The sequence below is a fragment of the Sceloporus occidentalis genome, unplaced genomic scaffold (assembly GCF_023333645.1).
Source record: "Sceloporus occidentalis isolate IW3139 unplaced genomic scaffold, rSceOcc1.0.p SCAF_98, whole genome shotgun sequence".
NCBI lineage: Eukaryota > Metazoa > Chordata > Lepidosauria > Squamata > Phrynosomatidae > Sceloporus > Sceloporus occidentalis.
In genome coordinates, this window is record NW_028317078.1 from 3,855,945 (window position 1) to 3,925,951 (window position 70,007).

Genomic DNA, 70,007 nt, shown 5'->3' on the forward strand with positions numbered 1-70,007 from the left:
AGTAGCAGAGTGTAAGAGACAGTAGCAGAGTGTAAGAGACAGTAGCAGAGTGTAAGAGAGTGTAAGAGACAGTAACAGAGTGTAAGAGAGTGTAACAGCGTGTAAGAGAGTGTAACAGAGTGTAAGAGACAGTAAGAGAGTGTAGGAGAGTGTAAGAGACAGTAACGGAGTGTAAGAGACAGTAACAGAGTGTAAGAGACAGCAGCAGAGTGTAAGAGAGTGTAACATAGTGTAAGAGAGTGTAAGAGACAGTAGCAGAGTGTAATAGACAGCAGCAGAGTGTAAGAGAGTGTAAGAGACAGTAGCAGAGTGTAATAGACAGTAACAGAGTGTAAGAGAGTGTTATAGACAGTAGCAGAGTGTAAGAGACAATAGCAGAGTGTAAGAGACAGTAGCAGAGTGTAATAGACTGTAGCAGAGTGTAACAGTGTAAGAGAGTGTAAGAGACAGTAGCAGAGTGTAATAGACATTAACAGAGTGTAAGAGAGTGTTATAGACAGTAGCAGAGTTTAAGAGACAGTAACAGAGTGTAAGAGACAGTAACAGAGTGTAAGAGGGTGTAAGAGACAGTAGCAGAGTGTAGGAGAGTGTAAGAGAGTGTAAGAGACAGTAACAGAGTGTAAGAGACAGTAACAGAGTGTAAGAGACAGCAGCAGAGTGTAAGAGAGTGTAACAGAGTGTAAGAGACAGTAACAGAGCATAAGAGACAGTAGCAGAGTGTAAGAGACAGAAGCAGAGTGAAAGAGAGAGTAGCAGAGTGTAAGAGACAGTAGCAGAGAGTAAGAGACAGTAGCAGAGTGTAAGAGAGTGTAATAGACAGTAACAGAGTGTAAGAGAGTGTAACAGCGTGTAAGAGAGTGTAACAGAGTGTAAGAGAGTGTAAGAGACAGTAACAGAGTGTAAGAGACAGTAACAGAGTGTAAGAGACAGTAGCAGAGTGTAAGAGTGTGTAACATAGTGTAAGAGAGTGAAAGAGATAGTAGCAGAGTGTAATAGACAGTAACAGAGTGTAATAGAGTGTAAGAGACAGTAGCAGAGTGTAAGAGACAATAGCAGAGTGTAAGAGACAGTAGCAGAGTGTAATAGACTGTAGCAGAGTGTAACAGAGTGTAAGAGAGTGTAAGAGACAATAGCAGAGTGTAATAGACAGTAACAGAGTGTAAGAGAGTGTTATAGACAGTAGCAGAGTGCAAGAGACAATAGCAGAGTGTAAGAGACAGTAGCAGAGTGTAATAGACAGTAACAGAGTGTAAGAGACAGTAACAGAGTGTAAGAGACAGCAGCAGAGTGTAAGAGTGTAAGAGACAGTAACAGAGTGTAAGAGAGTGTAACAGAGTGTAAGAGACAGTAACAGAGTGTACGAGACAGTAACAGAGTGTACGAGACAGTAACAGAGTGTAAGAGACAGTAACAGAGTATACGAGAGTGTAGTAGAGTGTAAGAGACAGTAACAGAGCGTAAGAGACAGTAGCAGTGTGTAAGAGACAGAAGCAAAGTGAAAGAGACAGTAGCAGAGTGTAAGAGACAGTAGCAGAGTGTAAGAGTGTAAGAGACAGTAACAGAGTGTAAGAGAGTGTAACAGCGTGTAAGAGAGTGTAACAGAGTGTAAGAGACAGTAAGAGAGTGTAACAGAGTGTAAGAGACAGTAACAGAGTGTAGGAGAGTGTAAGAGACAGTAACGGAGTGTAAGAGACAGTAACAGAGTGTAAGAGACAGCAGCAGAGTGTTAGAGAGTGTAACATAGTGTAAGAGAGTGTAAGAGACAGTTGCAGAGTGTAATAGACAGTAACAGAGTGTAATAGAGTGTAAGAGACAGTAGCAGAGTGTAAGAGACAGTAGCAGAGTGTAATAGACTGTAGCAGAGTGTAACAGAGTGTAAGAGAGTGTAAGAGACAATAGCAGAGTGTAACAGACAGTAACAGAGTGTAAAAGAGTGTTATAGACAGTAGCAGAGTGCAAGAGACAATAGCAGAGTGTAAGAGACAGTAGCAGAGTGTAATAGACTGTAACAGAGTGTAACAGAGTGTAAGAGAGTGTAAGAGACAGTAGCAGAGTGTAATAGACAGTAACAGAGTGTAAGAGAGTGTTATAGACAGTAGCAGAGTGTAAGAGAGTGTTATAGACAGTAGCAGAGTGTTATAGACAATAGCAGAGTGTAAGAGACAGTAGCAGAGTGTAATAGACAGCAGCAGAGTGTAAGAGAGTGTAAGAGACAGTAGCAGAGTGTAATAGACAGTAACATAGTGTAATAGACAGTATCAGAGTGTAAGAGACAATAGCAGAGTGTAAGAGACAGTAGCAGAGTGTAATAGACTGTAGCAGAGTGTAACATAGTGTAAGAGAGTGTAAGAGACAGTAGCAGAGTGTAATAGACAGTAACAGAGTGTAAGAGAGTGTTATAGACAGTAGCAGAGTGTAAGAGAGTGTAAGAGACAGTTACAGAGTGTAAGAGAGTGTAACAGAGTGTAAGAGAGTGTAAGAGACAGTAACATAGTGTAGGAGAGTGTAAGAGACAGTAACAGAGTGTAAGAGACAGTAACAGAGTGTAAGAGGGTGTAAGAGACAGTAGCAGAGTGTAGGAGAGTGTAAGAGAGTGTAAGAGACAGTAAGAGTGTAAGAGACAGTAACAGAGTGTAAGAGACAGCAGCAGAGTGTAAGAGAGTGTACCAGAGTGTAAGAGACAGTAACAGAGCGTAAGAGACAGTAGCAGAGTGTAAGAGACAGAAGCAGAGTGAAAGAGAGAGTAGCAGAGTGTAAGAGACAGTAGCAGAGTGTAAGAGACAGTAGCAGAGTGTAAGAGAGTGTAAGAGACAGTAACAGAGTGTAAGAGAGTGTAACAGCATGTAAGAGAGTGTAACAGAGTGTAAGAGAGTGTAAGAGACAGTAACAGAGTGTAGTAGAGTGTAAGAGACAGTAACAGAGTGTAAGAGACAGTAACAGAGTGTAAGAGACAGCAGCAGAGTGTAAGAGAGTGTAACATAGTGTAAGAGAGTGAAAGAGACAGTAGCAGAGTGTAATAGACAGTAACAGAGTGTAGGAGAGTGTAACAGCATGTAAGAGAGTGTAACAGAGTGTAAGAGAGTGTAAGAGACAGTAACAGAGTGTAGGAGAGTGTAAGAGACAGTAACAGAGTGTAAGAGACAGTAACAGAGTGTAAGAGACAGTAACAGAGTGTAAGAGACAGCAGCAGAGTGTAAGAGAGTGTAACATAGTGTAAGAGAGTGAAAGAGACAGTAGCAGAGTGTAATAGACAGTAACAGAGTGTAGGAGAGTGTCAGAGACAGTAACAGAGTGTAAGAGTCAGCAGCAGAGTGTAAGAGAGTGTAACATAGTGTAAGAGAGTGTAAGAGACAGTAGCAGAGTGTAATAGACAGTAACAGAGTGTAAGAGAGTGTTATAGACAGTAGCAGAGTGTAAGAGACAATAGCAGAGTGTAAGATACAGTAGCAGAGTGTAATAGACAGTAACAGAGTGTAAAAGACAGTAACAGAGTGTAAGAGACAGTAGCAGAGTGAAAGAGACAGTAGTAGAGTGTAGTAGAGTGTAAGAGAGTGTCACATGGCATATACCGTCCTCTAGGATCACATAGTCCTTAATGATCTCAGTATACTGTGAACGTCTTTGGGGATCTCTTCGCGTAGACCTCGTAAACCTGTGTAAGAGACAGTAAAAGAGTATATGAGACAGTAGTGGAGTGTAAGAAAGTGTAACAGAGTATAGGAGACAGTAACAGAGTGTAAGAGAGTGTAAGAGACAGTTACAGAGTGTAAGAGAGTGTAAGAGAGTGTAACAGAGTGTAAGAGACAGTAACAGAGTGTAAGAGACAGCAGCAGAGTGTAAGAGAGTGTAAGAGACAGTAGCAGAGTGTAATAGACAGTAACAGAGTGTAAGAGAGTGTTATAGACAGTAGCAGAGTGTTATAGACAATATCAGAGTGTAAGAGACAGTAGCAGAGTGTAATAGACAGCAGCAGAGTGTAAGAGAGTGTAAGAGACAGTAGCAGAGTGTAATAGACAGTAACAGAGTGTAAGAGAGTGTTATAGACAGTAGCAGAGTGTAAGAGACAATAGCAGAGTGTAAGAGACAGTAGCAGAGTGTAATAGACATTAACAGAGTGTAAGAGAGTGTTATAGACAGTAGCAGAGTTTAAGAGACAGTAACAGAGTGTAAGAGACAGTAACAGAGTGTAAGAGACAGCAGCAGAGTGTAAGAGAGTGTAAGAGACAGTAGCAGAGTGTAATAGACAGTAACAGAGTGTAAGAGAGTGTTATAGACAGTAGCAGAGTGTTATAGACAATAGCAGAGTGTAAGAGACAGTAGCAGAGTGTAATAGACAGCAGCAGATTGTAAGAGAGTGTAAGAGACAGTAGCAGAGTGTAATAGACAGTAACAGAGTGTAAGAGAGTGTTATAGACAGTAGCAGAGTGTAAGAGACAATAGCAGAGTGTAAGAGACAGTAGCAGAGTGTAATAGACTGTAGCAGAGTGTAACATAGTGTAAGAGAGTGTAAGAGACAGTAGCAGAGTGTAATAGACAGTAAGAGTGTAAGAGAGTGTTATAGACAGTAGCAGAGTTTAAGAGACAGTAACAGAGTGTAAGAGACAGTAACAGAGTGTAAGAGACAGCAGCAGAGTGTAAGAGACAGTAGCAGAGTGTAATAGACAGTAACAGAGTGTAAGAGAGTGTTATAGACAGTAGCAGAGTGTTATAGACAATAGCAGAGTGTAAGAGACAGTAGCAGAGTGTAATAGACAGCAGCAGAGTGTAAGAGAGTGTAAGAGACAGTAGCAGAGTGTAATAGACAGTAACAGAGTGTAAGAGAGTGTTAAAGACAGTAGCAGAGTGTAAGAGACAATAGCAGAGTGTAAGAGACAGTAGCAGAGTGTAATAGACTGTAGCAGAGTGTAACATAGTGTAAGAGAGTGTAAGAGACAGTAGCAGAGTGTAATAGACAGTAACAGAGTGTAAGAGAGTGTTATAGACAGTAGCAGAGTTTAAGAGACAGTAACAGAGTGTAAGAGACAGTAACAGAGTGTAAGAGGGTGTAAGAGACAGTAGCAGAGTGTAGGAGAGTGTAAGAGAGTGTAAGAGAGTGTAAGAGACAGTAACAGAGTGTAAGAGACAGTAACAGAGTGTAAGAGACAGCAGCAGAGTGTAAGAGAGTGTAACAGAGTATAGGAGACAGTAACAGAGTATAGGAGACAGTAACAGAGTGTAAGAGAGTGTAAGAGACAGTTACAGAGTGTAAGAGAGTGTAACATAGTGTAAGAGACAGTAACAGAGTGTAAGAGACAGCAGAAGAGTGTAAGAGAGTTGAAGAGACAGTCGCAGAGTGTAAGAGACAATAGCAGAGTGTAAGAGACAGTAGCAGAGTGTAATAGACTGTAGCAGAGTGTAACATAGTGTAAGAGAGTGTAAGAGACAGTAGCAGAGTGTAATAGACAGTAACAGAGTGTAAGAGAGTGTTATAGACAGTAGCAGAGTGTAAGAGACAATAGCAGAGTGTAATAGAGTGTAGCAGAGTGTAACAGAGTGTAGCAGAGTGTAAGAGAGTGTAAGAGACAGTAGCAGAGTGTAATAGACAGTAACAAGGTGTAAGAGAGTGTTATAGACAGTTGCAGAGTGTAAGAGACAATAGCAGAGTGTAAGATACAGTAGAAGAGTGTAAGAGACTGTAACAGAGTGTAAGAGACAGTAACAGAGTGTAAGAGACAGTAACAGAGTGTAAGAGACAGTAGCAGAGTGAAAGAGACGGTAGTAGAGTGTAGTAGAGTGTAAGAGAGCGTCACATGGCATATACCGTCCTCTAGGACCACATGGTCCCGAATGATCTCAGTATACTGTGAACGTCTTTGGGTATCTCTTCGCGTAGACATCGTAAACCTGTGTAAGAGACAGTAACAGAGTATATGAGACAGCAGCAGAGTGTAAGAGAGTGTAACATAGTGTAAGACAGTGTAAGAGACAGTAGCAGAGTGAAAGAGACAGTAGCAGAGTGTAAGAGACAGTAGCAGAGTGTAAGAGACAGTAACAGAGTGTAAGAGATAGTAGCAGAGTGTAAGAGAGTGTAAGAGACAGTAACAGTGTGTAAGAGGGTGTAACAACGTGTAAGAGAGTGTAACAGCATGTAAGAGAGTGTAACAGAGTGTAAGGGAGTGTAAGAGACAGTAACAGAGTGTAAGGGGGTGTAAGAGACAGTAGAAGAGTGTAGGAGAGTGTAAGAGAGTGTAATAGACAGTAACAGAGTGTAAGAGACAGTAAAAGAGTGTAAGAGACAGCAGCAGAGTGTAAGAGAGTGTAAGAGACAGTAACAGAGTGTAAGAGACAGTAACAGAGTGTAAGAGACAGTAACAGAGTATACGAGAGTGTAGTAGAGTGTAAGAGACAGTAACAGAGCGTAAGAGACAGTAGCAGTGTGTAAGAGACAGAAGCAAAGTGAAAGAGAGAGTAGCAGAGTGTAAGAGACAGTAGCAGAGTGTAAGAGACAGTAGCAGAGTGCAAGAGAGTGTAAGAGACAGTAACAGAGTGTAAGAGAGTGTAACAGCGTGTAAGAGAGTGTAACAGAGTGTAAGAGACAGTAAGAGAGTGTAACAGAGTGTAAGAGACAGTAACAGAGTGTAAGAGACAGCAGCAGAGTGTAAGAGAGTGTAACATAGTGTAAGAGAGTGTAAGAGACAGTAGCAGAGTGTAATAGACAGTAACAGAGTGTAATAGAGTGTAAGAGACAGTAGCAGAGTGTAAGAGACAATAGCAGAGTGTAAGAGACAGTAGCAGAGTGTAACATAGTGTAAGAGAGTGTTATAGACAGTAGCAGAGTGTAAGAGACAGTAACAGAGTGTAAGAGACAGTAACAGAGTAAAAGAGACAGTAGCAGAGTGAAAGAGACAGTAGTAGAGTGTAGTAGAGTGTAAGAGATAGGCGTGTAAGAGACAGTAACAGAGTGTAAGAGACAGTAACAGAGTGTAAGAGACAGCAGCAGAGTGTAAGAGAGTGTAATAGACAGTAACAGAGTGTACGAGAGTGTAGTAGAGTGTAAGAGACAGTAGCAGAGTGTAAGAGAGTGTAACAGGGTGTAAGAGACAGTAACAGAGTATAGGAGACAGTAACAGAGTGTAAGAGACAGTAACAGAGTGTACGAGACAGTAACATAGTGTAAGATACAGTAACAGAGTGTATGACAGTGTAGTACAGTGTAAGACACAGTAACAGAGCGTAAGAGATAGTAGCAGAGTGTAAGAGACAGTAGCAGAGTGAAAGAGACAGTAGCAGAGTGTTAGAGACAGTAGCAGAGTGTAAGAAACAGTAACAGAGTGTAAGAGACAGTAGCAGAGTGTAAGAGAGTGTAAGAGACAGTAACAGTGTGTAAGAGGGTGTAACAGCGTGTAAGAGAGTGTAACAGCGTGTAAGAGAGTGTAACAGAGTGTAAGAGAGTGTAAGAGACAGTAACAGAGTGTAAGAGGGTGTAAGAGACAGTAGCAGAGTGTAAGAGAGTGTAAGAGAGTGTTATAGACAGTAGCAGAGTGTAAGAGACAATAGCAGAGTGTAAGAGACAGTAGCAGAGTGTAATAGACTGTAGCAGAGTGTAACAGTGTAAGAGAGTGTAAGAGACAGTAGCAGAGTGTAATAGACAGTAACAGAGTGTAAGAGAGTGTTATAGACAGTAGCAGAGTGTAAGAGACAGTAGCAGAGTGTAAGAGACAATAGCAGAGTGTAAGAGACAGTAGCAGAGTGTAATAGACTGTAGCAGAGTGTAACATAGTGTAAGAGAGTGTAAGAGACAGTAGCAGAGTGTAATAGACAGTAACAGAGTGTACGAGAGTGTTATAGACAGTAGCAGAGTTTAAGAGACAGTAACAGAGTGTAAGAGACAGTAACAGAGTGTAAGAGGGTGTAAGAGACAGTAGGAGAGTGTAAGAGAGTGTAAGAGAGTGTAAGAGAGTGTAAGAGAGTGTAAGAGACAGTAACAGAGTGTAAGAGACAGTAACAGAGTGTAAGAGACAGCAGCAGAGTGTAAGAGAGTGTAACAGAGTATAGGAGACAGTAACAGAGTATAGGAGACAGTAACAGAGTGTAAGAGAGTGTAAGAGACAGTTACAGAGTGTAAGAGAGTGTAACATAGTGTAATAGACAGTAACAGAGTGTAAGAGAGTGTTATAGACAGTAGCAGAGTGTAAGAGACAATAGCAGAGTGTAATAGACTGGAGCAGAGTGTAACATAGTGTAAGACAGTGTAAGAGACTGTAGCAGAGTGTAATAGACAGTAACAGAGTGTAAGAGAGTGTTATAGACAGTAGCAGAGTGTAAGAGACAATAGCAGAGTGTAAGAGACAGTAGCAGATTGTAATAGACAGCAGCAGAGTGTAAGAGAGTGTAAGAGACAGTAGCAGAGTGTAATAGACAGTAACAGAGTGTAAGAGAGTGTTATAGATAGTAGCAGAGTGTAAGAGACAATAGCAGAGTGTAAGAGACAGTAGCAGAGTGTAATAGACTGTAGCAGAGTGTAACATAGTGTAAGAGAGTGTAAGAGACAGTAGCAGAGTGTAATAGACAGTAACAGAGTGTAAGAGAGTGTTATAGACAGTAGCAGAGTGTAAGAGAGTGTAAGAGACAGTAACATAGTGTAGGAGAGTGTAAGAGACAGTAACAGAGTGTAAGAGACAGTAACAGAGTGTAAGAGGGTGTAAGAGACAGTAGCAGAGTGTAGGAGAGTGTAAGAGAGTGTAAGAGACAGTAAGAGTGTAAGAGACAGTAACAGAGTGTAAGAGACAGCAGCAGAGTGTAAGAGAGTGTAACAGAGTGTAAGAGACAGTAACAGAGCGTAAGAGACAGTAGCAGAGTGTAAGAGACAGAAGCAGAGTGAAAGAGAGAGTAGCAGAGTGTAAGAGACAGTAGCAGAGTGTAAGAGACAGTAGCAGAGTGTAAGAGAGTGTAAGAGACAGTAACAGAGTGTAAGAGAGTGTAACAGCATGTAAGAGAGTGTAACAGAGTGTAAGAGAGTGTAAGAGACAGTAACAGAGTGTAGTAGAGTGTAAGAGACAGTAACAGAGTGTAAGAGACAGTAACAGAGTGTAAGAGACAGCAGCAGAGTGTAAGAGAGTGTAACATAGTGTAAGAGAGTGAAAGAGACAGTAGCAGAGTGTAATAGACAGTAACAGAGTGTAGGAGAGTGTAACAGCATGTAAGAGAGTGTAACAGAGTGTAAGAGAGTGTAAGAGACAGTAACAGAGTGTAGGAGAGTGTAAGAGACAGTAACAGAGTGTAAGAGACAGTAACAGAGTGTAAGAGACAGTAACAGAGTGTAAGAGACAGCAGCAGAGTGTAAGAGAGTGTAACATAGTGTAAGAGAGTGAAAGAGACAGTAGCAGAGTGTAATAGACAGTAACAGAGTGTAGGAGAGTGTCAGAGACAGTAACAGAGTGTAAGAGTCAGCAGCAGAGTGTAAGAGAGTGTAACATAGTGTAAGAGAGTGTAAGAGACAGTAGCAGAGTGTAATAGACAGTAACAGAGTGTAAGAGAGTGTTATAGACAGTAGCAGAGTGTAAGAGACAATAGCAGAGTGTAAGATACAGTAGCAGAGTGTAATAGACAGTAACAGAGTGTAAAAGACAGTAACAGAGTGTAAGAGACAGTAGCAGAGTGAAAGAGACAGTAGTAGAGTGTAGTAGAGTGTAAGAGAGTGTCACATGGCATATACCGTCCTCTAGGATCACATAGTCCTTAATGATCTCAGTATACTGTGAACGTCTTTGGGGATCTCTTCGCGTAGACCTCGTAAACCTGTGTAAGAGACAGTAAAAGAGTATATGAGACAGTAGTGGAGTGTAAGAAAGTGTAACAGAGTATAGGAGACAGTAACAGAGTGTAAGAGAGTGTAAGAGACAGTTACAGAGTGTAAGAGAGTGTAAGAGAGTGTAACAGAGTGTAAGAGACAGTAACAGAGTGTAAGAGACAGCAGCAGAGTGTAAGAGAGTGTAAGAGACAGTAGCAGAGTGTAATAGACAGTAACAGAGTGTAAGAGAGTGTTATAGACAGTAGCAGAGTGTTATAGACAATAGCAGAGTGTAAGAGACAGTAGCAGAGTGTAATAGACAGCAGCAGAGTGTAAGAGAGTGTAAGAGACAGTAGCAGAGTGTAATAGACAGTAACAGAGTGTAAGAGAGTGTTATAGACAGTAGCAGAGTGTAAGAGACAATAGCAGAGTGTAAGAGACAGTAGCAGAGTGTAATAGACATTAACAGAGTGTAAGAGAGTGTTATAGACAGTAGCAGAGTTTAAGAGACAGTAACAGAGTGTAAGAGACAGTAACAGAGTGTAAGAGACAGCAGCAGAGTGTAAGAGAGTGTAAGAGACAGTAGCAGAGTGTAATAGAGTGTTATAGACAGTAGCAGAGTGTTATAGACAATAGCAGAGTGTAAGAGACAGTAGCAGAGTGTAATAGACAGCAGCAGATTGTAAGAGAGTGTAAGAGACAGTAGCAGAGTGTAATAGACAGTAACAGAGTGTAAGAGAGTGTTATAGACAGTAGCAGAGTGTAAGAGACAATAGCAGAGTGTAAGAGACAGTAACAGAGAGTAAGAGACAGTAGCAGAGTGTAATAGACTGTAGCAGAGTGTAACATAGTGTAAGAGAGTGTAAGAGACAGTAGCAGAGTGTAATAGACAGTAAGAGTGTAAGAGAGTGTTATAGACAGTAGCAGAGTTTAAGAGACAGTAACAGAGTGTAAGAGACAGTAACAGAGTGTAAGAGACAGCAGCAGAGTGTAAGAGAGTGTAAGAGACAGTAGCAGAGTGTAATAGACAGTAACAGAGTGTAAGAGAGTGTTATAGACAGTAGCAGAGTGTTATAGACAATAGCAGAGTGTAAGAGACAGTAGCAGAGTGTAATAGACAGCAGCAGAGTGTAAGAGAGTGTAAGAGACAGTAGCAGAGTGTAATAGACAGTAACAGAGTGTAAGAGAGTGTTAAAGACAGTAGCAGAGTGTAAGAGACAATAGCAGAGTGTAAGAGACAGTAGCAGAGTGTAATAGACTGTAGCAGAGTGTAACATAGTGTAAGAGAGTGTAAGAGACAGTAGCAGAGTGTAATAGACAGTAACAGAGTGTAAGAGAGTGTTATAGACAGTAGCAGAGTTTAAGAGACAGTAACAGAGTGTAAGAGACAGTAACAGAGTGTAAGAGGGTGTAAGAGACAGTAGCAGAGTGTAGGAGAGTGTAAGAGAGTGTAAGAGAGTGTAAGAGACAGTAACAGAGTGTAAGAGACAGTAACAGAGTGTAAGAGACAGCAGCAGAGTGTAAGAGAGTGTAACAGAGTATAGGAGACAGTAACAGAGTATATGAGACAGTAACAGAGTGTAAGAGAGTGTAAGAGACAGTTACAGAGTGTAAGAGAGTGTAACATAGTGTAAGAGACAGTAACAGAGTGTAAGAGACAGCAGAAGAGTGTAAGAGAGTTGAAGAGACAGTCGCAGAGTGTAAGAGACAATAGCAGAGTGTAAGAGACAGTAGCAGAGTGTAATAGACTGTAGCAGAGTGTAACATAGTGTAAGAGAGTGTAAGAGACAGTAGCAGAGTGTAATAGACAGTAACAGAGTGTAAGAGAGTGTTATAGACAGTAGCAGAGTGTAAGAGACAATAGCAGAGTGTAATAGAGTGTAGCAGAGTGTAATAGAGTGTAGCAGAGTGTAATAGAGTGTAGCAGAGTGTAAGAGAGTGTAAGAGACAGTAGCAGAGTGTAATAGACAGTAACAGAGTGTAAGAGAGTGTTATAGACAGTTGCAGAGTGTAAGAGACAGTAGCAGAGTGTAAGATACAGTAGAAGAGTGTAAGAGACTGTAACAGAGTGTAAGAGACAGTAACAGAGTGTAAGAGACAGTAGCAGAGTGAAAGAGACGGTAGTAGAGTGTAGTAGAGTGTAAGAGAGCGTCACATGGCATATACCGTCCTCTAGGACCACATGGTCCCGAATGATCTCAGTATACTGTGAACGTCTTTGGGTATCTCTTCGCGTAGACATTGTAAACCTGTGTAAGAGACAGTAACAGAGTATATGAGACAGCAGCAGAGTGTAAGAGAGTGTAACATAGTGTAAGACAGTGTAAGAGACAGTAGCAGAGTGAAAGATACAGTAGCAGAGTGTAAGAGACAGTAGCAGAGTGTAAGAGACAGTAACAGAGTGTAAGAGATAGTAGCAGAGTGTAAGAGAGTGTAAGAGACAGTAACAGTGTGTAAGAGGGTGTAACAGCGTGTAAGAGAGTGTAACAGCATGTAAGAGAGTGTAACAGAGTGTAAGGGAGTGTAAGAGACAGTAACAGAGTGTAAGGGGGTGTAAGAGACAGTAGAAGAGTGTAGGAGAGTGTAAGAGAGTGTAATAGACAGTAACAGAGTGTAAGAGACAGTAAAAGAGTGTAAGAGACAGCAGCAGAGTGTAAGAGAGTGTAAGAGACAGTAACAGAGTGTAAGAGACAGTAACAGAGTGTAAGAGACAGTAACAGAGTATACGAGAGTGTAGTAGAGTGTAAGAGACAGTAACAGAGCGTAAGAGACAGTAGCAGTGTGTAAGAGACAGAAGCAAAGTGAAAGAGAGAGTAGCAGAGTGTAAGAGACAGTAGCAGAGTGTAAGAGACAGTAGCAGAGTGCAAGAGAGTGTAAGAGACAGTAACAGAGTGTAAGAGAGTGTAACAGCGTGTAAGAGAGTGTAACAGAGTGTAAGAGACAGTAAGAGAGTGTAACAGAGTGTAAGAGACAGTAACAGAGTGTAAGAGACAGCAGCAGAGTGTAAGAGAGTGTAACATAGTGTAAGAGAGTGTAAGAGACAGTAGCAGAGTGTAAGAGACAATAGCAGAGTGTAAGAGACAGTAGCAGAGTGTAACATAGTGTAAGAGAGTGTTATAGACAGTAGCAGAGTGTAAGAGACAGTAACAGAGTGTAAGAGACAGTAACAGAGTAAAAGAGACAGTAGCAGAGTGAAAGAGACAGTAGTAGAGTGTAGTAGAGTGTAAGAGATAGGCGTGTAAGAGACAGTAACAGAGTGTAAGAGACAGTAACAGAGTGTAAGAGACAGCAGCAGAGTGTAAGAGAGTGTAATAGACAGTAACAGAGTGTACGAGAGTGTAGTAGAGTGTAAGAGACAGTAGCAGAGTGTAAGAGAGTGTAACAGGGTGTAAGAGACAGTAACAGAGTATAGGAGACAGTAACAGAGTGTAAGAGACAGTAACAGAGTGTACGAGACAGTAACATAGTGTAAGATACAGTAACAGAGTGTATGACAGTGTAGTACAGTGTAAGACACAGTAACAGAGCGTAAGAGATAGTAGCAGAGTGTAAGAGACAGTAGCAGAGTGAAAGAGACAGTAGCAGAGTGTTAGAGACAGTAGCAGAGTGTAAGAAACAGTAACAGAGTGTAAGAGACAGTAGCAGAGTGTAAGAGAGTGTAAGAGACAGTAACAGTGTGTAAGAGGGTGTAACAGCGTGTAAGAGAGTGTAACAGCGTGTAAGAGAGTGTAACAGAGTGTAAGAGAGTGTAAGAGACAGTAACAGAGTGTAAGAGGGTGTAAGAGACAGTAGCAGAGTGTAAGAGAGTGTAAGAGAGTGTTATAGACAGTAGCAGAGTGTAAGAGACAATAGCAGAGTGTAAGAGACAGTAGCAGAGTGTAATAGACTGTAGCAGAGTGTAACAGTGTAAGAGAGTGTAAGAGACAGTAGCAGAGTGTAATAGACAGTAACAGAGTGTAAGAGAGTGTTATAGACAGTAGCAGAGTGTAAGAGACAGTAGCAGAGTGTAAGAGACAATAGCAGAGTGTAAGAGACAGTAGCAGAGTGTAATAGACTGTAGCAGAGTGTAACATAGCGTAAGAGAGTGTAAGAGACAGTAGCAGAGTGTAATAGACAGTAACAGAGTGCACGAGAGTGTTATAGACAGTAGCAGAGTTTAAGAGACAGTAACAGAGTGTAAGAGACAGTAACAGAGTGTAAGAGGGTGTAAGAGACAGTAGGAGAGTGTAAGAGAGTGTAAGAGAGTGTAAGAGAGTGTAAGAGAGTGTAAGAGAGTGTAAGAGACAGTAACAGAGTGTAAGAGACAGTAACAGAGTGTAAGAGACAGCAGCAGAGTGTAAGAGAGTGTAACAGAGTATAGGAGACAGTAACAGAGTATAGGAGACAGTAACAGAGTGTAAGAGAGTGTAAGAGACAGTTACAGAGTGTAAGAGAGTGTAACATAGTGTAATAGACAGTAACAGAGTGTAAGAGAGTGTTATAGACAGTAGCAGAGTGTAAGAGACAATAGCAGAGTGTAATAGACTGGAGCAGAGTGTAACATAGTGTAAGACAGTGTAAGAGACTGTAGCAGAGTGTAATAGACAGTAACAGAGTGTAAGAGAGTGTTATAGACAGTAGCAGAGTGTAAGAGACAATAGCAGAGTGTAAGAGACAGTAGCAGAGTGTAATAGACAGCAGCAGAGTGTAAGAGAGTGTAAGAGACAGTAGCAGAGTGTAATAGACAGTAACAGAGTGTAAGAGAGTGTTATAGACAGTAGCAGAGTGTAAGAGACAATAGCAGAGTGTAAGAGACAGTAGCAGAGTGTAATAGACTGGAGCAGAGTGTAACATAGTGTAAGACAGTGTAAGAGACTGTAGCAGAGTGTAATAGACAGTAACAGAGTGTAAGAGAGTGTTATAGACAGTAGCAGAGTGTAAGAGACAATAGCAGAGTGTAAGAGACAGTAGCAGAGTGTAATAGACAGCAGCAGAGTGTAAGAGAGTGTAAGAGACAGTAGCAGAGTGTAATAGACAGTAACAGAGTGTAAGAGAGTGTTATAGACAGTAGCAGAGTGTAAGAGACAATAGCAGAGTGTAAGAGACAGTAGCAGAGTGTAATAGACTGTAGCAGAGTGTAACATAGTGTAAGAGAGTGTAAGAGACAGTAGCAGAGTGTAATAGACAGTAACAGAGTGTAAGAGAGTGTTATAGACAGTAGCAGAGTGTAAGAGAGTGTAAGAGACAGTTACAGAGTGTAAGAGAGTGTAACAGAGTGTAAGAGAGTGTAAGAGACAGTAACATAGTGTAGGAGAGTGTAAGAGACAGTAACAGAGTGTAAGAGACAGTAGCAGAGTGTAAGAGAGTGTAAGAGAGTGTTATAGACAGTAGCAGAGTGTAAGGGACAATAGCAGAGTGTAAGAGACAGTAGCAGAGTGTAATAGACTGTAGCAGAGTGTAAAATAGTGTAAGAGAGTGTAAGAGACAGTAGCAGAGTGTAATAGACAGTAATAGAGTGTAAGAGAGTGTTATAGACAGTAGCAGAGTTTAAGAGACAGTAACAGAGTGTAAGAGACAGTAAGAGTGTAAGAGGGTGTAAGAGACAGTAGCAGAGTGTAGGAGAGTGTAAGAGAGTGTAAGAGACAGTGACAGAGTGTAAGAGACAGCAGCAGAGTGTAAGAGACAGTAACAGAGTGTAAGAGAGTGTAACAGAGTGTAAGAGACAGTAACAGAGTGTACGAGAGTGTAGTAGAGTGTAAGAGACAGTAACAGAGCATAAGAGACAGAAGCAGAGTGTAAGAGACAGAAACCGAGTGAAAGAGAGAGTAGCAGAGTGTAAGAGACAGTAGCAGAGTGTAAGAGAGTGTAAGAGAAATTAACAGAGTGTAATAGAGTGTAACAGCGTGTAAGAGAGTGTAACAGAGTGTAAGAGAGTGTAGGAGACAGTAACAGAGTGTAGGAGAGTGTAAGAGACAGTAACAGAGTGTAAGAGACAGTAACAGAGTGTAAGAGACAGCAGCAGAGTGTAAGAGAGTGTAACATAGTGTAAGAGAGTGAAAGAGACAGTAGCAGAGTGTAATAGACAGTAACAGAGTGTAAGACAGTGTTATAGACAGTAGCAGAGTGTAAGAGACAATAGCAGAGTGTAAGAGACAGTAACAGAGTGTAAGAGACAGTAACAGAGTGTAAGATACAGTAACAGAGTGTATGAGAGTGTAGTAGAGTGTAAGAGACAGTAACAGAGCATAAGAGATAGTAGCAGAGTGTAAGAGACAGTAGCAGAGTGAAAGAGACAGTAGTAGAGTGTAAGAGACAGTAGCAGAGTGTAAGAGACAGTAACAGCGTGTAAGAGAGTGTAACAGAGTGTAAGGGAGTGTAAGAGACAGTAACAGAGTGTAAGGGGGTGTAAGAGACAGTAGAAGAGTGTAGGAGAGTGTAGGAGAGTGTAAGAGAGTGTAATAGACAGTAACAGAGTGTAAGAGACAGTAACAGAGTGTAAGAGACAGCAGCAGAGTGTAAGAGAGTGTAAGAGACAGTAACAGAGTGTAAGAGAGTGTAACAGAGTGTAAGAGACAGTAACAGAGTGTACGAGACAGTAACAGAGTGTAAGAGACAGTAACAGAGTGTAAGAGACAGTAACAGAGTATACGAGAGTGTAGTAGAGTGTAAGAGACAGTAACAGAGCGTAAGAGACAGTAGCAGTGTGTAAGAGACAGAAGCAAAGTGAAAGAGAGAGTAGCAGAGTGTAAGAGACAGTAGCAGAGTGTAAGAGACAGTAGCAGAGTGTAAGAGAGTGTAAGAGACAGTAACAGAGTGTAAGAGAGTGTAACAGCGTGTAAGAGAGTGTAACAGAGTGTAAGAGACAGTAAGAGAGTGTAGGAGAGTGTAAGAGACAGTAACGGAGTGTAAGAGACAGTAACAGAGTGTAAGAGACAGCAGCAGAGTGTAAGAGAGTGTAACATAGTGTAAGAGAGTGTAAGAGACAGTAGCAGAGTGTAATAGACAGCAGCAGAGTGTAAGAGAGTGTAAGAGACAGTAGCAGAGTGTAATAGACAGTAACAGAGTGTAAGAGAGTGTTATAGACAGTAGCAGAGTGTAAGAGACAATAGCAGAGTGTAAGAGACAGTAGCAGAGTGTAATAGACTGTAGCAGAGTGTAACAGTGTAAGAGAGTGTAAGAGACAGTAGCAGAGTGTAATAGACATTAACAGAGTGTAAGAGAGTGTTATAGACAGTAGCAGAGTTTAAGAGACAGTAACAGAGTGTAAGAGACAGTAACAGAGTGTAAGAGGGTGTAAGAGACAGTAGCAGAGTGTAGGAGAGTGTAAGAGAGTGTAAGAGACAGTAACAGAGTGTAAGAGACAGTAACAGAGTGTAAGAGACAGCAGCAGAGTGTAAGAGAGTGTAACAGAGTGTAAGAGACAGTAACAGAGCATAAGAGACAGTAGCAGAGTGTAAGAGACAGAAGCAGAGTGAAAGAGAGAGTAGCAGAGTGTAAGAGACAGTAGCAGAGAGTAAGAGACAGTAGCAGAGTGTAAGAGAGTGTAATAGACAGTAACAGAGTGTAAGAGAGTGTAACAGCGTGTAAGAGAGTGTAACAGAGTGTAAGAGAGTGTAAGAGACAGTAACAGAGTGTAAGAGACAGTAACATAGTGTAAGAGACAGTAGCAGAGTGTAAGAGTGTGTAACATAGTGTAAGAGAGTGAAAGAGATAGTAGCAGAGTGTAATAGACAGTAACAGAGTGTAATAGAGTGTAAGAGACAGTAGCAGAGTGTAAGAGACAATAGCAGAGTGTAAGAGACAGTAGCAGAGTGTAATAGACTGTAGCAGAGTGTAACAGAGTGTAAGAGAGTGTAAGAGACAATAGCAGAGTGTAATAGACAGTAACAGAGTGTAAGAGAGTGTTATAGACAGTAGCAGAGTGCAAGAGACAATAGCAGAGTGTAAGAGACAGTAGCAGAGTGTAATAGACAGTAACAGAGTGTAAGAGACAGTAACAGAGTGTAAGAGACAGCAGCAGAGTGTAAGAGTGTAAGAGACAGTAACAGAGTGTAAGAGAGTGTAACAGAGTGTAAGAGACAGTAACAGAGTGTACGAGACAGTAACAGAGTGTACGAGACAGTAACAGAGTGTAAGAGACAGTAACAGAGTATACGAGAGTGTAGTAGAGTGTAAGAGACAGTAACAGAGCGTAAGAGACAGTAGCAGTGTGTAAGAGACAGAAGCAAAGTGAAAGAGACAGTAGCAGAGTGTAAGAGACAGTAGCAGAGTGTAAGAGTGTAAGAGACAGTAACAGAGTGTAAGAGAGTGTAACAGCGTGTAAGAGAGTGTAACAGAGTGTAAGAGACAGTAAGAGAGTGTAACAGAGTGTAAGAGACAGTAACAGAGTGTAGGAGAGTGTAAGAGACAGTAACGGAGTGTAAGAGACAGTAACAGAGTGTAAGAGACAGCAGCAGAGTGTTAGAGAGTGTAACATAGTGTAAGAGAGTGTAAGAGACAGTTGCAGAGTGTAATAGACAGTAACAGAGTGTAATAGAGTGTAAGAGACAGTAGCAGAGTGTAAGAGACAGTAGCAGAGTGTAATAGACTGTAGCAGAGTGTAACAGAGTGTAAGAGAGTGTAAGAGACAATAGCAGAGTGTAACAGACAGTAACAGAGTGTAAAAGAGTGTTATAGACAGTAGCAGAGTGCAAGAGACAATAGCAGAGTGTAAGAGACAGTAGCAGAGTGTAATAGACTGTAACAGAGTGTAACAGAGTGTAAGAGAGTGTAAGAGACAGTAGCAGAGTGTAATAGACAGTAACAGAGTGTAAGAGAGTGTTATAGACAGTAGCAGAGTGTAAGAGAGTGTTATAGACAGTAGCAGAGTGTTATAGACAATAGCAGAGTGTAAGAGACAGTAGCAGAGTGTAATAGACAGCAGCAGAGTGTAAGAGAGTGTAAGAGACAGTAGCAGAGTGTAATAGACAGTAACATAGTGTAATAGACAGTATCAGAGTGTAAGAGACAATAGCAGAGTGTAAGAGACAGTAGCAGAGTGTAATAGACTGTAGCAGAGTGTAACATAGTGTAAGAGAGTGTAAGAGACAGTAGCAGAGTGTAATAGACAGTAACAGAGTGTAAGAGAGTGTTATAGACAGTAGCAGAGTGTAAGAGAGTGTAAGAGACAGTTACAGAGTGTAAGAGAGTGTAACAGAGTGTAAGAGAGTGTAAGAGACAGTAACATAGTGTAGGAGAGTGTAAGAGACAGTAACAGAGTGTAAGAGACAGTAACAGAGTGTAAGAGGGTGTAAGAGACAGTAGCAGAGTGTAGGAGAGTGTAAGAGAGTGTAAGAGACAGTAAGAGTGTAAGAGACAGTAACAGAGTGTAAGAGACAGCAGCAGAGTGTAAGAGAGTGTACCAGAGTGTAAGAGACAGTAACAGAGCGTAAGAGACAGTAGCAGAGTGTAAGAGACAGAAGCAGAGTGAAAGAGAGAGTAGCAGAGTGTAAGAGACAGTAGCAGAGTGTAAGAGACAGTAGCAGAGTGTAAGAGAGTGTAAGAGACAGTAACAGAGTGTAAGAGAGTGTAACAGCATGTAAGAGAGTGTAACAGAGTGTAAGAGAGTGTAAGAGACAGTAACAGAGTGTAGTAGAGTGTAAGAGACAGTAACAGAGTGTAAGAGACAGTAACAGAGTGTAAGAGACAGCAGCAGAGTGTAAGAGAGTGTAACATAGTGTAAGAGAGTGAAAGAGACAGTAGCAGAGTGTAATAGACAGTAACAGAGTGTAGGAGAGTGTAACAGCATGTAAGAGAGTGTAACAGAGTGTAAGAGAGTGTAAGAGACAGTAACAGAGTGTAGGAGAGTGTAAGAGACAGTAACAGAGTGTAAGAGACAGTAACAGAGTGTAAGAGACAGTAACAGAGTGTAAGAGACAGCAGCAGAGTGTAAGAGAGTGTAACATAGTGTAAGAGAGTGAAAGAGACAGTAGCAGAGTGTAATAGACAGTAACAGAGTGTAGGAGAGTGTCAGAGACAGTAACAGAGTGTAAGAGTCAGCAGCAGAGTGTAAGAGAGTGTAACATAGTGTAAGAGAGTGTAAGAGACAGTAGCAGAGTGTAATAGACAGTAACAGAGTGTAAGAGAGTGTTATAGACAGTAGCAGAGTGTAAGAGACAATAGCAGAGTGTAAGATACAGTAGCAGAGTGTAATAGACAGTAACAGAGTGTAAAAGACAGTAACAGAGTGTAAGAGACAGTAGCAGAGTGAAAGAGACAGTAGTAGAGTGTAGTAGAGTGTAAGAGAGTGTCACATGGCATATACCGTCCTCTAGGATCACATAGTCCTTAATGATCTCAGTATACTGTGAACGTCTTTGGGGATCTCTTCGCGTAGACCTCGTAAACCTGTGTAAGAGACAGTAAAAGAGTATATGAGACAGTAGTGGAGTGTAAGAAAGTGTAACAGAGTATAGGAGACAGTAACAGAGTGTAAGAGAGTGTAAGAGACAGTTACAGAGTGTAAGAGAGTGTAAGAGAGTGTAACAGAGTGTAAGAGACAGTAACAGAGTGTAAGAGACAGCAGCAGAGTGTAAGAGAGTGTAAGAGACAGTAGCAGAGTGTAATAGACAGTAACAGAGTGTAAGAGAGTGTTATAGACAGTAGCAGAGTGTTATAGACAATATCAGAGTGTAAGAGACAGTAGCAGAGTGTAATAGACAGCAGCAGAGTGTAAGAGAGTGTAAGAGACAGTAGCAGAGTGTAATAGACAGTAACAGAGTGTAAGAGAGTGTTATAGACAGTAGCAGAGTGTAAGAGACAATAGCAGAGTGTAAGAGACAGTAGCAGAGTGTAATAGACATTAACAGAGTGTAAGAGAGTGTTATAGACAGTAGCAGAGTTTAAGAGACAGTAACAGAGTGTAAGAGACAGTAACAGAGTGTAAGAGACAGCAGCAGAGTGTAAGAGAGTGTAAGAGACAGTAGCAGAGTGTAATAGACAGTAACAGAGTGTAAGAGAGTGTTATAGACAGTAGCAGAGTGTTATAGACAATAGCAGAGTGTAAGAGACAGTAGCAGAGTGTAATAGACAGCAGCAGATTGTAAGAGAGTGTAAGAGACAGTAGCAGAGTGTAATAGACAGTAACAGAGTGTAAGAGAGTGTTATAGACAGTAGCAGAGTGTAAGAGACAATAGCAGAGTGTAAGAGACAGTAGCAGAGTGTAATAGACTGTAGCAGAGTGTAACATAGTGTAAGAGAGTGTAAGAGACAGTAGCAGAGTGTAATAGACAGTAAGAGTGTAAGAGAGTGTTATAGACAGTAGCAGAGTTTAAGAGACAGTAACAGAGTGTAAGAGACAGTAACAGAGTGTAAGAGACAGCAGCAGAGTGTAAGAGACAGTAGCAGAGTGTAATAGACAGTAACAGAGTGTAAGAGAGTGTTATAGACAGTAGCAGAGTGTTATAGACAATAGCAGAGTGTAAGAGACAGTAGCAGAGTGTAATAGACAGCAGCAGAGTGTAAGAGAGTGTAAGAGACAGTAGCAGAGTGTAATAGACAGTAACAGAGTGTAAGAGAGTGTTAAAGACAGCAGCAGAGTGTAAGAGACAATAGCAGAGTGTAAGAGACAGTAGCAGAGTGTAATAGACTGTAGCAGAGTGTAACATAGTGTAAGAGAGTGTAAGAGACAGTAGCAGAGTGTAATAGACAGTAACAGAGTGTAAGAGAGTGTTATAGACAGTAGCAGAGTTTAAGAGACAGTAACAGAGTGTAAGAGACAGTAACAGAGTGTAAGAGGGTGTAAGAGACAGTAGCAGAGTGTAGGAGAGTGTAAGAGAGTGTAAGAGAGTGTAAGAGACAGTAACAGAGTGTAAGAGACAGTAACAGAGTGTAAGAGACAGCAGCAGAGTGTAAGAGAGTGTAACAGAGTATAGGAGACAGTAACAGAGTATAGGAGACAGTAACAGAGTGTAAGAGAGTGTAAGAGACAGTTACAGAGTGTAAGAGAGTGTAACATAGTGTAAGAGACAGTAACAGAGTGTAAGAGACAGCAGAAGAGTGTAAGAGAGTTGAAGAGACAGTCGCAGAGTGTAAGAGACAATAGCAGAGTGTAAGAGACAGTAGCAGAGTGTAATAGACTGTAGCAGAGTGTAACATAGTGTAAGAGAGTGTAAGAGACAGTAGCAGAGTGTAATAGACAGTAACAGAGTGTAAGAGAGTGTTATAGACAGTAGCAGAGTGTAAGAGACAATAGCAGAGTGTAATAGAGTGTAGCAGAGTGTAACAGAGTGTAGCAGAGTGTAAGAGAGTGTAAGAGACAGTAGCAGAGTGTAATAGACAGTAACAAGGTGTAAGAGAGTGTTATAGACAGTTGCAGAGTGTAAGAGACAATAGCAGAGTGTAAGATACAGTAGAAGAGTGTAAGAGACTGTAACAGAGTGTAAGAGACAGTAACAGAGTGTAAGAGACAGTAACAGAGTGTAAGAGACAGTAGCAGAGTGAAAGAGACGGTAGTAGAGTGTAGTAGAGTGTAAGAGAGCGTCACATGGCATATACCGTCCTCTAGGACCACATGGTCCCGAATGATCTCAGTATACTGTGAACGTCTTTGGGTATCTCTTCGCGTAGACATCGTAAACCTGTGTAAGAGACAGTAACAGAGTATATGAGACAGCAGCAGAGTGTAAGAGAGTGTAACATAGTGTAAGACAGTGTAAGAGACAGTAGCAGAGTGAAAGAGACAGTAGCAGAGTGTAAGAGACAGTAGCAGAGTGTAAGAGACAGTAACAGAGTGTAAGAGATAGTAGCAGAGTGTAAGAGAGTGTAAGAGACAGTAACAGTGTGTAAGAGGGTGTAACAACGTGTAAGAGAGTGTAACAGCATGTAAGAGAGTGTAACAGAGTGTAAGGGAGTGTAAGAGACAGTAACAGAGTGTAAGGGGGTGTAAGAGACAGTAGAAGAGTGTAGGAGAGTGTAAGAGAGTGTAATAGACAGTAACAGAGTGTAAGAGACAGTAAAAGAGTGTAAGAGACAGCAGCAGAGTGTAAGAGAGTGTAAGAGACAGTAACAGAGTGTAAGAGACAGTAACAGAGTGTAAGAGACAGTAACAGAGTATACGAGAGTGTAGTAGAGTGTAAGAGACAGTAACAGAGCGTAAGAGACAGTAGCAGTGTGTAAGAGACAGAAGCAAAGTGAAAGAGAGAGTAGCAGAGTGTAAGAGACAGTAGCAGAGTGTAAGAGACAGTAGCAGAGTGCAAGAGAGTGTAAGAGACAGTAACAGAGTGTAAGAGAGTGTAACAGCGTGTAAGAGAGTGTAACAGAGTGTAAGAGACAGTAAGAGAGTGTAACAGAGTGTAAGAGACAGTAACAGAGTGTAAGAGACAGCAGCAGAGTGTAAGAGAGTGTAACATAGTGTAAGAGAGTGTAAGAGACAGTAGCAGAGTGTAATAGACAGTAACAGAGTGTAATAGAGTGTAAGAGACAGTAGCAGAGTGTAAGAGACAATAGCAGAGTGTAAGAGACAGTAGCAGAGTGTAACATAGTGTAAGAGAGTGTTATAGACAGTAGCAGAGTGTAAGAGACAGTAACAGAGTGTAAGAGACAGTAACAGAGTAAAAGAGACAGTAGCAGAGTGAAAGAGACAGTAGTAGAGTGTAGTAGAGTGTAAGAGATAGGCGTGTAAGAGACAGTAACAGAGTGTAAGAGACAGTAACAGAGTGTAAGAGACAGCAGCAGAGTGTAAGAGAGTGTAATAGACAGTAACAGAGTGTACGAGAGTGTAGTAGAGTGTAAGAGACAGTAGCAGAGTGTAAGAGAGTGTAACAGGGTGTAAGAGACAGTAACAGAGTATAGGAGACAGTAACAGAGTGTAAGAGACAGTAACAGAGTGTACGAGACAGTAACATAGTGTAAGATACAGTAACAGAGTGTATGACAGTGTAGTACAGTGTAAGACACAGTAACAGAGCGTAAGAGATAGTAGCAGAGTGTAAGAGACAGTAGCAGAGTGAAAGAGACAGTAGCAGAGTGTTAGAGACAGTAGCAGAGTGTAAGAAACAGTAACAGAGTGTAAGAGACAGTAGCAGAGTGTAAGAGAGTGTAAGAGACAGTAACAGTGTGTAAGAGGGTGTAACAGCGTGTAAGAGAGTGTAACAGCGTGTAAGAGAGTGTAACAGAGTGTAAGAGAGTGTAAGAGACAGTAACAGAGTGTAAGAGGGTGTAAGAGACAGTAGCAGAGTGTAAGAGAGTGTAAGAGAGTGTTATAGACAGTAGCAGAGTGTAAGAGACAATAGCAGAGTGTAAGAGACAGTAGCAGAGTGTAATAGACTGTAGCAGAGTGTAACAGTGTAAGAGAGTGTAAGAGACAGTAGCAGAGTGTAATAGACAGTAACAGAGTGTAAGAGAGTGTTATAGACAGTAGCAGAGTGTAAGAGACAGTAGCAGAGTGTAAGAGACAATAGCAGAGTGTAAGAGACAGTAGCAGAGTGTAATAGACTGTAGCAGAGTGTAACATAGTGTAAGAGAGTGTAAGAGACAGTAGCAGAGTGTAATAGACAGTAACAGAGTGTACGAGAGTGTTATAGACAGTAGCAGAGTTTAAGAGACAGTAACAGAGTGTAAGAGACAGTAACAGAGTGTAAGAGGGTGTAAGAGACAGTAGGAGAGTGTAAGAGAGTGTAAGAGAGTGTAAGAGAGTGTAAGAGACAGTAACAGAGTGTAAGAGACAGTAACAGAGTGTAAGAGACAGCAGCAGAGTGTAAGAGAGTGTAACAGAGTATAGGAGACAGTAACAGAGTATAGGAGACAGTAACAGAGTGTAAGAGAGTGTAAGAGACAGTTACAGAGTGTAAGAGAGTGTAACATAGTGTAATAGACAGTAACAGAGTGTAAGAGAGTGTTATAGACAGTAGCAGAGTGTAAGAGACAATAGCAGAGTGTAATAGACTGGAGCAGAGTGTAACATAGTGTAAGACAGTGTAAGAGACTGTAGCAGAGTGTAATAGACAGTAACAGAGTGTAAGAGAGTGTTATAGACAGTAGCAGAGTGTAAGAGACAATAGCAGAGTGTAAGAGACAGTAGCAGATTGTAATAGACAGCAGCAGAGTGTAAGAGAGTGTAAGAGACAGTAGCAGAGTGTAATAGACAGTAACAGAGTGTAAGAGAGTGTTATAGATAGTAGCAGAGTGTAAGAGACAATAGCAGAGTGTAAGAGACAGTAGCAGAGTGTAATAGACTGTAGCAGAGTGTAACATAGTGTAAGAGAGTGTAAGAGACAGTAGCAGAGTGTAATAGACAGTAACAGAGTGTAAGAGAGTGTTATAGACAGTAGCAGAGTGTAAGAGAGTGTAAGAGACAGTAACATAGTGTAGGAGAGTGTAAGAGACAGTAACAGAGTGTAAGAGACAGTAACAGAGTGTAAGAGGGTGTAAGAGACAGTAGCAGAGTGTAGGAGAGTGTAAGAGAGTGTAAGAGACAGTAAGAGTGTAAGAGACAGTAACAGAGTGTAAGAGACAGCAGCAGAGTGTAAGAGAGTGTAACAGAGTGTAAGAGACAGTAACAGAGCGTAAGAGACAGTAGCAGAGTGTAAGAGACAGAAGCAGAGTGAAAGAGAGAGTAGCAGAGTGTAAGAGACAGTAGCAGAGTGTAAGAGACAGTAGCAGAGTGTAAGAGAGTGTAAGAGACAGTAACAGAGTGTAAGAGAGTGTAACAGCATGTAAGAGAGTGTAACAGAGTGTAAGAGAGTGTAAGAGACAGTAACAGAGTGTAGTAGAGTGTAAGAGACAGTAACAGAGTGTAAGAGACAGTAACAGAGTGTAAGAGACAGCAGCAGAGTGTAAGAGAGTGTAACATAGTGTAAGAGAGTGAAAGAGACAGTAGCAGAGTGTAATAGACAGTAACAGAGTGTAAGAGAGTGTTATAGACAGTAGCAGAGTGTAAGAGACAATAGCAGAGTGTAAGATACAGTAGCAAAGTGTAAGAGACAGTAACAGAGTGTAAGAGACAGTAGCAGAGTGAAAGAGGCAGTAGTAGAGTGTAGTAGAGTGTACCAGAGTGTCACATGGCATATACCGTCCTCTAGGATCACATAGTCCTGAATGATCTCAGTATACTGTGAACGTCTTTGGGGATCTCTTCGCGTAGACATCGTAAACCTGTGTAAGAGACAGTAAAAGAGTATATGAGACAGTAGCGGAGTGTAAGAGAGTGTGACAGAGCATAGGAGACAGTAACAGAGTATAGGAGATGGTAATAGAGTGTAAGAGAGTGTAAGAGACAGTAACAGAGTGTAAGAGACAGTAACAGAGTGTAAGAGACAGCAGCAGAGTGTAAGAGAGTGTAACATAGTGTAAGAGAGTGAAAGAGACAGTAGCAGAGTGTAATAGACAGTAACAGAGTGTAGGAGAGTGTAACAGCATGTAAGAGAGTGTAACAGAGTGTAAGAGAGTGTAAGAGACAGTAACAGAGTGTAGGAGAGTGTAAGAGACAGTAACAGAGTGTAAGAGACAGTAACAGAGTGTAAGAGACAGTAACAGAGTGTAAGAGACAGCAGCAGAGTGTAAGAGAGTGTAACATAGTGTAAGAGAGTGAAAGAGACAGTAGCAGAGTGTAATAGACAGTAACAGAGTGTAGGAGAGTGTCAGAGACAGTAACAGAGTGTAAGAGTCAGCAGCAGAGTGTAAGAGAGTGTAACATAGTGTAAGAGAGTGTAAGAGACAGTAGCAGAGTGTAATAGACAGTAACAGAGTGTAAGAGAGTGTTATAGACAGTAGCAGAGTGTAAGAGACAATAGCAGAGTGTAAGATACAGTAGCAGAGTGTAATAGACAGTAACAGAGTGTAAAAGACAGTAACAGAGTGTAAGAGACAGTAGCAGAGTGAAAGATACAGTAGTAGAGTGTAGTAGAGTGTAAGAGAGTGTCACATGGCATATACCGTCCTCTAGGATCACATAGTCCTTAATGATCTCAGTATACTGTGAACGTCTTTGGGGATCTCTTCGCGTAGACCTCGTAAACCTGTGTAAGAGACAGTAAAAGAGTATATGAGACAGTAGTGGAGTGTAAGAAAGTGTAACAGAGTATAGGAGACAGTAACAGAGTGTAAGAGAGTGTAAGAGACAGTTACAGAGTGTAAGAGAGTGTAAGAGAGTGTAACAGAGTGTAAGAGACAGTAACAGAGTGTAAGAGACAGCAGCAGAGTGTAAGAGAGTGTAAGAGACAGTAGCAGAGTGTAATAGACAGTAACAGAGTGTAAGAGAGTGTTATAGACAGTAGCAGAGTGTTATAGACAATAGCAGAGTGTAAGAGACAGTAGCAGAGTGTAATAGACAGCAGCAGAGTGTAAGAGAGTGTAAGAGACAGTAGCAGAGTGTAATAGACAGTAACAGAGTGTAAGAGAGTGTTATAGACAGTAGCAGAGTGTAAGAGACAATAGCAGAGTGTAAGAGACAGTAGCAGAGTGTAATAGACATTAACAGAGTGTAAGAGAGTGTTATAGACAGTAGCAGAGTTTAAGAGACAGTAACAGAGTGTAAGAGACAGTAACAGAGTGTAAGAGACAGCAGCAGAGTGTAAGAGAGTGTAAGAGACAGTAGCAGAGTGTAATAGAGTGTTATAGACAGTAGCAGAGTGTTATAGACAATAGCAGAGTGTAAGAGACAGTAGCAGAGTGTAATAGACAGCAGCAGATTGTAAGAGAGTGTAAGAGACAGTAGCAGAGTGTAATAGACAGTAACAGAGTGTAAGAGAGTGTTATAGACAGTAGCAGAGTGTAAGAGACAATAGCAGAGTGTAAGAGACAGTAGCAGAGTGTAATAGACTGTAGCAGAGTGTAACATAGTGTAAGAGAGTGTAAGAGACAGTAGCAGAGTGTAATAGACAGTAAGAGTGTAAGAGAGTGTTATAGACAGTAGCAGAGTTTAAGAGACAGTAACAGAGTGTAAGAGACAGTAACAGAGTGTAAGAGACAGCAGCAGAGTGTAAGAGAGTGTAAGAGACAGTAGCAGAGTGTAATAGACAGTAACAGAGTGTAAGAGAGTGTTATAGACAGTAGCAGAGTGTTATAGACAATAGCAGAGTGTAAGAGACAGTAGCAGAGTGTAATAGACAGCAGCAGAGTGTAAGAGAGTGTAAGAGACAGTAGCAGAGTGTAATAGACAGTAACAGAGTGTAAGAGAGTGTTAAAGACAGTAGCAGAGTGTAAGAGACAATAGCAGAGTGTAAGAGACAGTAGCAGAGTGTAATAGACTGTAGCAGAGTGTAACATAGTGTAAGAGAGTGTAAGAGACAGTAGCAGAGTGTAATAGACAGTAACAGAGTGTAAGAGAGTGTTATAGACAGTAGCAGAGTTTAAGAGACAGTAACAGAGTGTAAGAGACAGTAACAGAGTGTAAGAGGGTGTAAGAGACAGTAGCAGAGTGTAGGAGAGTGTAAGAGAGTGTAAGAGAGTGTAAGAGACAGTAACAGAGTGTAAGAGACAGTAACAGAGTGTAAGAGACAGCAGCAGAGTGTAAGAGAGTGTAACAGAGTATAGGAGACAGTAACAGAGTATAGGAGACAGTAACAGAGTGTAAGAGAGTGTAAGAGACAGTTACAGAGTGTAAGAGAGTGTAACATAGTGTAAGAGACAGTAACATAGTGTAAGAGACAGCAGAAGAGTGTAAGAGAGTTGAAGAGACAGTCGCAGAGTGTAAGAGACAATAGCAGAGTGTAAGAGACAGTAGCAGAGTGTAATAGACTGTAGCAGAGTGTAACATAGTGTAAGAGAGTGTAAGAGACAGTAGCAGAGTGTAATAGACAGTAACAGAGTGTAAGAGAGTGTTATAGACAGTAGCAGAGTGTAATAGAGTGTAGCAGAGTGTAATAGAGTGTAGCAGAGTGTAAGAGAGTGTAAGAGACAGTAGCAGAGTGTAATAGACAGTAACAGAGTGTAAGAGAGTGTTATAGACAGTTGCAGAGTGTAAGAGACAATAGCAGAGTGTAAGATACAGTAGAAGAGTGTAAGATACAGTAGAAGAGTGTAAGAGACAGTAACAGAGTGTAAGAGACAGTAACAGAGTGTAAGAGACAGTAGCAGAGTGAAAGAGACGGTAGTAGAGTGTAGTAGAGTGTAAGAGAGCGTCACATGGCATATACCGTCCTCTAGGACCACATGGTCCCGAATGATCTCAGTATACTGTGAACGTCTTTGGGTATCTCTTCGCGTAGACATCGTAAACCTGTGTAAGAGACAGTAACAGAGTATATGAGACAGCAGCAGAGTGTAAGAGAGTGTAACATAGTGTAAGACAGTGTAAGAGACAGTAGCAGAGTGAAAGAGACAGTAGCAGAGTGTAAGAGACAGTAGCAGAGTGTAAGAGACAGTAACAGAGTGTAAGAGATAGTAGCAGAGTGTAAGAGAGTGTAAGAGACAGTAACAGTGTGTAAGAGGGTGTAACAACGTGTAAGAGAGTGTAACAGCATGTAAGAGAGTGTAACAGAGTGTAAGGGAGTGTAAGAGACAGTAACAGAGTGTAAGGGGGTGTAAGAGACAGTAGAAGAGTGTAGGAGAGTGTAAGAGAGTGTAATAGACAGTAACAGAGTGTAAGAGACAGTAAAAGAGTGTAAGAGACAGCAGCAGAGTGTAAGAGAGTGTAAGAGACAGTAACAGAGTGTAAGAGACAGTAACAGAGTGTAAGAGACAGTAACAGAGTATACGAGAGTGTAGTAGAGTGTAAGAGACAGTAACAGAGCGTAAGAGACAGTAGCAGTGTGTAAGAGACAGAAGCAAAGTGAAAGAGAGAGTAGCAGAGTGTAAGAGACAGTAGCAGAGTGTAAGAGACAGTAGCAGAGTGCAAGAGAGTGTAAGAGACAGTAACAGAGTGTAAGAGAGTGTAACAGCGTGTAAGAGAGTGTAACAGAGTGTAAGAGACAGTAAGAGAGTGTAACAGAGTGTAAGAGACAGTAACAGAGTGTAAGAGACAGTAACAGAGTGTAAGAGACAGCAGCAGAGTGTAAGAGAGTGTAACATAGTGTAAGAGAGTGTAAGAGACAGTAGCAGAGTGTAATAGACAGTAACAGAGTGTAATAGAGTGTAAGAGACAGTAGCAGAGTGTAAGAGACAATAGCAGAGTGTAAGAGACAGTAGCAGAGTGTAACATAGTGTAAGAGAGTGTTATAGACAGTAGTTGAGTGTAAGAGACAGTAACAGAGTGTAAGAGACAGTAACAGAGTGAAAGAGACAGTAACAGAGTGAAAGAGACAGTAGCAGAGTGAAAGAGACAGTAGTAGAGTGTAGTAGAGTGTAAGAGATAGGAGTGTAAGAGACAGTAACAGAGTGTAAGAGACAGTAACAGAGTGTAAGAGACAGCAGCAGAGTGTAAGAGAGTGTAATAGACAGTAACAGAGTGTACAAGTGTGTAGTAGAGTGTAAGAGACAGTAGCAGAGTGTAAGAGAGTGTAACAGGGTGTAAGAGACAGTAACAGGGTATAGGAGACAGTAACAGAGTGTAAGAGACAGTAACAGAGTGTACGAGACAGTAACATAGTGTAAGATACAGTAACAGAGTGTATGACAGTGTAGTACAGTGTAAGACACAGTAACAGAGCGTAAGAGATAGTAGCAGAGTGTAAGAGACAGTAGCAGAGTGAAAGAGACAGTAGCAGAGTGTTAGAGACAGTAGCAGAGTGTAAGAAACAGTAACAGAGTGTAAGAGACAGTAGCAGAGTGTAAGAGAGTGTAAGAGACAGTAACAGTGTGTAAGAGGGTGTAACAGCGTGTAAGAGAGTGTAACAGCGTGTAAGAGAGTGTAACAGAGTGTAAGAGAGTGTAAGAGACAGTAACAGAGTGTAAGAGGGTGTAAGAGACAGTAGCAGAGTGTAAGAGAGTGTAAGAGAGTGTTATAGACAGTAGCAGAGTGTAAGAGACAATAGCAGAGAGTAAGAGACAGTAGCAGAGAGTAAGAGACAGTAGCAGAGTGTAATAGACTGTAGCAGAGTGTAACAGTGTAAGAGAGTGTAAGAGACAGTAGCAGAGTGTAATAGACAGTAACAGAGTGTAAGAGAGTGTTATAGACAGTAGCAGAGTGTAAGAGACAGTAGCAGAGTGTAAGAGACAATAGCAGAGTGTAAGAGACAGTAGCAGAGTGTAATAGACTGTAGCAGAGTGTAACATAGTGTAAGAGAGTGTAAGAGACAGTAGCAGAGTGTAATAGACAGTAACAGAGTGTAAGAGAGTGTTATAGACAGTAGCAGAGTTTAAGAGACAGTAACAGAGTGTAAGAGACAGTAACAGAGTGTAAGAGGGTGTAAGAGACAGTAGCAGAGTGTAGGAGAGTGTAAGAGAGTGTAAGAGACAGTAACAGAGTGTAAGAGACAGTAACAGAGTGTAAGAGACGGCAGCAGAGTGTAAGAGAGTGTAACAGAGTATAGGAGACAGTAACAGAGTATAGGAGACAGTAACAGAGTGTAAGAGAGTGTAAGAGACAGTTACAGAGTGTAAGAGAGTGTAACATAGTGTAAGAGACAGTAACAGAGTGTAAGAGACAGCAGAAGAGTGTAAGAGAGTTGAAGAGACAGTCGCAGAGTGTAAGAGACAATAGCAGAGTGTAAGAGACAGTAGCAGAGTGTAATAGACTGTAGCAGAGTGTAACATAGTGTAAGAGAGTGTAAGAGACAGTAGCAGAGTGTAATAGACAGTAACAGAGTGTAAGAGAGTGTTATAGACAGTAGCAGAGTGTAAGAGACAGTAGCAGAGTGTAAGAGACAATAGCAGAGTGTAAGAGACAGTAGCAGAGTGTAATAGACTGTAGCAGAGTGTAACATAGTGTAAGAGAGTGTAAGAGACAGTAGCAGAGTGTAATAGACAGTAACAGAGTGTAAGAGAGTGTTATAGACAGTAGCAGAGTGTAAGAGAGTGTAAGAGACAGTTACAGAGTGTAAGAGAGTGTAACAGAGTGTAAGAGAGTGTAAGAGACAGTTACAGAGTGTAAGAGAGTGTAACATAGTGTAAGAGACAGTAACAGAGTGTAAGAGACAGAAGAAGAGTGTAAGAGAGTTAAAGAGACAGTCGCAGAGTGTAATAGACAGTAACAGAGTGTAAGAGAGTGTTATAGACAGTAGCAGAGTGTAAGAGACAATAGCAGAGTGTAATAGACTGGAGCAGAGTGTAACATAGTGTAAGACAGTGTAAGAGACTGTAGCAGAGTGTAATAGACAGTAACAGAGTGTAAGAGAGTGTTATAGACAGTAGCAGAGTGTAAGAGACAATAGCAGAGTGTAAGAGAGAGTAGCAGAGTGTAATAGACAGCAGCAGAGTGTAAGAGAGTGTAAGAGACAGTAGCAGAGTGTAATAGACAGTAACATAGTGTAAGAGAGTGTTATAGACAGTAGCAGAGTGTAAGAGACAATAGCAGAGTGTAAGAGACAGTAGCAGAGTGTAATAGACTGTAGCAGAGTGTAACATAGTGTAAGAGAGTGTAAGAGACAGTAGCAGAGTGTAATAGACAGTAACAGAGTGTAAGAGAGTGTTATAGACAGTAGCAGAGTGTAAGAGAGTGTAAGAGACAGTTACAGAGTGTAAGAGAGTGTAACAGAGTGTAAGAGAGTGTAAGAGACAGTAACATAGTGTAGGAGAGTGTAAGAGACAGTAACAGAGTGTAAGAGACAGTAGCAGAGTGTAAGAGAGTGTAAGAGAGTGTTATAGACAGTAGCAGAGTGTAAGGGACAATAGCAGAGTGTAAGAGACAGTAGCAGAGTGTAATAGACTGTAGCAGAGTGTAAAATAGTGTAAGAGAGTGTAAGAGACAGTAGCAGAGTGTAATAGACAGTAATAGAGTGTAAGAGAGTGTTATAGACAGTAGCAGAGTTTAAGAGACAGTAACAGAGTGTAAGAGACAGTAAGAGTGTAAGAGGGTGTAAGAGACAGTAGCAGAGTGTAGGAGAGTGTAAGAGAGTGTAAGAGACAGTAACATAGTGTAAGAGAGTGTAACAGAGTGTAAGAGACAGTAACAGAGTGTACGAGAGTGTAGTAGAGTGTAAGAGACAGTAACAGAGCATAAGAGACAGTAACAGAGCATAAGAGACAGAAGCAGAGTGTAAGAGACAGAAACAGAGTGAAAGAGAGAGTAGCAGAGTGTAAGAGACAGTAGCAGAGTGTAAGAGAGTGTAAGAGAAATTAACAGAGTGTAATAGAGTGTAACAGCGTGTAAGAGAGTGTAACAGAGTGTAAGAGAGTGTAGGAGACAGTAACAGAGTGTAGGAGAGTGTAAGAGACAGTAACAGAGTGTAAGAGACAGTAACAGAGTGTAAGAGACAGCAGCAGAGTGTAAGAGAGTGTAACATAGTGTAAGAGAGTGAAAGAGACAGTAGCAGAGTGTAATAGACAGTAACAGAGTGTAAGACAGTGTTATAGACAGTAGCAGAGTGTAAGAGACAATAGCAGAGTGTAAGAGACAGTAACAGAGTGTAAGAGACAGTAACAGAGTGTAAGATACAGTAACAGAGTGTATGAGAGTGTAGTAGAGTGTAAGAGACAGTAACAGAGCGTAAGAGATAGTAGTAGAGTGTAAGAGACAGTAGCAGAGTGAAAGAGACAGTAGTAGAGTGTAAGAGACAGTAGCAGAGTGTAAGAGACAGTAACAGAGTGTAAGAGATAGTAGCAGAGTGTAAGAGAGTGTAAGAGACAGTAACAGTGTGTAAGAGGGTGTAACAGCGTGTAAGAGAGTGTAACAGCATGTAAGAGAGTGTAACAGAGTGTAAGGGAGTGTAAGAGACAGTAACAGAGTGTAAGGGGGTGTAAGAGACAGTAGAAGAGTGTAGGAGAGTGTAGGAGAGTGTAAGAGAGTGTAATAGACAGTAACAGAGTGTAAGAGACAGTAACAGAGTGTAAGAGACAGCAGCAGAGTGTAAGAGAGTGTAAGAGACAGTAACAGAGTGTAAGAGAGTGTAACAGAGTGTACGAGACAGTAACAGAGTGTAAGAGACAGTAACAGAGTGTAAGAGACAGTAACAGAGTATACGAGAGTGTAGTAGAGTGTAAGAGACAGTAACAGAGCGTAAGAGACAGTAGCAGTGTGTAAGAGACAGAAGCAAAGTGAAAGAGAGAGTAGCAGAGTGTAAGAGACAGTAGCAGAGTGTAAGAGACAGTAGCAGAGTGTAAGAGAGTGTAAGAGACAGTAACAGAGTGTAAGAGAGTGTAACAGCGTGTAAGAGAGTGTAACAGAGTGTAAGAGACAGTAAGAGAGTGTAACAGAGTGTAAGAGACAGTAACAGAGTGTAGGAGAGTGTAAGAGACAGTAACGGAGTGTAAGAGACAGTAACAGAGTGTAAGAGACAGCAGCAGAGTGTAAGAGAGTGTAACATAGTGTAAGAGAGTGTAAGAGACAGTAGCAGAGTGTAATAGACAGTAACAGAGTGTAATAGAGTGTAAGAGACAGTAGCAGAGTGTAAGAGACAATAGCAGAGTGTAAGAGACAGTAGCAGAGTGTAATAGACTGTAGCAGAGTGTAACAGAGTGTAAGAGAGTGTAATAGACAATAGCAGAGTGTAATAGACAGTAAAAGAGTGTAAGAGAGTGTTATAGACAGTAGCAGAGTGCAAGAGACAATAGCAGAGTGTAAGAGACAGTAGCAGAGTGTAATAGACAGTAACAGAGTGTAAGAGACAGTAACAGAGTGTAAGAGACAGCAGCAGAGTGTAAGAGTGTAAGAGACAGTAACAGAGTGTAAGAGAGTGTAACAGAGTGTAAGAGACAGTAACAGAGTGTACGAGACAGTAACAGAGTGTAAGAGACAGCAGCAGAGTGTAAGAGAGTGTAACATAGCGTAAGAGAGTGAAAGAGACAGTAGCAGAGTGTAATAGACAGTAACAGAGTGTAGGAGAGTGTAACAGCGTGTAAGAGAGTGTAACAGAGTGTAAGAGAGTGTAAGAGACAGTAACAGAGTGTAGGAGAGTGTAAGAGACAGTAACAGAGTGTAAGAGACAGTAACAGAGTGTAAGAGACAGTAACAGAGTGTAAGAGACAGCAGCAGAGTGTAAGAGAGTGTAACATAGTGTAAGAGAGTGAAAGAGACAGTAGCAGAGTGTAATAAACAGTAACAGAGTGTAGGAGAGTGTAACAGCGTGTAAGAGAGTGTAACAGAGTGTAAGAGAGTGTAAGAGACAGTAACAGAGTGTAGGAGAGTGTAAGAGACAGTAACAGAGTGTAAGAGACAGTAACAGAGTGTAAGAGACAGTAACAGAGTGTAAGAGACAGCAGCAGAGTGTAAGAGAGTGTAACATAGTGTAAGAGAGTGAAAGAGACAGTAGCAGAGTGTAATAGACAGTAACAGAGTGTAGGAGAGTGTCAGAGACAGTAACAGAGGGTAAGAGTCAGCAGCAGAGTGTAAGAGAGTGTAACATAGTGTAAGAGAGTGTAAGAGACAGTAGCAGAGTGTAATAGACAGTAACAGAGTGTAAGAGAGTGTTATAGACAGTAGCAGAGTGTAAGAGACAATAGCAGAGTGTAAGATACAGTAGCAGAGTGTAAGAGACAATAACAGAGTGTAAAAGACAGTAACAGAGTGTAAGAGACAGTAGCAGAGTTAAAGAGACAGTAGTAGAGTGTAGTAGAGTGTAAGAGAGTGTCACATGGCATATACCGTCCTCTAGGATCACATAGTCCTGAATGATCTCAGTATACTGTGAACGTCTTTGGGGATCTCTTCGCGTAGACCTCGTAAACCTGTGTAAGAGACAGTAAAAGAGTATATGAGACAGTAGTGGAGTGTAAGAAAGTGTTACAGAGTATAGGAGACAGTAACAGAGTGTAAGAGAGTGTTATAGACAGTAGCAGAGTGTTATAGACAATAGCAGAGTGTAAGAGACAGTAGCAGAGTGTAATAGACAGCAGCAGAGTGTAAGAGAGTGTAAGAGACAGTAGCAGAGTGTAATAGACAGTAACAGAGTGTACGAGAGTGTTATAGACAGTAGCAGAGTTTAAGAGACAGTAACAGAGTGTAAGAGACAGTAACAGAGTGTAAGAGGGTGTAAGAGACAGTAGGAGAGTGTAAGAGAGTGTAAGAGAGTGTAAGAGAGTGTAAGAGAGTGTAAGAGACAGTAACAGAGTGTAAGAGACAGTAACAGAGTGTAAGAGACAGCAGCAGAGTGTAAGAGAGTGTAACAGAGTATAGGAGACAGTAACAGAGTATAGGAGACAGTAACAGAGTGTAAGAGAGTGTAAGAGACAGTTACAGAGTGTAAGAGAGTGTAACATAGTGTAAGAGACAGTAACAGAGTGTAAGAGACAGCAGAAGAGTGTAAGAGAGTTAAAGAGACAGTCGCAGAGTGTAATAGACAGTAACAGAGTGTAAGAGAGTGTTATAGACAGTAGCAGAGTGTAAGAGACAATAGCAGAGTGTAATAGACTGGAGCAGAGTGTAACATAGTGTAAGACAGTGTAAGAGACTGTAGCAGAGTGTAATAGACAGTAACAGAGTGTAAGAGAGTGTTATAGACAGTAGCAGAGTGTAAGAGACAATAGCAGAGTGTAAGAGACAGTAGCAGAGTGTAATAGACTGTAGCAGAGTGTAACATAGTGTAAGAGAGTGTAAGAGACAGTAGCAGAGTGTAATAGACAGTAACAGAGTGTAAGAGAGTGTTATAGACAGTAGCAGAGTGTAAGAGAGTGTAAGAGACAGTTACAGAGTGTAAGAGAGTGTAACAGAGTGTAAGAGAGTGTAAGAGACAGTAACATAGTGTAGGAGAGTGTAAGAGACAGTAACAGAGTGTAAGAGACAGTAGCAGAGTGTAAGAGAGTGTAAGAGAGTGTTATAGACAGTAGCAGAGTGTAAGGGACAATAGCAGAGTGTAAGAGACAGTAGCAGAGTGTAATAGACTGTAGCAGAGTGTAAAATAGTGTAAGATAGTGTAAGAGACAGTAGCAGAGTGTAATAGACAGTAATAGAGTGTAAGAGAGTGTTATAGACAGTAGCAGAGTTTAAGAGACAGTAACAGAGTGTAAGAGACAGTAAGAGTGTAAGAGGGTGTAAGAGACAGTAGCAGAGTGTAGGAGAGTGTAAGAGAGTGTAAGAGACAGTAACAGAGTGTAAGAGACAGCAGCAGAGTGTAAGAGACAGTAACAGAGTGTAAGAGAGTGTAACAGAGTGTAAGAGACAGTAACAGAGTGTACGAGAGTGTAGTAGAGTGTAAGAGACAGTAACAGAGCATAAGAGACAGAAACAGAGCATAAGAGACAGAAGCAGAGTGTAAGAGACAGAAACAGAGTGAAAGAGAGAGTAGCAGAGTGTAAGAGACAGTAGCAGAGTGTAAGAGAAATTAACAGAGTGTAATAGAGTGTAACAGCGTGTAAGAGAGTGTAACAGAGTGTAAGAGAGTGTAGGAGACAGTAACAGAGTGTAGGAGAGTGTAAGAGACAGTAACAGAGTGTAAGAGACAGTAACAGAGTGTAAGAGACAGCAGCAGAGTGTAAGAGAGTGTAACATAGTGTAAGAGAGTGAAAGAGACAGTAGCAGAGTGTAATAGACAGTAACAGAGTGTAAGACAGTGTTATAGACAGTAGCAGAGTGTAAGAGACAATAGCAGAGTGTAAGAGACAGTAGCAGAGTGTAATAGACTGTAGCAGAGTGTAACAGTGTAAGAGAGTGTAATAGACAGTAGCAGAGTGTAATAGACATTAACAGAGTGTAAGAGAGTGTTATAGACAGTAGCAGAGTTTAAGAGACAGTAACAGAGTGTAAGAGACAGTAACAGAGTGTAAGAGGGTGTAAGAGACAGTAGCAGAGTGTAGGAGAGTGTAGGAGAGTGTAAGAGAGTGTAAGAGAGTGTAACAGAGTGTAAGAGACAGTAACAGAGTGTAAGAGACAGTAGCAGAGTGTAAGAGAGTGTAACAGAGTGTAAGAGACAATAACAGAGTGTAAGAGACAGTAACAGAGTGTACGAGACAGTAACAGAGTGTACGAGAGTGTAGTAGAGTGTAAGAGACAGTAACAGAGTGTAAGAGACAGTAACAGAGTATATGAGACAGCAGCAGAGTGTAAGAGATTGTAACAGAGTATAGGAGACAGTAACAGAGTATAGGAGACAGAAACAGAGTGTAAGAGACAGTAACAGAGTGTACGAGACAGTAAGAGTGTAAGATACAGTAACAGAGTGTATGAGAGTGTAGTAGAGTGTAAGAGACAGTAACAGAGCGTAAGAGATAGTAGCAGAGTGTAAGAGACAGTAGCAGAGTGAAAGAGACAGTAGCAGAGTGTAAGAGACAGTAGCAGAGTGTAAGAGACAGTAACAGAGTGTAAGAGATAGTAGCAGAGTGTAAGAGAGTGTAAGTGACAGTAACAGTGTGTAAGAGGGTGTAACAGCGTGTAAGAGTGTGTAACAGCATGTAAGAGAGTGTAACAGAGTGTAAGGGAGTGTAAGAGACAGTAACAAAGTGTAAGGGGGTGTAAGAGACAGTAGAAGAGTGTAGGAGAGTGTAAGAGAGTGTAAGAGAGTGTAAGAGACAGTAGCAGAGTGTAATAGACAGTAACAGAGAGTAAGAGAGTGTTATAGACAGTTGCAGAGTGTAAGAGACAATAGCAGAGTGTAACATACAGTAGAAGAGTGTAAGAGACTGTAACAGAGTGTAAGAGACAGTAACAGAGTGTAAGAGACAGTAACAGAGTGTAAGAGACAGTAGCAGAGTGAAAGAGACATTAGTAGAGTGTAGTAGAGTGTAAGAGAGAGTCACATGGCATACACCGTCCTCTAGGACCACATGGTCCCGAATGATCTCAGTATACTGTGAACGTCTTTGGGTATCTCTTCGCGTAGACATCGTAAACCTGTGTAAGAGACAGTAACAGAGTATATGAGACAGCAGCAGAGTGTAAGAGAGTGTAACATAGTGTAAGACAGTGTAAGAGACAGTAGCAGAGTGAAAGAGACAGTAGCAGAGTGTAAGAGACAGTAGCAGAGTGTAAGAGACAGTAACAGAGTGTAAGAGATAGTAGCAGAGTGTAAGAGAGTGTAAGAGACAGTAACAGTGTGTAAGAGGGTGTAACAGCGTGTAAGAGAGTGTAACAGCATGTAAGAGAGTGTAACAGAGTGTAAGGGAGTGTAAGAGACAGTAACAGAGTGTAAGGGGGTGTAAGAGACAGTAGAAGAGTGTAGGAGAGTGTAAGAGAGTGTAAGAGAGTGTAATAGACAGTAACAGAGTGTAAGAGACAGTAAAAGAGTGTACGAGACAGCAGCAGAGTGTAAGAGAGTGTAAGAGACAGTAGCAGAGTTTAATAGACAGTAACAGAGTGTAAGAGAGTGTTATAGACAGTAGCAGAATGTAAGAGACAATAGCAGAGTGTAAGAGACAGTAGCAGAGTGTAATAGACTGTAGCAGAGTGTAACATAGTGTAACAGAGTGTAAGAGACAGTAGCAGAGTGTAATAGACAGTAACAGAGTGTAAGAGAGTGTTATAGACAGTAGCAGAGTGTAAGAGACAGTAACAGAGTGTAAGAGGGTGTAAGAGACAGTAGCAGAGTGTAGGAGAGTGTAGGAGAGTGTAAGAGAGTGTAAGAGAGTGTAACAGAGTGTAAGAGACAGTAACAGAGTGTAAGAGACAGTAGCAGAGTGTAAGAGAGTGTAACAGAGTGTAAGAGACAATAACAGAGTGTAAGAGACAGTAACAGAGTGTACGAGACAGTAACAGAGTGTACGAGACAGTAACAGAGTGTACGAGAGTGTAGTAGAGTGTAAGAGACAGTAACAGAGTGTAAGAGACAGTAACAGAGTATATGAGACAGCAGCAGAGTGTAAGAGATTGTAACAGAGTATAGGAGACAGTAACAGAGTATAGGAGACAGAAACAGAGTGTAAGAGACAGTAACAGAGTGTACGAGACAGTAAGAGTGTAAGATACAGTAACAGAGTGTATGAGAGTGTAGTAGAGTGTAAGAGACAGTAACAGAGCGTAAGAGATAGTAGCAGAGTGTAAGAGACAGTAGCAGAGTGAAAGAGACAGTAGCAGAGTGTAAGAGACAGTAGCAGAGTGTAAGAGACAGTAACAGAGTGTAAGAGATAGTAGCAGAGTGTAAGAGAGTGTAAGTGACAGTAACAGTGTGTAAGAGGGTGTAACAGCGTGTAAGAGAGTGTAACAGCATGTAAGAGAGTGTAACAGAGTGTAAGGGAGTGTAAGAGACAGTAACAAAGTGTAAGGGGGTGTAAGAGACAGTAGAAGAGTGTAGGAGAGTGTAAGAGAGTGTAAGAGAGTGTAAGAGACAGTAGCAGAGTGTAATAGACAGTAACAGAGAGTAAGAGAGTGTTATAGACAGTTGCAGAGTGTAAGAGACAATAGCAGAGTGTAACATACAGTAGAAGAGTGTAAGAGACTGTAACAGAGTGTAAGAGACAGTAACAGAGTGTAAGAGACAGTAACAGAGTGTAAGAGACAGTAGCAGAGTGAAAGAGACATTAGTAGAGTGTAGTAGAGTGTAAGAGAGAGTCACATGGCATACACCGTCCTCTAGGACCACATGGTCCCGAATGATCTCAGTATACTGTGAACGTCTTTGGGTATCTCTTCGCGTAGACATCGTAAACCTGTGTAAGAGACAGTAACAGAGTATATGAGACAGCAGCAGAGTGTAAGAGAGTGTAACATAGTGTAAGACAGTGTAAGAGACAGTAGCAAAGTGAAAGAGACAGTAGCAGAGTGTAAGAGACAGTAGCAGAGTGTAAGAGACAGTAACAGAGTGTAAGAGATAGTAGCAGAGTGTAAGAGAGTGTAAGAGACAGTAACAGTGTGTAAGAGGGTGTAACAGCGTGTAAGAGAGTGTAACAGCATGTAAGAGAGTGTAACAGAGTGTAAGGGAGTGTAAGAGACAGTAACAGAGTGTAAGGGGGTGTAAGAGACAGTAGAAGAGTGTAGGAGAGTGTAAGAGAGTGTAAGAGAGTGTAATAGACAGTAACAGAGTGTAAGAGACAGTAAAAGAGTGTACGAGACAGCAGCAGAGTGTAAGAGAGTGTAAGAGACAGTAGCAGAGTTTAATAGACAGTAACAGAGTGTAAGAGAGTGTTATAGACAGTAGCAGAATGTAAGAGACAATAGCAGAGTGTAAGAGACAGTAGCAGAGTGTAATAGACTGTAGCAGAGTGTAACATAGTGTAACAGAGTGTAAGAGACAGTAGCAGAGTGTAATAGACAGTAACAGAGTGTAAGAGAGTGTTATAGACAGTAGCAGAGTGTAAGAGACAGTAACAGAGTGTAAGAGGGTGTAAGAGACAGTAGCAGAGTGTAGGAGAGTGTAGGAGAGTGTAAGAGAGTGTAAGAGAGTGTAACAGAGTGTAAGAGACAGTAACAGAGTGTAAGAGACAGTAGCAGAGTGTAAGAGAGTGTAACAGAGTGTAAGAGACAATAACAGAGTGTAAGAGACAGTAACAGAGTGTACGAGACAGTAACAGAGTGTACGAGAGTGTAGTAGAGTGTAAGAGACAGTAACAGAGTGTAAGAGACAGTAACAGAGTATATGAGACAGCAGCAGAGTGTAAGAGATTGTAACAGAGTATAGGAGACAGTAACAGAGTATAGGAGACAGAAACAGAGTGTAAGAGACAGTAACAGAGTGTACGAGACAGTAAGAGTGTAAGATACAGTAACAGAGTGTATGAGAGTGTAGTAGAGTGTAAGAGACAGTAACAGAGCGTAAGAGATAGTAGCAGAGTGTAAGAGACAGTAGCAGAGTGAAAGAGACAGTAGCAGAGTGTAAGAGACAGTAGCAGAGTGTAAGAGACAGTAACAGAGTGTAAGAGATAGTAGCAGAGTGTAAGAGAGTGTAAGTGACAGTAACAGTGTGTAAGAGGGTGTAACAGCGTGTAAGAGAGTGTAACAGCATGTAAGAGAGTGTAACAGAGTGTAAGGGAGTGTAAGAGACAGTAACAAAGTGTAAGGGGGTGTAAGAGACAGTAGAAGAGTGTAGGAGAGTGTAAGAGAGTGTAAGAGAGTGTAAGAGACAGTAGCAGAGTGTAATAGACAGTAACAGAGAGTAAGAGAGTGTTATAGACAGTTGCAGAGTGTAAGAGACAATAGCAGAGTGTAACATACAGTAGAAGAGTGTAAGAGACTGTAACAGAGTGTAAGAGACAGTAACAGAGTGTAAGAGACAGTAGCAGAGTGAAAGAGACATTAGTAGAGTGTAGTAGAGTGTAAGAGAGAGTCACATGGCATACACCGTCCTCTAGGACCACATGGTCCCGAATGATCTCAGTATACTGTGAACGTCTTTGGGTATCTCTTCGCGTAGACATCGTAAACCTGTGTAAGAGACAGTAACAGAGTATATGAGACAGCAGCAGAGTGTAAGAGAGTGTAACATAGTGTAAGACAGTGTAAGAGACAGTAGCAGAGTGAAAGAGACAGTAGCAGAGTGTAAGAGACAGTAGCAGAGTGTAAGAGACAGTAACAGAGTGTAAGAGATAGTAGCAGAGTGTAAGAGAGTGTAAGAGACAGTAACAGTGTGTAAGAGGGTGTAACAGCGTGTAAGAGAGTGTAACAGCATGTAAGAGAGTGTAACAGAGTGTAAGGGAGTGTAAGAGACAGTAACAGAGTGTAAGGGGGTGTAAGAGACAGTAGAAGAGTGTAGGAGAGTGTAAGAGAGTGTAAGAGAGTGTAATAGACAGTAACAGAGTGTAAGAGACAGTAAAAGAGTGTACGAGACAGCAGCAGAGTGTAAGAGAGTGTAAGAGACAGTAACAGAGTGTAAGAGACAGTAACAGAGTATACGAGAGTGTAGTAGAGTGTAAGAGACAGTAACAGAGCGTAAGAGACAGTAGCAGTGTGTAAGAGACAGAAGCAAAGTGAAAGAGAGAGTAGCAGAGTGTAAGAGACAATAGCAGAGTGTAAGAGACTGTAGCAGAGTGTAACAGAGTGTAAGAGAGTGTAAGAGACAGTAGCAGAGTGTAATAGACAGTAACAGAGTGTAAGAGAGTGTTATAGACAGTAGCAGAGTGTAAGAGACAATAGCAGAGTGTAATAGAGTGTAGCAGAGTGTAATAGAGTGTAGCAGAGTGTAAGAGAGTGTAAGAGACAGTAGCAGAGTGTAATAGACAGTCACAGAGAGTAAGAGAGTGTTATAGACAGTTGCAGAGTGTAAGAGACAATAGCAGAGTGTAACATACAGTAGAAGAGTGTAAGAGACTGTAACAGAGTGTAAGAGACAGTAACAGAGTGTAAGAGACAGTAACAGAGTGTAAGAGACAGTAGCAGAGTGAAAGAGACATTAGTAGAGTGTAGTAGAGTGTAAGAGAGAGTCACATGGCATACACCGTCCTCTAGGACCACATGGTCCCGAATGATCTCAGTATACTGTGAACGTCTTTGGGTATCTCTTCGCGTAGACATCGTAAACCTGTGTAAGAGACAGTAACAGAGTATATGAGACAGCAGCAGAGTGTAAGAGAGTGTAACATAGTGTAAGACAGTGTAAGAGACAGTAGCAGAGTGAAAGAGACAGTAGCAGAGTGTAAGAGACAGTAGCAGAGTGTAAGAGACAGTAACAGAGTGTAAGAGATAGTAGCAGAGTGTAAGAGAGTGTAAGAGACAGTAACAGTGTGTAAGAGGGTGTAACAGCGTGTAAGAGAGTGTAACAGCATGTAAGAGAGTGTAACAGAGTGTAAGGGAGTGTAAGAGACAGTAACAGAGTGTAAGGGGGTGTAAGAGACAGTAGAAGAGTGTAGGAGAGTGTAAGAGAGTGTAAGAGAGTGTAATAGACAGTAACAGAGTGTAAGAGACAGTAAAAGAGTGTACGAGACAGCAGCAGAGTGTAAGAGAGTGTAAGAGACAGTAACAGAGTGTAAGAGACAGTAACAGAGTGTAAGAGACAGTAACAGAGTATACGAGAGTGTAGTAGAGTGTAAGAGACAGTAACAGAGCGTAAGAGACAGTAGCAGTGTGTAAGAGACAGAAGCAAAGTGAAAGAGAGAGTAGCAGAGTGTAAGAGACAGTAGCAGAGTGTAAGAGACAGTAGCAGAGTGTAAGAGAGTGTAAGAGACAGTAACAGAGTGTAAGAGAGTGTAACAGCATGTAAGAGAGTGTAACAGAGTGTAAGAGACAGTAAGAGAGTGTAACAGAGTGTAAGAGACAGTAACAGAGTGTAGGAGAGTGTAAGAGACAGTAACAGAGTGTAAGAGACAGTAACAGAGTGTAAGAGACAGCAGCAGAGTGTAAGAGAGTGTAACATAGTGTAAGAGAGTGAAAGAGACAGTAGCAGAGTGTAATAGACAGTAACAGAGTGTAGGAGAGTGTCAGAGACAGTAACAGAGTGTAAGAGTCAGCAGCAGAGTGTAAGAGAGTGTAACATAGTGTAAGAGAGTGTAAGAGACAGTAGCAGAGTGTAATAGACAGTAACAGAGTGTAAGAGAGTGTTATAGACAGTAGCAGAGTGTAAGAGACAATAGCAGAGTGTAAGATACAGTAGCAGAGTGAAAGAGACAGTAGTAGAGTGTAGTAGAGTGTAAGAGAGTGTCACATGGCATATACCGTCCTCTAGGATCACATAGTCCTGAATGATCTCAGTATACTGTGAACGTCTTTGGGGATCTCTTCGCGTAGACCTCGTAAACCTGTGTAAGAGACACTAAAAGAGTATATGAGACAGTAGTGGAGTGTAAGAAAGTGTAACAGAGTATAGGAGACAGTAACAGAGTGTAAGAGAGTGTAAGAGACAGTTACAGAGTGTAAGAGAGTGTAAGAGAGTGTAACAGAGTGTAAGAGACAGTAACAGAGTGTAAGAGACAGCAGCAGAGTGTAAGAGAGTGTAAGAGACAGTAGCAGAGTGTAATAGACAGTAACAGAGTGTAAGAGAGTGTTATAGACAGTAGCAGAGTGTAAGAGACAATAGCAGAGTGTAAGAGACAGTAGCAGAGTGTAATAGACTGTAGCAGAGTGTAACATAGTGTAAGAGAGTGTAAGAGACAGTAGCAGAGTGTAATAGACAGTAACAGAGTGTAAGAGAGTGTTATAGACAGTAGCAGAGTTTAAGAGACAGTAACAGAGTGTAAGAGGGTGTAAGAGACAGTAGCAGAGTGTAGGAGAGTGTAAGAGAGTGTAAGAGAGTGTAAGAGACAGTAACAGAGTGTAAGAGACAGCAGCAGAGTGTAAGAGAGTGTAACAGAGTATAGGAGACAGTAACAGAATATAGGAGACAGTAACAGAGTGTAAGAGAGTGTAAGAGACAGTTACAGAGTGTAAGAGAGTGTAACATAGTGTAAGAGACAGTAACAGAGTGTAAGAGACAGCAGAAGAGTGTAAGAGAGTTGAAGAGACAGTCGCAGAGTGTAATAGACAGTAACAGAGTGTAAGAGAGTGTTATAGACAGTAGCAGAGTGTAAGAGACAATAGCAGAGTGTAAGAGACAGTAGCAGAGTGTAATAGACAGCAGCAGAGTGTAAGAGAGTGTAAGAGACAGTAGCAGAGTGTAATAGACAGTAACAGAGTGTAAGAGAGTGTTATAGACAGTAGCAGAGTGTTATAGACAATAGCAGAGTGTAAGAGACAGTAGCAGAGTGTAATAGACAGCAGCAGAGTGTAAGAGAGTGTAAGAGACAGTAGCAGAGTGTAATAGACAGTAACAGAGTGTAAGAGAGTGTTATAGACAGTAGCAGAGTGTAAGAGACAATAGCAGAGTGTAAGAGACAGTAGCAGAGTGTAATAGACATTAACAGAGTGTAAGAGAGTGTTATAGACAGTAGCAGAGTTTAAGAGACAGTAACAGAGTGTAAGAGACAGTAACAGAGTGTAAGAGACAGCAGCAGAGTGTAAGAGAGTGTAAGAGACAGTAGCAGAGTGTAATAGACAGTAACAGAGTGTAAGAGAGTGTTATAGACAGTAGCAGAGTGTTATAGACAATAGCAGAGTGTAAGAGACAGTAGCAGAGTGTAATAGAAAGCAGCAGAGTGTAAGAGAGTGTAAGAGACAGTAGCAGAGTGTAATAGACAGTAACAGAGTGTAAGAGAGTGTTATAGACAGTAGCAGAGTGTAAGAGACAATAGCAGAGTGTAAGAGACAGTAGCAGAGTGTAATAGACTGTAGCAGAGTGTAACATAGTGTAAGAGAGTGTAAGAGACAGTAGCAGAGTGTAATAGACAGTAACAGAGTGTAAGAGAGTGTTATAGACAGTAGCAGAGTTTAAGAGACAGTAACAGAGTGTAAGAGACAGTAACAGAGTGTAAGAGACAGCAGCAGAGTGTAAGAGAGTGTAAGAGACAGTAGCAGAGTGTAATAGACAGTAACAGAGTGTAAGAGAGTGTTATAGACAGTAGCAGAGTGTTATAGACAATAGCAGAGTGTAAGAGACAGTAGCAGAGTGTAATAGACAGCAGCAGAGTGTAAGAGAGTGTAAGAGACAGTAGCAGAGTGTAATAGACAGTAACAGAGTGTAAGAGAGTGTTATAGACAGTAGCAGAGTGTAAGAGACAATAGCAGAGTGTAAGAGACAGTAGCAGAGTGTAATAGACTGTAGCAGAGTGTAACATAGTGTAAGAGAGTGTAAGAGACAGTAGCAGAGTGTAATAGACAGTAACAGAGTGTAAGAGAGTGTTATAGACAGTAGCAGAGTTTAAGAGACAGTAACAGAGTGTAAGAGACAGTAACAGAGTGTAAGAGGGTGTAAGAGACAGTAGCAGAGTGTAGGAGAGTGTAAGAGAGTGTAAGAGAGTGTAAGAGACAGTAACAGAGTGTAAGAGACAGTAACAGAGTGTAAGAGACAGTAGCAGAGTGTAAGAGAGTGTAACAGAGTATAGGAGACAGTAACAGAGTATAGGAGACAGTAACAGAGTGTAAGAGAGTGTAAGAGACAGTTACAGAGTGTAAGAGAGTGTAACATAGTGTAAGAGACAGTAACAGAGTGTAAGAGACAGCAGAAGAGTGTAAGAGAGTTGAAGAGACAGTCGCAGAGTGTAAGAGACAGTCGCAGAGTGTAAGAGACAATAGCAGAGTGTAAGAGACAGTAGCAGAGTGTAATAGACTGTAGCAGAGTGTAACATAGTGTAAGAGAGTGTAAGAGACAGTAGCAGAGTGTAATAGACAGTAACAGAGTGTAAGAGAGTGTTATAGACAGTAGCAGAGTGTAAGAGACAATAGCAGAGTGTAATAGAGTGTAGCAGAGTGTAATAGAGTGTAGCAGAGTGTAAGAGAGTGTAAGAGACAGTAGCAGAGTGTAATAGACAGTAACAGAGTGTAAGAGAGTGTTATAGACAGTTGCAGAGTGTAAGAGACAATAGCAGAGTGTAAGATACAGTAGAAGAGTGTAAGAGACTGTAACAGAGTGTAAGAGACAGTAACAGAGTGTAAGAGACAGTAACAGAGTGTAAGAGACAGTAGCAGAGTGAAAGAGACGGTAGTAGAGTGTAGTAGAGTGTAAGAGAGCGTCACATGGCATATACCGTCCTCTAGGACCACATGGTCCCGAATGATCTCAGTATACTGTGAACGTCTTTGGGTATCTCTTCGCGTAGACATCGTAAACCTGTGTAAGAGACAGTAACAGAGTATATGAGACAGCAGCAGAGTGTAAGAGAGTGTAACATAGTGTAAGACAGTGTAAGAGACAGTAGCAGAGTGAAAGAGACAGTAGCAGAGTGTAAGAGACAGTAGCAGAGTGTAAGAGACAGTAACAGAGTGTAAGAGATAGTAGCAGAGTGTAAGAGAGTGTAAGAGACAGTAACAGTGTGTAAGAGGGTGTAACAGCGTGTAAGAGAGTGTAACAGCATGTAAGAGAGTGTAACAGAGTGTAAGGGAGTGTAAGAGACAGTAACAGAGTGTAAGGGGGTGTAAGAGACAGTAGAAGAGTGTAGGAGAGTGTAAGAGAGTGTAATAGACAGTAACAGAGTGTAAGAGACAGTAAAAGAGTGTAAGAGACAGCAGCAGAGTGTAAGAGAGTGTAAGAGACAGTAACAGAGTGTAAGAGACAGTAACAGAGTGTAAGAGACAGTAACAGAGTATACGAGAGTGTAGTAGAGTGTAAGAGACAGTAACAGAGCGTAAGAGACAGTAGCAGTGTGTAAGAGACAGAAGCAAAGTGAAAGAGAGAGTAGCAGAGTGTAAGAGACAGTAGCAGAGTGTAAGAGACAGTAGCAGAGTGCAAGAGAGTGTAAGAGACAGTAACAGAGTGTAAGAGAGTGTAACAGCGTGTAAGAGAGTGTAACAGAGTGTAAGAGACAGTAAGAGAGTGTAACAGAGTGTAAGAGACAGTAACAGAGTGTAAGAGACAGCAGCAGAGTGTAAGAGAGTGTAACATAGTGTAAGAGAGTGTAAGAGACAGTAGCAGAGTGTAATAGACAGTAACAGAGTGTAATAGAGTGTAAGAGACAGTAGCAGAGTGTAAGAGACAATAGCAGAGTGTAAGAGACAGTAGCAGAGTGTAACATAGTGTAAGAGAGTGTTATAGACAGTAGCAGAGTGTAAGAGACAGTAACAGAGTGTAAGAGACAGTAACAGAGTAAAAGAGACAGTAGCAGAGTGAAAGAGACAGTAGTAGAGTGTAGTAGAGTGTAAGAGATAGGCGTGTAAGAGACAGTAACAGAGTGTAAGAGACAGTAACAGAGTGTAAGAGACAGCAGCAGAGTGTAAGAGAGTGTAATAGACAGTGACAGAGTGTACGAGAGTGTAGTAGAGTGTAAGAGACAGTAGCAGAGTGTAAGAGAGTGTAACAGGGTGTAAGAGACAGTAACAGAGTATAGGAGACAGTAACAGAGTGTAAGAGACAGTAACAGAGTGTACGAGACAGTAACATAGTGTAAGATACAGTAACAGAGTGTATGACAGTGTCGTACAGTGTAAGACACAGTAACAGAGCGTAAGAGATAGTAGCAGAGTGTAAGAGACAGTAGCAGAGTGAAAGAGACAGTAGCAGAGTGTTAGAGACAGTAGCAGAGTGTAAGAAACAGTAACAGAGTGTAAGAGACAGTAGCAGAGTGTAAGAGAGTGTAAGAGACAGTAACAGTGTGTAAGAGGGTGTAACAGCGTGTAAGAGAGTGTAACAGCGTGTAAGAGAGTGTAACAGAGTGTAAGAGAGTGTAAGAGACAGTAACAGAGTGTAAGAGGGTGTAAGAGACAGTAGCAGAGTGTAAGAGAGTGTAAGAGAGTGTTATAGACAGTAGCAGAGTGTAAGAGACAATAGCAGAGTGTAAGAGACAGTAGCAGAGTGTAATAGACTGTAGCAGAGTGTAACAGTGTAAGAGAGTGTAAGAGACAGTAGCAGAGTGTAATAGACAGTAACAGAGTGTAAGAGAGTGTTATAGACAGTAGCAGAGTGTAAGAGACAGTAGCAGTGTGTAAGAGACAATAGCAGAGTGTAAGAGACAGTAGCAGAGTGTAATAGACTGTAGCAGAGTGTAACATAGTGTAAGAGAGTGTAAGAGACAGTAGCAGAGTGTAATAGACAGTAACAGAGTGTACGAGAGTGTTATAGACAGTAGCAGAGTTTAAGAGACAGTAACAGAGTGTAAGAGACAGTAACAGAGTGTAAGAGGGTGTAAGAGACAGTAGGAGAGTGTAAGAGAGTGTAAGAGAGTGTAAGAGAGTGTAAGAGAGTGTAAGAGACAGTAACAGAGTGTAAGAGACAGTAACATAGTGTAAGAGACAGCAGCAGAGTGTAAGAGAGTGTAACAGAGTATAGGAGACAGTAACAGAGTATAGGAGACAGTAACAGAGTGTAAGAGAGTGTAAGAGACAGTTACAGAGTGTAAGAGAGTGTAACATAGTGTAATAGACAGTAACAGAGTGTAAGAGAGTGTTATAGACAGTAGCAGAGTGTAAGAGACAATAGCAGAGTGTAATAGACTGGAGCAGAGTGTAACATAGTGTAAGACAGTGTAAGAGACTGTAGCAGAGTGTAATAGACAGTAACAGAGTGTAAGAGAGTGTTATAGACAGTAGCAGAGTGTAAGAGACAATAGCAGAGTGTAAGAGACAGTAGCAGAGTGTAATAGACAGCAGAAGAGTGTAAGAGAGTGTAATAGACAGTAGCAGAGTGTAATAGACAGTAACAGAGTGTAAGAGAGTGTTATAGACAGTAGCAGAGTGTAAGAGACAATAGCAGAGTGTAAGAGACAGTAGCAGAGTGTAATAGACTGTAGCAGAGTGTAACATAGTGTAAGAGAGTGTAAGAGACAGTAGCAGAGTGTAATAGACAGTAACAGAGTGTAAGAGAGTGTTATAGACAGTAGCAGAGTGTAAGAGAGTGTAAGAGACAGTTACAGAGTGTAAGAGAGTGTAACAGAGTGTAAGAGAGTGTAAGAGACAGTAACATAGTGTAGGAGAGTGTAAGAGACAGTAACAGAGTGTAAGAGACAGTAGCAGAGTGTAAGAGAGTGTAAGAGAGTGTTATAGACAGTAGCAGAGTGTAAGGGACAATAGCAGAGTGTAAGAGACAGTAGCAGAGTGTAATAGACTGTAGCAGAGTGTAAAATAGTGTAAGAGAGTGTAAGAGACAGTAGCAGAGTGTAATAGACAGTAATAGAGTGTAAGAGAGTGTTATAGACAGTAGCAGAGTTTAAGAGACAGTAACAGAGTGTAAGAGACAGTAAGAGTGTAAGAGGGTGTAAGAGACAGTAGCAGAGTGTAGGAGAGTGTAAGAGAGTGTAAGAGACAGTGACAGAGTGTAAGAGACAGCAGCAGAGTGTAAGAGACAGTAACAGAGTGTAAGAGAGTGTAACAGAGTGTAAGATCAGTAACAAAGTGTACGAGAGTGTAGTAGAGTGTAAGAGACAGTAACAGAGCATAAGAGACAGAAGCAGAGTGTAAGAGACAGAAACAGAGTGAAAGAGAGAGTAGCAGAGTGTAAGAGACAGTAGCAGAGTGTAAGAGAGTGTAAGAGAAATTAACAGAGTGTAATAGAGTGTAACAGCGTGTAAGAGAGTGTAACAGAGTGTAAGAGAGTGTAGGAGACAGTAACAGAGTGTAGGAGAGTGTAAGAGACAGTAACAGAGTGTAAGAGACAGTAACAGAGTGTAAGAGACAGCAGCAGAGTGTAAGAGAGTGTAACATAGTGTAAGAGAGTGAAAGAGACAGTAGCAGAGTGTAATAGACAGTAACAGAGTGTAAGACAGTGTTATAGACAGTAGCAGAGTGTAAGAGACAATAGCAGAGTGTAAGAGACAGTAACAGAGTGTAAGAGACAGTAACAGAGTGTAAGATACAGTAACAGAGTGTATGAGAGTGTAGTAGAGTGTAAGAGACAGTAACAGAGCATAAGAGATAGTAGCAGAGTGTAAGAGACAGTAGCAGAGTGAAAGAGACAGTAGTAGAGTGTAAGAGACAGTAGCAGAGTGTAAGAGACAGTAACAGCGTGTAAGAGAGTGTAACAGAGTGTAAGGGAGTGTAAGAGACAGTAACAGAGTGTAAGGGGGTGTAAGAGACAGTAGAAGAGTGTAGGAGAGTGTAGGAGAGTGTAAGAGAGTGTAATAGACAGTAACAGAGTGTAAGAGACAGTAACAGAGTGTAAGAGACAGCAGCAGAGTGTAAGAGAGTGTAAGAGACAGTAACAGAGTGTAAGAGAGTGTAACAGAGTGTAAGAGACAGTAACAGAGTGTACGAGACAGTAACAGAGTGTAAGAGACAGTAACAGAGTGTAAGAGACAGTAACAGAGTATACGAGAGTGTAGTAGAGTGTAAGAGACAGTAACAGAGCGTAAGAGACAGTAGCAGTGTGTAAGAGACAGAAGCAAAGTGAAAGAGAGAGTAGCAGAGTGTAAGAGACAGTAGCAGAGTGTAAGAGACAGTAGCAGAGTGTAAGAGAGTGTAAGAGACAGTAACAGAGTGTAAGAGAGTGTAACAGCGTGTAAGAGAGTGTAACAGAGTGTAAGAGACAGTAAGAGAGTGTAACAGAGTGTAAGAGACAGTAACAGAGTGTAAGAGAGTGTAACAGCGTGTAAGAGAGTGTAACAGAGTGTAAGAGACAGTAAGAGAGTGTAACAGAGTGTAAGAGACAGTAACAGAGTGTAAGAGACAGCAGCAGTGTGTTAGAGAGTGTAACATAGTGTAAGAGAGTGTAAGAGACAGTAGCAGAGTGTAATAGACAGTAACAGAGTGTAAGAGAGTGTTATAGACAGTAGCAGAGTGTAAGAGACAATAGCAGAGTGTAATAGAGTGTAGCAGAGTGTAATAGAGTGTAACAGAGTGTAAGAGACAGTAAGAGACTGTAACAGAGTGTAAGAGACAGTAACAGAGTGTAAGAGACAGTAACAGAGTGTAAGAGACAGTAGTAGAGTGAAAGAGACGGTAGTAGAGTGTAGTAGAGTGTAAGAGAGCGTCACATGGCATATACCGTCCTCTAGGACCACATGGTCCCGAATGATCCCAGTATACTGTGAACGTCTTTGGGTATCTCTTCGCGTAGACATCGTAAACCTGTGTAAGAGACAGTAACAGAGTATATGAGACAGCAGCAGAGTGTAAGAGAGTGTAACATAGTGTAAGACAGTGTAAGAGACAGTAGCAGAGTGAAAGAGACAGTAGCAGAGTGTAAGAGACAGTAGCAGAGTGTAAGAGACAGTAGCAGAGTGTAAGAGACAGTAGCAGAGTGTAAGAGACAGTAACAGAGTGTAAGAGGGTGTAACAGCGTGTAAGAGAGTGTAACAGCATGTAAGAGAGTGTAACAGAGTGTAAGGGAGTGTAAGAGACAGTAACAGAGTGTAAGGGGGTGTAAGAGACAGTAGAAGAGTGTAAGAGAGTGTAAGAGAGTGTAATAGACCGTAACAGAGTGTAAGAGACAGTAAAAGAGTGTAAGAGACAGCAGCAGAGTGTAAGAGAGTGTAAGAGACAGTAACAGAGTGTAAGAGAAAGTAACAGAGTGTAAGAGACAGTAACAGAGTATACGAGAGTGTAGTAGAGTGTAAGAGACAGTAACAGAGCGTAAGAGACAGTAACAGTGTGTAAGAGACAGAAGCAAAGTGAAAGAGAGAGTAGCAGAGTGTAAGAGACAGTAGCAGAGTGTAAGAGACAGTAGCAGAGTGTAAGAGAGTGTAAGAGACAGTAACAGAGTGTAAGAGAGTGTAACAGCGTGTAAGAGAGTGTAACAGAGTGTAAGAGACAGTAACAGAGTGTAGGAGAGTGTAAGAGACAGTAACAGAGTGTAAGAGACAGTAACAGAGTGTAAGAGAGTGTAACATAGTGTAAGAGAGTGTAAGAGACAGTAGCAGAGTGTAATAGACAGTAACAGAGTGTAATAGAGTGTAAGAGACAGTAGCAGAGTGTAAGAGACAATAGCAGAGTGTAAGAGACAGTAGCAGAGTGTAATAGACTGTAGCAGAGTGTAACAGAGTGTAAGAGAGTGTAAGAGACAATAGCAGAGTGTAATAGACAGTAACAGAGTGTAAGAGAGTGTTATAGACAGTAGCAGAGTGCAAGAGACAATAGCAGAGTGTAAGAGTCAGTAACAGAGTGTAAGAGAGTGTAACAGAGTGTAAGAGACAGTAACAGAGTGTACGAGACAGTAACAGAGTGTACGAGACAGTAACAGAGTGTAAGAGACAGTAACAGAGTATACGAGAGTGTAGTAGAGTGTAAGAGACAGTAACAGAGCGTAAGAGACAGTAGCAGAGTGTAAGAGACAGTAGCAGAGTGTAAGAGACAGTAGCAGAGTGTAAGAGTGTAAGAGACAGTAACAGAATGTAAGAGAGTGTAACAGCGTGTAAGAGAGTGTAACAGAGTGTAAGAGACAGTAAGAGAGTGTAATAGAGTGTAAGAGACAGTAACAGAGTGTAGGAGAGTGTAAGAGACAGTAACGGAGTGTAAGAGACAGTAACATAGTGTAAGAGACAGCAGCAGAGTGTTAGAGAGTGTAACATAGTGTAAGAGAGTGTAAGAGACAGTAGCAGAGTGTAATAGACAGTAACAGAGTGTAAGAGAGTGTTATAGACAGTAGCAGAGTGTAAGAGACAATAGCAGAGTGTAATAGAGTGTAGCAGAGTGTAATAGAGTGTAGCAGAGTGTAAGAGAGTGTAAGAGACAGTAGCAGAGTGTAATAGACAGTAACAGAGTGTAAGAGAGTGTTATAGACAGTTGCAGAGTGTAAGAGACAATAGCAGAGTGTAAGATACAGTAGAAGAGTGTAAGAGACTGTAACAGAGTGTAAGAGACAGTAACAGAGTGTAAGAGACAGTAACAGAGTGTAAGAGACAGTAGCAGAGTGAAAGAGACGGTAGTAGAGTGTAGTAGAGTGTAAGAGAGCGTCACATGGCATATACCGTCCTCTAGGACCACATGGTCCCGAATGATCCCAGTATACTGTGAACGTCTTTGGGTATCTCTTCGCGTAGACATCGTAAACCTGTGTAAGAGACAGTAACAGAGTATATGAGACAGCAGCAGAGTGTAAGAGAGTGTAACATAGTGTAAGACAGTGTAAGAGACAGTAGCAGAGTGAAAGAGACAGTAGCAGAGTGTAAGAGACAGTAGCAGAGTGTAAGAGACAGTAGCAGAGTGTAAGAGACAGTAACAGAGTGTAAGAGATAGTAAGAGACAGTAACAGTGTGTAAGAGGGTGTAACAGCGTGTAAGAGAGTGTAACAGCATGTAAGAGAGTGTAACAGAGTGTAAGGGAGTGTAAGAGACAGTAACAGAGTGTAAGGGGGTGTAAGAGACAGTAGAAGAGTGTAAGAGAGTGTAAGAGAGTGTAATAGACCGTAACAGAGTGTAAGAGACAGTAAAAGAGTGTAAGAGACAGCAGCAGAGTGTAAGAGAGTGTAAGAGACAGTAACAGAGTGTAAGAGACAGTAACAGAGTGTAAGAGACAGTAACAGAGTATACGAGAGTGTAGTAGAGTGTAAGAGACAGTAACAGAGCGTAAGAGACAGTAACAGTGTGTAAGAGACAGAAGCAAAGTGAAAGAGAGAGTAGCAGAGTGTAAGAGACAGTAGCAGAGTGTAAGAGACAGTAGCAGAGTGTAATAGAGTGTAAGAGACAGTAACAGAGTGTAAGAGAGTGTAACAGCGTGTAAGAGAGTGTAACAGAGTGTAAGAGACAGTAACAGAGTGTAGGAGAGTGTAAGAGACAGTAACAGAGTGTAAGAGACAGTAACAGAGTGTAAGAGACAGCAGCAGAGTGTAAGAGAGTGTAACATAGTGTAAGAGAGTGTAAGAGACAGTAGCAGAGTGTAATAGACAGTAACAGAGTGTAATAGAGTGTAAGAGACAGTAGCAGAGTGTAAGAGACAATAGCAGAGTGTAAGAGACAGTAGCAGAGTGTAACATAGTGTAAGAGAGTGTTATAGACAGTAGTTGAGTGTAAGAGACAGTAACAGAGTGTAAGAGACAGTAACAGAGTGAAAGAGACAGTAGCAGAGTGAAAGAGACAGTAGTAGAGTGTAGTAGAGTGTAAGAGATAGGAGTGTAAGAGACAGTAACAGAGTGTAAGAGACAGTAACAGAGTGTAAGAGACAGCAGCAGAGTGTAAGAGAGTGTAATAGACAGTAACAGAGTGTACGAGAGTGTAGTAGAGTGTAAGAGACAGTAGCAGAGTGTAAGAGAGTGTAACAGGGTGTAAGAGACAGTAACAGGGTATAGGAGACAGTAACAGAGTGTAAGAGACAGTAACAGAGTGTACGAGACAGTAACATAGTGTAAGATACAGTAACAGAGTGTATGACAGTGTAGTACAGTGTAAGACACAGTAACAGAGCGTAAGAGATAGTAGCAGAGTGTAAGAGACAGTAGCAGAGTGAAAGAGACAGTAGCAGAGTGTTAGAGACAGTAGGAGAGTGTAAGAAACAGTAACAGAGTGTAAGAGACAGTAGCAGAGTGTAAGAGAGTGTAAGAGACAGTAACAGTGTGTAAGAGGGTGTAACAGCGTGTAAGAGAGTGTAACAGCGTGTAAGAGAGTGTAACAGAGTGTAAGAGAGTGTAAGAGACAGTAACAGAGTGTAAGAGGGTGTAAGAGACAGTAGCAGAGTGTAAGAGAGTGTAAGAGAGTGTTATAGACAGTAGCAGAGTGTAAGAGACAATAGCAGAGAGTAAGAGACAGTAGCAGAGAGTAAGAGACAGTAGCAGAGTGTAATAGACTGTAGCAGAGTGTAACAGTGTAAGAGAGTGTAAGAGACAGTAGCAGAGTGTAAGAGACAGCAGCAGAGTGTAAGAGAGTGTTATAGACAGTAGCAGAGTGTAAGAGACAGTAGCAGAGTGTAAGAGACAATAGCAGAGTGTAAGAGACAGTAGCAGAGTGTAATAGACTGTAGCAGAGTGTAACATAGTGTAAGAGAGTGTAAGAGACAGTAGCAGAGTGTAATAGACAGTAACAGAGTGTAAGAGAGTGTTATAGACAGTAGCAGAGTTTAAGAGACAGTAACAGAGTGTAAGAGACAGTAACAGAGTGTAAGAGGGTGTAAGAGACAGTAGCAGAGTGTAGGAGAGTGTAAGAGAGTGTAAGAGAGTGTAAGAGACAGTAACAGAGTGTAAGAGACAGTAACAGAGTGTAAGAGACGGCAGCAGAGTGTAAGAGAGTGTAACAGAGTATAGGAGACAGTAACAGAGTATAGGAGACAGTAACAGAGTGTAAGAGAGTGTAAGAGACAGTTACAGAGTGTAAGAGAGTGTAACATAGTGTAAGAGACAGTAACAGAGTGTAAGAGACAGCAGAAGAGTGTAAGAGAGTTGAAGAGACAGTCGCAGAGTGTAAGAGACAATAGCAGAGTGTAAGAGACAGTAGCAGAGTGTAATAGACTGTAGCAGAGTGTAACATAGTGTAAGAGAGTGTAAGAGACAGTAGCAGAGTGTAATATACAGTAACAGAGTGTAAGAGAGTGTTATAGACAGTAGCAGAGTGTAAGAGACAGTAGCAGAGTGTAAGAGACAATAGCAGAGTGTAAGAGACAGTAGCAGAGTGTAATAGACAGTAACAGAGTGTAAGAGAGTGTTATAGACAGTAGCAGAGTGTAAGAGAGTGTAAGAGACAGTTACAGAGTGTAAGAGAGTGTAACAGAGTGTAAGAGAGTGTAAGAGACAGTTACAGAGTGTAAGAGAGTGTAACATAGTGTAAGAGACAGTAACAGAGTGTAAGAGACAGAAGAAGAGTGTAAGAGAGTTAAAGAGACAGTCGCAGAGTGTAATAGACAGTAACAGAGTGTAAGAGAGTGTTATAGACAGTAGCAGAGTGTAAGAGACAATAGCAGAGTGTAATAGACTGGAGCAGAGTGTAACATAGTGTAAGACAGTGTAAGAGACTGTAGCAGAGTGTAATAGACAGTAACAGAGTGTAAGAGAGTGTTATAGACAGTAGCAGAGTGTAAGAGACAATAGCAGAGTGTAAGAGAGAGTAGCAGAGTGTAATAGACAGCAGCAGAGTGTAAGAGAGTGTAAGAGACAGTAGCAGAGTGTAATAGACAGTAACATAGTGTAAGAGAGTGTTATAGACAGTAGCAGAGTGTAAGAGACAATAGCAGAGTGTAAGAGACAGTAGCAGAGTGTAATAGACTGTAGCAGAGTGTAACATAGTGTAAGAGAGTGTAAGAGACAGTAGCAGAGTGTAATAGACAGTAACAGAGTGTAAGAGAGTGTTATAGACAGTAGCAGAGTGTAAGAGAGTGTAAGAGACAGTTACAGAGTGTAAGAGAGTGTAACAGAGTGTAAGAGAGTGTAAGAGACAGTAACATAGTGTAGGAGAGTGTAAGAGACAGTAACAGAGTGTAAGAGACAGTAGCAGAGTGTAAGAGAGTGTAAGAGAGGGTTATAGACAGTAGCAGAGTGTAAGGGACAATAGCAGAGTGTAAGAGACAGTAGCAGAGTGTAATAGACTGTAGCAGAGTGTAAAATAGTGTAAGAGAGTGTAAGAGACAGTAGCAGAGTGTAATAGACAGTAATAGAGTGTAAGAGAGTGTTATAGACAGTAGCAGAGTTTAAGAGACAGTAACAGAGTGTAAGAGACAGTAAGAGTGTAAGAGGGTGTAAGAGACAGTAGCAGAGTGTAGGAGAGTGTAAGAGAGTGTAAGAGACAGTAACATAGTGTAAGAGAGTGTAACAGAGTGTAAGAGACAGTAACAGAGTGTACGAGAGTGTAGTAGAGTGTAAGAGACAGTAACAGAGCATAAGAGACAGTGACAGAGCATAAGAGACAGAAGCAGAGTGTAAGAGACAGAAACAGAGTGAAAGAGAGAGTAGCAGAGTGTAAGAGACAGTAGCAGAGTGTAAGAGAGTGTAAGAGAAATTAACAGAGTGTAATAGAGTGTAACAGCGTGTAAGAGAGTGTAACAGAGTGTAAGAGAGTGTAGGAGACAGTAACAGAGTGTAGGAGAGTGTAAGAGACAGTAACAGAGTGTAAGAGACAGTAACAGAGTGTAAGAGACAGCAGCAGAGTGTAAGAGAGTGTAACATAGTGTAAGAGAGTGAAAGAGACAGTAGCAGAGTGTAATAGACAGTAACAGAGTGTAAGACAGTGTTATAGACAGTAGCAGAGTGTAAGAGACAATAGCAGAGTGTAAGAGACAGTAACAGAGTGTAAGAGACAGTAACAGAGTGTAAGATACAGTAACAGAGTGTATGAGAGTGTAGTAGAGTGTAAGAGACTGTAACAGAGCGTAAGAGATAGTAGCAGAGTGTAAGAGACAGTAGCAGAGTGAAAGAGACAGTAGTAGAGTGTAAGAGACAGTAGCAGAGTGTAAGAGACAGTAACAGAGTGTAAGAGATAGTAGCAGAGTGTAAGAGAGTGTAAGAGACAGTAACAGTGTGTAAGAGGGTGTAACAGCGTGTAAGAGAGTGTAACAGCATGTAAGAGAGTGTAACAGAGTGTAAGGGAGTGTAAGAGACAGTAACAGAGTGTAAGGGGGTGTAAGAGACAGTAGAAGAGTGTAGGAGAGTGTAGGAGAGTGTAAGAGAGTGTAATAGACAGTAACAGAGTGTAAGAGACAGTAACAGAGTGTAAGAGACAGCAGCAGAGTGTAAGAGAGTGTAAGAGACAGTAACAGAGTGTAAGAGAGTGTAACAGAGTGTAAGAGACAGTAACAGAGTGTACGAGACAGTAACAGAGTGTAAGAGACAGTAACAGAGTGTAAGAGACAGTAACAGAGTATACGAGAGTGTAGTAGAGTGTAAGAGACAGTAACAGAGCGTAAGAGACAGTAGCAGTGTGTAAGAGACAGAAGCAAAGTGAAAGAGAGAGTAGCAGAGTGTAAGAGACAGTAGCAGAGTGTAAGAGACAGTAGCAGAGTGTAAGAGAGTGTAAGAGACAGTAACAGAGTGTAAGAGAGTGTAACAGCGTGTAAGAGAGTGTAACAGAGTGTAAGAGACAGTAAGAGAGTGTAACAGAGTGTAAGAGACAGTAACAGAGTGTAGGAGAGTGTAAGAGACAGTAACGGAGTGTAAGAGACAGTAACAGAGTGTAAGAGACAGCAGCAGAGTGTAAGAGAGTGTAACATAGTGTAAGAGAGTGTAAGAGACAGTAGCAGAGTGTAATAGACAGTAACAGAGTGTAATAGAGTGTAAGAGACAGTAGCAGAGTGTAAGAGACAATAGCAGAGTGTAAGAGACAGTAGCAGAGTGTAATAGACTGTAGCAGAGTGTAACAGAGTGTAAGAGAGTGTAAGAGACAATAGCAGAGTGTAATAGACAGTAACAGAGTGTAAGAGAGTGTTATAGACAGTAGCAGAGTGCAAGAGACAATAGCAGAGTGTAAGAGACAGTAGCAGAGTGTAATAGACAGTAACAGAGTGTAAGAGACAGTAACAGAGTGTAAGAGACAGCAGCAGAGTGTAAGAGTGTAAGAGACAGTAACAGAGTGTAAGAGAGTGTAACAGAGTGTAAGAGACAGTAACAGAGTGTACGAGACAGTAACAGAGTGTACGAGACAGTAACAGAGTGTAAGAGACAGTAACAGAGTATACGAGAGTGTAGTAGAGTGTAAGAGACAGTAACAGAGCGTAAGAGACAGTAGCAGAGTGTAAGAGACAGTAGCAGAGTGTAAGAGACAGTAGCAGAGTGTAAGAGTGTAAGAGACAGTAACAGAATGTAAGAGAGTGTAACAGCGTGTAAGAGAGTGTAACAGAGTGTAAGAGACAGTAAGAGAGTGTAATAGAGTGTAAGAGACAGTAACAGAGTGTAGGAGAGTGTAAGAGACAGTAACGGAGTGTAAGAGACAGTAACATAGTGTAAGAGACAGCAGCAGAGTGTTAGAGAGTGTAACATAGTGTAAGAGAGTGTAAGAGACAGTAGCAGAGTGTAATAGACAGTAACAGAGTGTAAGAGAGTGTTATAGACAGTAGCAGAGTGTAAGAGACAATAGCAGAGTGTAATAGAGTGTAGCAGAGTGTAATAGAGTGTAGCAGAGTGTAAGAGAGTGTAAGAGACAGTAGCAGAGTGTAATAGACAGTAACAGAGTGTAAGAGAGTGTTATAGACAGTTGCAGAGTGTAAGAGACAATAGCAGAGTGTAAGATACAGTAGAAGAGTGTAAGAGACTGTAACAGAGTGTAAGAGACAGTAACATAGTGTAAGAGACAGTAACAGAGTGTAAGAGACAGTAGCAGAGTGAAAGAGACGGTAGTAGAGTGTAGTAGAGTGTAAGAGAGCGTCACATGGCATATACCGTCCTCTAGGACCACATGGTCCCGAATGATCCCAGTATACTGTGAACGTCTTTGGGTATCTCTTCGCGTAGACATCGTAAACCTGTGTAAGAGACAGTAACAGAGTATATGAGACAGCAGCAGAGTGTAAGAGAGTGTAACATAGTGTAAGACAGTGTAAGAGACAGTAGCAGAGTGAAAGAGACAGTAGCAGAGTGTAAGAGACAGTAGCAGAGTGTAAGAGACAGTAGCAGAGTGTAAGAGACAGTAACAGAGTGTAAGAGATAGTAAGAGACAGTAACAGTGTGTAAGAGGGTGTAACAGCGTGTAAGAGAGTGTAACAGCATGTAAGAGAGTGTAACAGAGTGTAAGGGAGTGTAAGAGACAGTAACAGAGTGTAAGGGGGTGTAAGAGACAGTAGAAGAGTGTAAGAGAGTGTAAGAGAGTGTAATAGACCGTAACAGAGTGTAAGAGACAGTAAAAGAGTGTAAGAGACAGCAGCAGAGTGTAAGAGAGTGTAAGAGACAGTAACAGAGTGTAAGAGACAGTAACAGAGTGTAAGAGACAGTAACAGAGTATACGAGAGTGTAGTAGAGTGTAAGAGACAGTAACAGAGCGTAAGAGACAGTAACAGTGTGTAAGAGACAGAAGCAAAGTGAAAGAGAGAGTAGCAGAGTGTAAGAGACAGTAGCAGAGTGTAAGAGACAGTAGCAGAGTGTAAGAGAGTGTAAGAGACAGTAACAGAGTGTAAGAGAGTGTAACAGCGTGTAAGAGAGTGTAACAGAGTGTAAGAGACAGTAACAGAGTGTAGGAGAGTGTAAGAGACAGTAACAGAGTGTAAGAGACAGTAACAGAGTGTAAGAGACAGCAGCAGAGTGTAAGAGAGTGTAACATAGTGTAAGAGAGTGTAAGAGACAGTAGCAGAGTGTAATAGACAGTAACAGAGTGTAATAGAGTGTAAGAGACAGTAGCAGAGTGTAAGAGACAATAGCAGAGTGTAAGAGACAGTAGCAGAGTGTAACATAGTGTAAGAGAGTGTTATAGACAGTAGTTGAGTGTAAGAGACAGTAACAGAGTGTAAGAGACAGTAACAGAGTGAAAGAGACAGTAGCAGAGTGAAAGAGACAGTAGTAGAGTGTAGTAGAGTGTAAGAGATAGGAGTGTAAGAGACAGTAACAGAGTGTAAGAGACAGTAACAGAGTGTAAGAGACAGCAGCAGAGTGTAAGAGAGTGTAATAGACAGTAACAGAGTGTACGAGAGTGTAGTAGAGTGTAAGAGACAGTAGCAGAGTGTAAGAGAGTGTAACAGGGTGTAAGAGACAGTAACAGGGTATAGGAGACAGTAACAGAGTGTAAGAGACAGTAACAGAGTGTACGAGACAGTAACATAGTGTAAGATACAGTAACAGAGTGTATGACAGTGTAGTACAGTGTAAGACACAGTAACAGAGCGTAAGAGATAGTAGCAGAGTGTAAGAGACAGTAGCAGAGTGAAAGAGACAGTAGCAGAGTGTTAGAGACAGTAGGAGAGTGTAAGAAACAGTAACAGAGTGTAAGAGACAGTAGCAGAGTGTAAGAGAGTGTAAGAGACAGTAACAGTGTGTAAGAGGGTGTAACAGCGTGTAAGAGAGTGTAACAGCGTGTAAGAGAGTGTAACAGAGTGTAAGAGAGTGTAAGAGACAGTAACAGAGTGTAAGAGGGTGTAAGAGACAGTAGCAGAGTGTAAGAGAGTGTAAGAGAGTGTTATAGACAGTAGCAGAGTGTAAGAGACAATAGCAGAGAGTAAGAGACAGTAGCAGAGAGTAAGAGACAGTAGCAGAGTGTAATAGACTGTAGCAGAGTGTAACAGTGTAAGAGAGTGTAAGAGACAGTAGCAGAGTGTAATAGACAGTAACAGAGTGTAAGAGAGTGTTATAGACAGTAGCAGAGTGTAAGAGACAGTAGCAGAGTGTAAGATACAATAGCAGAGTGTAAGAGACAGTAGCAGAGTGTAATAGACTGTAGCAGAGTGTAACATAGTGTAAGAGAGTGTAAGAGACAGTAGCAGAGTGTAATAGACAGTAACAGAGTGTAAGAGAGTGTTATAGACAGTAGCAGAGTTTAAGAGACAGTAACAGAGTGTAAGAGACAGTAACAGAGTGTAAGAGGGTGTAAGAGACAGTAGCAGAGTGTAGGAGAGTGTAAGAGAGTGTAAGAGAGTGTAAGAGACAGTAACAGAGTGTAAGAGACAGTAACAGAGTGTAAGAGACGGCAGCAGAGTGTAAGAGAGTGTAACAGAGTATAGGAGACAGTAACAGAGTATAGGAGACAGTAACAGAGTGTAAGAGAGTGTAAGAGACAGTAACAGAGTGTAAGAGACAGCAGAAGAGTGTAAGAGAGTTGAAGAGACAGTCGCAGAGTGTAAGAGACAATAGCAGAGTGTAAGAGACAGTAGCAGAGTGTAATAGACTGTAGCAGAGTGTAACATAGTGTAAGAGAGTGTAAGAGACAGTAGCAGAGTGTAATATACAGTAACAGAGTGTAAGAGAGTGTTATAGACAGTAGCAGAGTGTAAGAGACAGTAGCAGAGTGTAAGAGACAATAGCAGAGTGTAAGAGACAGTAGCAGAGTGTAATAGACAGTAACAGAGTGTAAGAGAGTGTTATAGACAGTAGCAGAGTGTAAGAGAGTGTAAGAGACAGTTACAGAGTGTAAGAGAGTGTAACAGAGTGTAAGAGAGTGTAAGAGACAGTTACAGAGTGTAAGAGAGTGTAACATAGTGTAAGAGACAGTAACAGAGTGTAAGAGACAGAAGAAGAGTGTAAGAGAGTTAAAGAGACAGTCGCAGAGTGTAATAGACAGTAACAGAGTGTAAGAGAGTGTTATAGACAGTAGCAGAGTGTAAGAGACAATAGCAGAGTGTAATAGACTGGAGCAGAGTGTAACATAGTGTAAGACAGTGTAAGAGACTGTAGCAGAGTGTAATAGACAGTAACAGAGTGTAAGAGAGTGTTATAGACAGTAGCAGAGTGTAAGAGACAATAGCAGAGTGTAAGAGAGAGTAGCAGAGTGTAATAGACAGCAGCAGAGTGTAAGAGAGTGTAAGAGACAGTAGCAGAGTGTAATAGACAGTAACATAGTGTAAGAGAGTGTTATAGACAGTAGCAGAGTGTAAGAGACAATAGCAGAGTGTAAGAGACAGTAGCAGAGTGTAATAGACTGTAGCAGAGTGTAACATAGTGTAAGAGAGTGTAAGAGACAGTAGCAGAGTGTAATAGACAGTAACAGAGTGTAAGAGAGTGTTATAGACAGTAGCAGAGTGTAAGAGAGTGTAAGAGACAGTTACAGAGTGTAAGAGAGTGTAACAGAGTGTATGAGAGTGTAAGAGACAGTAACATAGTGTAGGAGAGTGTAAGAGACAGTAACAGAGTGTAAGAGACAGTAGCAGAGTGTAAGAGAGTGTAAGAGAGGGTTATAGACAGTAGCAGAGTGTAAGGGACAATAGCAGAGTGTAAGAGACAGTAGCAGAGTGTAATAGACTGTAGCAGAGTGTAAAATAGTGTAAGAGAGTGTAAGAGACAGTAGCAGAGTGTAATAGACAGTAATAGAGTGTAAGAGAGTGTTATAGACAGTAGCAGAGTTTAAGAGACAGTAACAGAGTGTAAGAGACAGTAAGAGTGTAAGAGGGTGTAAGAGACAGTAGCAGAGTGTAGGAGAGTGTAAGAGAGTGTAAGAGACAGTAACATAGTGTAAGAGAGTGTAACAGAGTGTAAGAGACAGTAACAGAGTGTACGAGAGTGTAGTAGAGTGTAAGAGACAGTAACAGAGCATAAGAGACAGTGACAGAGCATAAGAGACAGAAGCAGAGTGTAAGAGACAGAAACAGAGTGAAAGAGAGAGTAGCAGAGTGTAAGAGACAGTAGCAGAGTGTAAGAGAGTGTAAGAGAAATTAACAGAGTGTAATAGAGTGTAACAGCGTGTAAGAGAGTGTAACAGAGTGTAAGAGAGTGTAGGAGACAGTAACAGAGTGTAGGAGAGTGTAAGAGACAGTAACAGAGTGTAAGAGACAGTAACAGAGTGTAAGAGACAGCAGCAGAGTGTAAGAGAGTGTAACATAGTGTAAGAGAGTGAAAGAGACAGTAGCAGAGTGTAATAGACAGTAACAGAGTGTAAGACAGTGTTATAGACAGTAGCAGAGTGTAAGAGACAATAGCAGAGTGTAAGAGACAGTAACAGAGTGTAAGAGACAGTAACAGAGTGTAAGATACAGTAACAGAGTGTATGAGAGTGTAGTAGAGTGTAAGAGACAGTAACAGAGCGTAAGAGATAGTAGCAGAGTGTAAGAGACAGTAGCAGAGTGAAAGAGACAGTAGTAGAGTGTAAGAGACAGTAGCAGAGTGTAAGAGACAGTAACAGAGTGTAAGAGATAGTAGCAGAGTGTAAGAGAGTGTAAGAGACAGTAACAGTGTGTAAGAGGGTGTAACAGCGTGTAAGAGAGTGTAACAGCATGTAAGAGAGTGTAACAGAGTGTAAGGGAGTGTAAGAGACAGTAACAGAGTGTAAGGGGGTGTAAGAGACAGTAGAAGAGTGTAGGAGAGTGTAGGAGAGTGTAAGAGAGTGTAATAGACAGTAACAGAGTGTAAGAGACAGTAACAGAGTGTAAGAGACAGCAGCAGAGTGTAAGAGAGTGTAAGAGACAGTAACAGAGTGTAAGAGAGTGTAACAGAGTGTAAGAGACAGTAACAGAGTGTACGAGACAGTAACAGAGTGTAAGAGACAGTAACAGAGTGTAAGAGACAGTAACAGAGTATACGAGAGTGTAGTAGAGTGTAAGAGACAGTAACAGAGCGTAAGAGACAGTAGCAGTGTGTAAGAGACAGAAGCAAAGTGAAAGAGAGAGTAGCAGAGTGTAAGAGACAGTAGCAGAGTGTAAGAGACAGTAGCAGAGTGTAAGAGAGTGTAAGAGACAGTAACAGAGTGTAAGAGAGTGTAACAGAGTGTAAGAGACAGTAAGAGAGTGTAACAGAGTGTAAGAGACAGTAACAGAGTGTAGGAGAGTGTAAGAGACAGTAACGGAGTGTAAGAGACAGTAACAGAGTGTAAGAGACAGCAGCAGAGTGTAAGAGAGTGTAACATAGTGTAAGAGAGTGTAAGAGACAGTAGCAGAGTGTAATAGACAGTAACAGAGTGTAATAGAGTGTAAGAGACAGTAGCAGAGTGTAAGAGACAATAGCAGAGTGTAAGAGACAGTAGCAGAGTGTAATAGACTGTAGCAGAGTGTAACAGAGTGTAAGAGAGTGTAAGAGACAATAGCAGAGTGTAATAGACAGTAACAGAGTGTAAGAGAGTGTTATAGACAGTAGCAGAGTTTAAGAGACAGTAACAGAGTGTAAGAGACAGTAACAGAGTGTAAGAGGGTGTAAGAGACAGTAGCAGAGTGTAGGAGAGTGTAAGAGAGTGTAAGAGAGTGTAAGAGACAGTAACAGAGTGTAAGAGACAGTAACAGAGTGTAAGAGACGGCAGCAGAGTGTAAGAGAGTGTAACAGAGTATAGGAGACAGTAACAGAGTATAGGAGACAGTAACAGAGTGTAAGAGAGTGTAAGAGACAGTTACAGAGTGTAAGAGAGTGTAACATAGTGTAAGAGACAGTAACAGAGTGTAAGAGACAGCAGAAGAGTGTAAGAGAGTTGAAGAGACAGTCGCAGAGTGTAAGAGACAATAGCAGAGTGTAAGAGACAGTAGCAGAGTGTAATAGACTGTAGCAGAGTGTAACATAGTGTAAGAGAGTGTAAGAGACAGTAGCAGAGTGTAATATACAGTAACAGAGTGTAAGAGAGTGTTATAGACAGTAGCAGAGTGTAAGAGACAGTAGCAGAGTGTAAGAGACAATAGCAGAGTGTAAGAGACAGTAGCAGAGTGTAATAGACAGTAACAGAGTGTAAGAGAGTGTTATAGACAGTAGCAGAGTGTAAGAGAGTGTAAGAGACAGTTACAGAGTGTAAGAGAGTGTAACAGAGTGTAAGAGAGTGTAAGAGACAGTTACAGAGTGTAAGAGAGTGTAACATAGTGTAAGAGACAGTAACAGAGTGTAAGAGACAGAAGAAGAGTGTAAGAGAGTTAAAGAGACAGTCGCAGAGTGTAATAGACAGTAACAGAGTGTAAGAGAGTGTTATAGACAGTAGCAGAGTGTAAGAGACAATAGCAGAGTGTAAGAGAGAGTAGCAGAGTGTAATAGACAGCAGCAGAGTGTAAGAGAGTGTAAGAGACAGTAGCAGAGTGTAATAGACAGTAACATAGTGTAAGAGAGTGTTATAGACAGTAGCAGAGTGTAAGAGACAATAGCAGAGTGTAAGAGACAGTAGCAGAGTGTAATAGACTGTAGCAGAGTGTAACATAGTGTAAGAGAGTGTAAGAGACAGTAGCAGAGTGTAATAGACAGTAACAGAGTGTAAGAGAGTGTTATAGACAGTAGCAGAGTGTAAGAGAGTGTAAGAGACAGTTACAGAGTGTAAGAGAGTGTAACAGAGTGTAAGAGAGTGTAAGAGACAGTAACATAGTGTAGGAGAGTGTAAGAGACAGTAACAGAGTGTAAGAGACAGTAGCAGAGTGTAAGAGAGTGTAAGAGAGTGTTATAGACAGTAGCAGAGTGTAAGGGACAATAGCAGAGTGTAAGAGACAGTAGCAGAGTGTAATAGACTGTAGCAGAGTGTAAAATAGTGTAAGAGAGTGTAAGAGACAGTAGCAGAGTGTAATAGACAGTAATAGAGTGTAAGAGAGTGTTATAGACAGTAGCAGAGTTTAAGAGACAGTAACAGAGTGTAAGAGACAGTAAGAGTGTAAGAGGGTGTAAGAGACAGTAGCAGAGTGTAGGAGAGTGTAAGAGAGTGTAAGAGACAGTAACATAGTGTAAGAGAGTGTAACAGAGTGTAAGAGACAGTAACAGAGTGTACGAGAGTGTAGTAGAGTGTAAGAGACAGTAACAGAGCATAAGAGACAGTGACAGAGCATAAGAGACAGAAGCAGAGTGTAAGAGACAGAAACAGAGTGAAAGAGAGAGTAGCAGAGTGTAAGAGACAGTAGCAGAGTGTAAGAGAGTGTAAGAGAAATTAACAGAGTGTAATAGAGTGTAACAGCGTGTAAGAGAGTGTAACAGAGTGTAAGAGAGTGTAGGAGACAGTAACAGAGTGTAGGAGAGTGTAAGAGACAGTAACAGAGTGTAAGAGACAGTAACAGAGTGTAAGAGACAGCAGCAGAGTGTAAGAGAGTGTAACATAGTGTAAGAGAGTGAAAGAGACAGTAGCAGAGTGTAATAGACAGTAACAGAGTGTAAGACAGTGTTATAGACAGTAGCAGAGTGTAAGAGACAATAGCAGAGTGTAAGAGACAGTAACAGAGTGTAAGAGACAGTAACAGAGTGTAAGATACAGTAACAGAGTGTATGAGAGTGTAGTAGAGTGTAAGAGACAGTAACAGAGTGTAAGAGACAGTAACAGAGTGTAAGAGATAGTAGCAGAGTGTAAGAGAGTGTAAGAGACAGTAACAGTGTGTAAGAGGGTGTAACAGCGTGTAAGAGAGTGTAACAGCATGTAAGAGAGTGTAACAGAGTGTAAGGGAGTGTAAGAGACAGTAACAGAGTGTAAGGGGGTGTAAGAGACAGTAGAAGAGTGTAGGAGAGTGTAGGAGAGTGTAAGAGAGTGTAATAGACAGTAACAGAGTGTAAGAGACAGTAACAGAGTGTAAGAGACAGCAGCAGAGTGTAAGAGAGTGTAAGAGACAGTAACAGAGTGTAAGAGAGTGTAACAGAGTGTAAGAGACAGTAACAGAGTGTACGAGACAGTAACAGAGTGTAAGAGACAGTAACAGAGTGTAAGAGACAGTAACAGAGTATACGAGAGTGTAGTAGAGTGTAAGAGACAGTAACAGAGCGTAAGAGACAGTAGCAGTGTGTAAGAGACAGAAGCAAAGTGAAAGAGAGAGTAGCAGAGTGTAAGAGACAGTAGCAGAGTGTAAGAGACAGTAGCAGAGTGTAAGAGAGTGTAAGAGACAGTAACAGAGTGTAAGAGAGTGTAACAGCGTGTAAGAGAGTGTAACAGAGTGTAAGAGACAGTAAGAGAGTGTAACAGAGTGTAAGAGACAGTAACAGAGTGTAGGAGAGTGTAAGAGACAGTAACGGAGTGTAAGAGACAGTAACAGAGTGTAAGAGACAGCAGCAGAGTGTAAGAGAGTGTAACATAGTGTAAGAGAGTGTAAGAGACAGTAGCAGAGTGTAATAGACAGTAACAGAGTGTAATATAGTGTAAGAGACAGTAGCAGAGTGTAAGAGACAATAGCAGAGTGTAAGAGACAGTAGCAGAGTGTAATAGACTGTAGCAGAGTGTAACAGAGTGTAAGAGAGTGTAAGAGACAATAGCAGAGTGTAATAGACAGTAACAGAGTGTAAGAGAGTGTTATAGACAGTAGCAGAGTGCAAGAGACAATAGCAGAGTGTAAGAGACAGTAGCAGAGTGTAATAGACAGTAACAGAGTGTAAGAGACAGTAACAGAGTGTAAGAGACAGCAGCAGAGTGTAAGAGTGTAAGAGACAGTAACAGAGTGTAAGAGAGTGTAACAGAGTGTAAGAGACAGTAACAGAGTGTACGAGACAGTAACAGAGTGTACGAGACAGTAACAGAGTGTAAGAGACAGTAACAGAGTATACGAGAGTGTAGTAGAGTGTAAGAGACAGTAACAGAGCGTAAGAGACAGTAGCAGAGTGTAAGAGACAGTAGCAGAGTGTAAGAGACAGTAGCAGAGTGTAAGAGTGTAAGAGACAGTAACAGAATGTAAGAGAGTGTAACAGCGTGTAAGAGAGTGTAACAGAGTGTAAGAGACAGTAAGAGAGTGTAATAGAGTGTAAGAGACAGTAACAGAGTGTAGGAGAGTGTAAGAGACAGTAACGGAGTGTAAGAGACAGTAACATAGTGTAAGAGACAGCAGCAGAGTGTTAGAGAGTGTAACATAGTGTAAGAGAGTGTAAGAGACAGTAGCAGAGTGTAATAGACAGTAACAGAGTGTAAGAGAGTGTTATAGACAGTAGCAGAGTGTAAGAGACAATAGCAGAGTGTAATAGAGTGTAGCAGAGTGTAATAGAGTGTAGCAGAGTGTAAGAGAGTGTAAGAGACAGTAGCAGAGTGTAATAGACAGTAACAGAGTGTAAGAGAGTGTTATAGACAGTTGCAGAGTGTAAGAGACAATAGCAGAGTGTAAGATACAGTAGAAGAGTGTAAGAGACTGTAACAGAGTGTAAGAGACAGTAACATAGTGTAAGAGACAGTAACAGAGTGTAAGAGACAGTAGCAGAGTGAAAGAGACGGTAGTAGAGTGTAGTAGAGTGTAAGAGAGCGTCACATGGCATATACCGTCCTCTAGGACCACATGGTCCCGAATGATCCCAGTATACTGTGAACGTCTTTGGGTATCTCTTCGCGTAGACATCGTAAACCTGTGTAAGAGACAGTAACAGAGTATATGAGACAGCAGCAGAGTGTAAGAGAGTGTAACATAGTGTAAGACAGTGTAAGAGACAGTAGCAGAGTGAAAGAGACAGTAGCAGAGTGTAAGAGACAGTAGCAGAGTGTAAGAGACAGTAGCAGAGTGTAAGAGACAGTAACAGAGTGTAAGAGATAGTAAGAGACAGTAACAGTGTGTAAGAGGGTGTAACAGCGTGTAAGAGAGTGTAACAGCATGTAAGAGAGTGTAACAGAATGTAAGGGAGTGTAAGAGACAGTAACAGAGTGTAAGGGGGTGTAAGAGACAGTAGAAGAGTGTAAGAGA